Here is a 66,825-nt window from a genome sequence, read left to right as displayed (position 1 = left end):
CCCTCTTATCACCAACTGCACCTTAAACCTGCACTTCATTAATCTTATTTTACATTCACTTTCAGCACAATCCAGTGTGTGCTTCAGACACACAAGTTGCTCAAAGAAAGACAGCAATGAATGCAATGGGCCATTCTAGCTCTGTAAAACCTATCAGAATGAGAGAGACTTACTGGAATGCCACACAGACTTCACTGGAGTAAGAGACAGGACCTCATATTTTCAGACAAACTTCTCAAGACTGGAGAAATTTCCTCCCTTCTTTACCTCTGTCTACTAGTTTTCCTTATCTATAGAGAAACAAAATGTAGGCATCGTGATTTTGATAAAATAAGAAAATTACAGTGTTTTAATCCCTGCAATGCTGTAGAGACAAAGATTCTGGTTTAATGTTTATTGAGAACAAAGTGCTCTAGGAGCATCTCTTCATGAGTCATTTTGCCAATTTCTCACTGGAAAATTAAAGAAGGTGGAGGTACAGTATAACATGAAGGTTACTTAAAAGGAAACTGAAAATAAATCACATCTTGAGAACCTCTTGAGAACTGACTTCACATTTAACAGGGACAATATAAGAGAAGATGGAGTTGAGGGTATTGCTTGTTGAAGCACACTGATTAGTTCACTCAGGTCCCTACTGGGCAAGTGTCAACATCAAAGATGTAACTTAGAGAGGTCCTGAGATGCTTCACCTTTTACTGTAGTCAGTGATTGCCTCAGATACTCAGCGTCACTGAAAGTCAGATGTCTAGTGGCACAGAACTACAGTGCAAAGAACTGCAGCAGACCCAGCTTCAGGTCACCAGCTGCCACTCCTGCACTAACAGCTGTGTGTGGACTGGTGGTTAGAGAAGGTGAGGCACTGTGAACTCCTCCTGGAGTAACAATCACCGTCCTCCCATCCCACATGGGTACTGCTCAATTTTACTTGTAGAAGGTGTAGAAGTCTGCTGAGATAGAGACATGCTCCTGTTGGGTGTACCTGGGAATGTTCCCCCAGATGCAGAATTTGCTGCTTTTCCTGCTCCCAGCACAACAAGAAGCTGCAGAGGCACCGAGCTTTCAGCTGATGCCTCAGTCTGGCAGTTAGAGAGATCAAATCACAGTTGAAGGCAGCACCGTTTTCCTGGCGAGAGATGCTCCAAGAGTTTATGGTACCTGATGCTAGCACAAAAAAAGTTGAGAAGATGAGGCAGAACTCTACCCTGCACATTCACTGCTCCTAGAGGTGGGCTGTGCTACAGCACATCTGAATCACTTCTTACTCTGCAAGGGGAGTCCAAAGACAAAGGTTCTCAAAGCTGAACCAGCTCATTTTGTCGTGGCCATTCTCTAAAAGCTTAAGGAGTGTTCATGGTTTAGAAACAGATAAGTTATGATAACTTGTCACTGTCAACTTCAAAGGGAGCTGTGGAGCACAGAATAAGGTGCACATTGGTCTGATAAATCTATCTTGATCGACACATAAATTACACAACCAGTGAATCAGCCAAGAAGCCAATTGGAATAGTGCAGGCCCACACAAGGATGGTTTGCACAAGGAAGAAGAAGCCACACCTATTTCTGTATAGCAACTGTAGTTCCCTCCATGCCTTGGTTTTACACAAGGCAGCCAGGCAGTCACTGAACCAACCAGAGCCTCCTGAGTCACCCCTTTGACTCAATGCCCTGAGTCCATGGTTTGCACATCACTTGGGAAACTCACCATGAGTAACCTCAGGCATGAATAAAAGTCTTGTCGGGAACTGATCATCTTTTTTGGGGTGCAGGGAGGTGAGTAATGTCAGGATGCAAAAAAACATTGCTAACTCCATCTCCCAGGTCCCAGGATATTTCAGTGATCAAGAGTCTTGGCTTTTTGTACTCATTAATGTAAAGATTGTACCAGCTAAGGACTGCCCCTCCTCTCTTCTTCTGGCATAATACAGCATTCCACAGAGCTTCTAAGTGCAAATAATAACAACATCCACAATAAAGGTATAGCTTCACATTATGGAGTATTATAAAACACTGATCCTCAACAGTGCAGGACAAACTGAATTGTACTGGCCCAGAGACTTTGGGCTGGACTGTTCTGGTGGGGCACAGCAACTGTGAGGAAGTGGCTGAAGACTTGGGCTTGCTGCTTTTATTATTACCATGTAGACAGGAGGAGTGGGACTTTTCAGCAGCTGTAGACAGCTGTGTACCTCTGCTCAGAGACAAGTCTGTACAGACACCAGGGCTCTGGTGCTGTCACGGTGCTCTGCAATACAACTGCTAATAGTTACTAGCAAGCAGCCCAGTCCAAGGGCTGGGGATGGACATGTGCATTGTCTTGTGTGTCTGGGACTGCTCCAGATACTGCAAGTTTTGGTGACCGACAGATCCAAACAAAAAACACCTGTGACCTCTTAAAGTCCCCCTGTCCTCCATGCTGCTTATTATGCCCACTGATGCTTGGGCACAGTTTACATCTCAGTACAGGTCAGGCTGTACAGCAGGAGTTGGCTGGGAGAGCCAGGAGTTATCATCCATGTCAGACTCACCTCTAATGGCATCAATGCTGGGATGTAAACAGACCTGAGTGCAAAGGTGACCTGCTGTCATCTCTCTCTCCCCCTCTCTCCCCACCCCACTCCCCTGTACCCATAGAAATTAGGGAGCTACCCCAGCTGTCCAGCACACCACAGCATCTGCCAGGGAACAGGGCTGTGAAGCAGATGATCCTGATCACTGCCACTCGAAGGGGTTCCACTGAGAGTTTAAACAAAGTAATTTGCATCCATAAGATTCTTCTCCTTCCCAGTGCTGGCATGATGAATAATCCCTTTCACTTTGTCCTCTAGGTAAGAGTTGCCCGCAACACATGCTGCATATGGTGGCACAGTTATGAGCTGGACTGAGTCTCTTGCTGGATGTTGGTAGCTATTCTCAATGAGCCAAATCTGTTTGGTCAAAGGGAACTAGTCCTTGACTACTTTACTTACTACAGAATGCAAGCTGCATTCATGGAATCAAATAATTTACTCTCCCTTAGCTTTTAGAAAACTCCTGCCTGTTTGCAAGTCCACCTATGACCCTTTAGAACAGTTTTGGCACCAGTGCCTTTTAGACAAAAACTATGTGTCCTAACCTCACATATCAAATGTTTCAGGCAGACAGCAAAGTGCCAGATGACCTGGCTGTGGTGCTGCCAATATATATAGAGGAGAAAAGTCAAAGCAAGCTGTTTACAAAAAACTGGCACCATGGAGAAAAAAAACAAAACACTAAAAAGCTGTCTTTCTGGCAATGCCAAAGAAAACAAGGTATGATTTGTGAACAGCTCCCCAGCATATCCATGGTTGAAATTTCAAGCAATTAGTATTTCAAACAAACAATTCTACCAGTTCTACCTGTGCCAGTCCAAAGACTGCAAGTTTAAGCACCATTACAAAAAGGAACATGGGGAGAATTGCAGTGCAACACGGTATACAGGACAAAAGCTGGACAAAAGCTCCTCTTATCTTGGAGATCTGCCACAGAAAATTATGAGTGTTGGCAAATAAGCATTATTTCTGCCTGCAATCTTGACAGAAAATTCAAAATGCATATTGGCAAAAAAATGCAGATGAAAAATCTCTGGCAGGCTCAACTACAGTTTGTAGCAACTCACCTCCTATACAGAAAGAGGGATTCTTAGCAGGAAAGCAAATGCAGGGGACTGTGCCTGAAGGGTCTCTAAGAGCAGTTTTCTTTTGCTTTCTCCTTTTCCAGCCCTATACATTCCTGCCCTGCAAGTCCTTTTGCCTGCTAAGTTTCAAAGGGTCATTTTTGGATCAACGAGTATTTCACAACCCAGGAGTCTTTAGGAACAGAAGCGCCACTGCTGCTGTGTCACTCAGGTGAGTTTGTGCATAGAACAAGAATATCTCCTGGAAGTACCTGGGCACTGAGAATGAAATTAAACACAAGACTGTGCTTAAAGCCCACAGCTCATACCCAGTCCAAGGAACCTGGCCAAACACTTGGGATCACTGCTGGGGAATAAGTGAAGAAAGCACCAGACTTGTTGGTGCAGGGACAGTGGAACTGCAACCTCAGTCTGAAACCTATGTCAAAATGATATCAAGACGCTCTGATTTTTTGTGGAGAAGCTAGACAAGGCCATACCAGTGGTGGATATAGTCACTTGGAACATGCAAACACCTGTGCAGTGTTTTAAACCCATGACTTTCATATTGTTCTCTCCAACCCTCTGATTAGACAGTCTGTCCTGGGCTGAAGGGGCTTTGAGAAAATGTTTCTTTTAAAATAATGAGATTTTTGAGGGAATTGTCAAGCTTAGGTAGCAGAGTTTCTGAGGGGAGAAAAAAGCAGGTTTGCACAAACATCTTAGAACAGATGTGCTCTGTATATCCTGGGAAGTTCTGGCTATCCCCTACGACTATGAAAAATAAAGACTGAGGCCATTCAGCAAATTTTTTGAGTCAGACTTTGAATGGAAGACTGCAGAATTTTATGAGATTTCTGCCCAGAGATGGTCCCTGTCAACATGATCCTCCTTCTTTGCTAGGAAGGTACTTCCTGTGATTAGGCTCTCAAGCATTTCAGGGTGGTGCTCTCTTTTCACTGCCAATGTAAACAACAGAATGAAAAGTCCCTACTGGGCTACTAAGGTGTTCCCTCTAAGGGAACATGCTCTGCTGTAAGCCCTGTTTATTGCCACTGATCATTATGGCTTTATCATGGATTGGAATTTTCACACTACAGACTGGTGTTATAATTAGGGATGGGCATTTCAGCTCACACCAGCTTTTTGTGCTCCTGGGTTCTTCAAAACCGTAAATCAATTTCTAAACATATGCTTATCTGAGTATTCCAAAACAGTTTTAAATCAAGAGACTGGTTTACATCAGCATAAAGCTGGATCTGGCTTGTTTCTGTTGCATTTGTTTAGATCTGGATTAACAACACACAATAAAAGAGCAATCTGGATCTTATTTTGGTTCTGAAGGCAACATAGCACTTGTTGTAACCGCTTATGGCAAGAAGGTGTGTGAAACTGCTTTTATTCCTGTTTCTACTGCTATTTATTTGCTGAACTGGTCCTCAGAAAGGCTTGAATCCTTCTTCTTGGCTGCTGTCATGCTGCACCTGCTTTTCCTGGGGCACACAGGCTCAACCTGCCATGTGCAGACTTGCAAAGCCCCAATTTAAATGGCACTCCTTTATTAGAGGATACATTCCAGAGGCATAAAATATTATTATCCGATACACATGACTAGAAGACTGCTGATCTCCTGCAGGACTGCAAGCACAAGATGGGACATGAGACTTGGTGAAATCGCTCTCCAGAACACACCTCACGTGGCAGCTGGAAGCTTCGGACGTGTTATCAGTACTATGGCTGGAGACCCTTCTCTCTCACACTGCAAAAATTACTGAAGTAAAGAATGAGTCAATCTCACTGAGACAGTAGCTTTCACTTCTTCAGTTGTCTCTTCTTTGGAAACATTCCCCTACATCATCGAAATTATGTTTCCAACATTTTTCTACTCTTCCAGTCTTCAAGAATTCCTCGGTATCCTCCTCAAGACAGAGATATTAACAGAGATATTAAGTTTTCTTTCTACTTCTTTCACAAATTTTTCTCATCTTCACTTTTTTGTAAGTAGGTAAGGGAATTAATTCCTAAGTTTTGTGGTCATAGGAGAGAAGCTGTTATTTCAGTTCACATTGAAACAGAGTTGTGTGAGTTCTTCAAACTTATTAACAGTGCCTCTGTTTCCAAAGAGAAGGGTTGGGTGTCTTCACCAGCACATACGTCTGTCTTGACTTTTGGCGTGAATTGGTTGTTTATGAAGACTCCTTTATATGAGGTTTGCAGAAAGCATAGTGGCTTTTCTTTTTTTCAAGTGGTCATTGAAAAAGCTTGGAGAGAGTAAGGTGTCTACAGTGTGCTGCCTGGTCCCTGATGGTTATTTTGGAGATAACACAGATCTTTGCTCTGTTCATGAGGAAGCTGTTACAGACTGAAATTGGAACCAAAATTTTTTCTACACTGGAATTAATTTTTATCATCTTGGCCAAAAGATACAAAGTCTATACTTCTCAAATCCCACTGTTAAACATGAACTTTTATAAACAGTAATTATTTCTCTCTTTCACAGTGTCTTTCATCTGTATCTTCCTGTGTTAAAATTATATAATTTGTGGACTTCCTTCTGTTCTGACATGCAGTACTTCAATAATCTTGATCAAGTTTCTCATTTATATCTGTCACCCTAGGACAGAATTCCTAACCATACAAATGTTCCCACAGAAAGAGAACAGACCAGATCTGCAGAGAACAGTCACAACACAGACTCAACACTTCTCTTCAGAGATCATTTGCAAAAAAAAAAAACCAAACCCAAACCAAGATACAAGGGTTAAAATAAGCCAGACCTCACACTTCAATTTTGCCTTGACTCTGAGTCAGTTAAGAACAGCCATATGTAAAAGCTGGAAACTGTGGCTGGAGTTACAGTGTAGTTAGAGACACACCATTTATCAATAGTTAGAATAAGAGTAAATATTTGAGCAATATTATGGAAGCAAAAAGTCATGGCTTACAGCTCATTAACAAGTGTTTTTCAACCTTTTTTCTTCTGATCTCTCACTGTTCTTTAATCTACAACTTTTAGTTTGCAGCTTTCTTCTCATGTGGGTTTAAAGCAGATTTCAGCACCATTCACGGTTATTTCATTTATACTCCAATTCCATTAGAATGGGAAACTCTCCAAGTTTCTCACTTTTCATTAGAGATCATGCTTCTGCAAGCAAATCTCTAGCCAGACACACCTTTGCCATACAAACCACAAATGATATGCTAATTCCAATCCAAAACTGTGTACTGAAGGATAAACAAAGAGAAGATTTGTGACCCAAAAGAGACCAGAACAGATCAGTATGAGGTCTTTCATATTATTGATTTCTGCCTTGTAAGTACACAAAGGTGGAATCCTAGAATCACAGAATGGTTTGGGTTGGAAGAGACATTAAAGATCATCTTGTTTCAGTCCCCTGCCATAGGCAGGGACACCTCCCACTAGAACAGGTTGCTCAGAGCCCCATCCAGCGCTAGCCTTGAACACTTCCAGGGATGAGGCATCCACAGCCTCTCAGGACAACCTGTGCCAGTGCTTCACCAGCCTCATAGTAAAGAATTTCTTCCTAACATCTGATATAAGCCTGCCCTCTTTCAGTTTGAAGCCCTTCAGTTCTTGGCTTGTCGCTACCAGCCCTTGTCAAAAGTCCCTCTCCAGCTTTTCCATAGGCTCCCTTCAGGTTCTGGAATGCCATAAGTAAGTAATCTCAAAGCCTTATCTTCTTGACCACACAGTCTCTGGAATATCTACCCATGATTGCTGGTGTAGCAGTAGTAAAAAGGGTAGCAGCAATAACATAACCATAAAAATAGCTCATATTATTTTTACAGAAATCATGCAGCTCTTTCATGTATAGCAGTCTTAGAGTTAGCTCATGTGTAGTTAGAACTCAGACAATCCCAAGTTGCTGCATTTATCACAATTCATTTAACTGAGCTTTTTGTTATGACTAAAATGGCAATGTTAAGGTGGCAACTGTAGGACCAGCTCTTCAATATGCCAGAGCTGATGGAGATTTTTTTCTTTCCAGCAGGACTCACTTCTGTGGAGTTAGGCAGCAACACTTCTTCATTTCACCTGCTGACTTCTTTCACTCATTTCTCTTGACAATCCCAAGCTGGCCAAGGGTCACACTGCCTTGTACAATGGGGTTTTTCCTGGAATAACTGACCATTTTTGCTAAAGGTATTAAAATTTCAGTTGCAATGAGCAAAACAACAATGATATAAACAAGGAATATTCAGAGAAACATAATGAGCAGCAGCTGGCTTTTCTAGGAAAGCCTCTACATAATCTGGCTCCCAGGTTCCAAGAGACTCTTTTACTCCTTGCTCTCCCCAGTCATGGACAGCAGTGATTCTATCACTCCTTGATACAATGTCACCTGTAAGAGGATCCCAGCTTTTCTCCAGTACCAAGAAGGTATTTAAAATCAAAAGTAAAAGGATGAAAGATGACATGATGGCAAGTACACTGTGCTCCAGCTGCTCAGCTGGAAGGGTGAAACCCTGGTGAAAAAGGAAGGTTTACTTTTCAGGACTTGATCACTGACTTCAGACTAGCAAATTATTTTTTCTACATAGTTCTGAAGAAAACATTTGCAAGTGAACACTCAAAACTTGGACCCAATCTATTTAAGTTGCCTCTGCTTCCAGTTTCTGGCAGGTTTTCTGACTTGGCTCTGAACCTTCTGACTGTGCCCATCTCTATTTTCATGTCTCTGCTTGAAAAATCCCATTTCTTATCCAAAGCACAAAAGTATTGCCTTTTCCAAAAGCCAGATTTGTTGTTTGTCACTTCTTCTCAGCAAGATGACTGGCTGGAAACTTAGTTGTTACTCAAACTTTTCATTTCACAGTCACTCAGATTCTCATTAATTTGCTTCCATCAGAAGTTCATCTTGTGAAACCAGTGATAACACGCAGCTTTCTCTTATTAAAATCAAGGCATTCTGGGCTCATCCTCACTCCATATGTTATGTATTTCAGATGTTCCTGCTGGCATGGAGCTTTTGGGGTATTTTTATTGTTATCACAGGGTTGCCAGATGCATGGTATGGTGGCTGCCTTCCTTATCCAGTGCCTGCAAAGGTGCTTTTTGGATTGTACTTTAATAACATCCATGATTAAAGTTGTCAGCTGAAGGCTTTGTAACTACAACACCTAAAGGTGTTTTCAGTTTCTAGCATAAATTAAAGAGTTCAGAACAAAATATTTACACCTCCTCCCCCACACATTAAAATTTGTTCTAAGACATCGTTCTGTTAGGCACAATGGCAATAAAAATTAATGGATAAAACATAGTATAGGCGGTGATCGGAAGTGAAGAACCCTCACTAACAAGTGTTTGTATTTTTTGAAGTTCAGTACACTGAGTTCACTGAATCCATTTAATTTTGAAAGACGAGGCCCAGTAAGAGCACTGATTCACTGCTCTTACTTCTGTCAGAACAGCATTTGTCTAAGCCTACAAAGAAGAACACTGTGAGAGCCTTATACACTTACTTTGACATCCATGTATAATTTTAAGCACATAAAATTATACAATCATAGAAAATAAGCCTGGAAAGGGCTTCAGTTAAGTATCTTGTCCATCTCTCTGACCAAAGCCTTCCTCCACATTAATTATGCTTCAAAAATTTTTCTTTAAAACTCTTTTAAAACTTTCCACGAGGTTTCAGAGCCTCCTGATGTGATCTGCTCTGTATCTCCCATACTTGCTGTTAGAAAATGTCTTGAAGTTCCAAGCAAGTATCTTGAGCTGACAATCACTTCTTCTCTTCCCTTTTCAGCCTAACTCATCTCCTTTCTTGCTGTCACCTTTTATGTATTTGAATGCTGTTGTCATATTAGGGTTTTGAACACCAAACTAAGCTTTTCCTGTTCCTGCAGCGCTCCTCAGACACTGAGTTTCCTAGACCTCCAATCACTGGGAACTACCTCCAACCTTCATAGGGAGTACCCACATGCTTAAAGCTACACAAATATTTAACTGCTGTGCTGAACTGGGGACTGCATTTCTAGCGTTGCCCAAGGCTGTCAAACACATGCTGGTCTAGTGTAATTGCATGACATTTCAGTTAATTACTGTTTTGGTACTAAATCTGGCAGTTTTGCAAATGTCTTTAAACTTGTAACTGCAGGTAAAAACTACCATATTTTGCTAATGAAGGACAACCAATGCCAAACTGTGGTGAATCCCATCCACCTGACCAGCAAGCAGTGTTTAACTTATAGTTCCATAAGGTATTTCCTTAACAATGCAGGCATGAACAGTGTGTATTGAAAACTGGTGTTCTCAATATGCCTAGAAGCAAATTCATTTGTCAATAAACAGACATGCCCAATACCTAATGCACAGTGAGACAGGGATACACACATATATCCCCATCCTCATCCATAAAGAGGTTCAATCCCCTCCATTTGAGCACCCAAAATGTAGCAGACAGAGCAGCATCTGTGGTAGCTGACACATGCCAAGTGTATGCAATCAGGCAAAACATAAAGAAATCAACAAGCCAATACATGTGCATAAAATATTATAATGAAAACTTAGGCAGACAGAGACCGAGTGGGAATAAGATGGAATGGAAACAGACATGAAGCAATTGCCAGAGTCAAGAGCAATCAGCTCACAGGTGGGAGGGCAGTGAACCATGGCTGGGCTGGTGTTAAAGGGGCTATTAGAATTACATGCTCTTACTTCTGTTCTGTTTACTTTACTGTAGCTATTTGCAGTGTCAGTGGAATCCTTCAGCATTTCCTAAACCAAATGCATAGTGTTTGCACAATGAAACAAAAACAAACTAGTAAAAAAGACCAGCATCTAGAAGCAACACAAGTCAAGTGTAAAATAATAAATTGGGATGTGCAGCTCCCAACACATAAAACAATTTAGCAATAAGCAGGTGTATGATCCAATAGAAGAGAATTGTTTGCTATGTGCTGTGTGACTGTGCAATATTCATAGAATATGTCTGTGTTAAGTATTCAGGAACTGTCAGGGACAAATGTAAACAGTGTTTTAAAGAACTGGAAAGAATGTACTAAGAGTGTTCCTTCATTTTTTTTTACTTTACTTAGGATCTGCATTTTTTAAACATCAGTGGAAAAACACACTCAACATTCCTTTGTGGAATATATTCTAAAGATGCATTTGCACTGAATACAAACCCATCTTTTCATGAAAACCTTCCTGATGCGGTGACCACCTCTTGGGATTCCTCCAATTGAGTTGATACAGTCACAATTTAATTACCTACAGTATCAGTTTGAACATGGCTGTGGGACCTAATTGTAAAGGAAATCTTGGAGTGCAGTCGCATTAACTCTAGTAATGGCTTTAACAGGCCAAAACACTGAAGAAGGCTGCATCTCCTACATAGCTGTTTCCCACAAAGAAAGCACTTGAGCATTCAATCTTATCCCACTTTACTTACCTTTCTTCTACCCAAATTATGCAGATGAACAAAATTCTTACAAATCAATTAAATGAAATTTGTTGTTGATATAAAATCATAAATTCCCCTAGAATCAGCTAATCGCAAGATGAAATTGGCCCATGTGGTTTTCCTGTTTAAAAAATAAATGCAGCAATAATTAATAGGTGCAGTAGAGTTTATCATGGTAACCTCAGGGTATGGGGTTTGATCCTCCACATTTGGATGGTAAATCATTGCAACTTCTCCATCATATCTGGGGGGGATGATTCTTGCACATAGGTTTACTTAGAAAAGTAAATCCTTCTTTGGAAGGAATACATATAAGCCATGTCCTTCTTATTTTGTTCCTCCTCAGTGGTATTTCTCCCATGCTCCTGGTGACACACCCAAGTCTTGAAAGTGCATCACTGAATGACTTCACCTCTCTGGCCTGCTCCTGAGGCTTGGCAATATGCTTGGCAATCAATCTTTGGTGGAATAGAGTTTATAATAAAAGGGAAACTTATTAATTATTTAGCTTCTCAAAGTCCTTTCAGCTGCTCCACTGCCTGGTGGACTCTTCAGAGAGCTGTACCTCAGGTTGGTTGTCTGGTGTCAAAATTGGACTGCAGGCTTGACTGTTAAAAGTCTGGAATAATGAGTCGGAAAAAGCTGACGGAGATCTGCCTGCAGCACTCAGCAGAATTTCTTCATTTGCAGTTTTCCTGGCAGCACTATGCAGGGACTCTGCCAGCATAAGCTGCAGCATCCTCTCTCAGTGTTGGCTTTTGAGATATTTGTACTTCTCATCTGCAAGATGTGCCCATGTTTACCTGAGAGGCTGGAAATAGGTAAGGAGAGCTATTTGTACTAAAAGGAACCTGAAACTCCTTGAGAAGGCAACAGTAAACCAGCAAGACCTTTCAGTATCAGACACTGGCACAAACATTCTCTCTGGATATGAGATTCTCCTGTTGGTCATTTCCCACTTCTGCCTATTGCCTTTTTTTGTTTGTTTATTTGTTTGGTTGTTATTTTTTCTTGTTTACATTTGTTTTTCCTGGTTTTTTTGCTAAACAGATCTTTCGAAAACCAGCAGGTTCAGCTAGGCACATTAACTGGTAAGGCAAATTAGAAGTAGCTCTTGTGTTACAGTGGTATTTCTGAGAAAGCATGACTCTAGGTTTGAGGGAAAATCTTAGGATTAGGAAGTGTTAAACCCAGAGAGGGTTTCACAGCTTCTAGGCTTGATTTTAGATAGTTAGAATCCTGCTTGAAGGAAAAAACTTCTGACTCAGAATTCCTCACGGAGATGGAAAAGAAACATGTCACCAGAGTAAATTGTTGAGAGTAGGTGATGATATTGATTAATCTCTGCACCCACATGTCACACATGATTAAGTAGTGGACACTCGTATGTGCACTGTTCATCCTAGAAAAATGAATCCCACATAGGACTTCCTATCCGGACATCAATGTGGACAGTTTTAAGGCTATTCATGCCCAGTTTCACAGTCTCAGGAATAGGTGGGGTATACACCACGTAAAATTATAGAGTGATCTATCTGTTGATCTAACTCCAGAGGAGCCTTTCAAGAGAAAACTTGTCAGTGCATACCCATGTGTTGAGTTACCACCTTGCATTTAACAGTGATGAAATAGCTTATTCTGGCACATGTTACCCATGAAATGCCTGTAATTAACTCAAGGAAAAAACACACCAAACTTTAAAACATCAAAATCAGAATAACTCTTCCAGCTGTGAATGAACTGCAAGATTTCTGGTTTCAGGAGTGTCATGTGAAATGGTATGGCATGGCTGTCATTAAAGAGATTGATGACAAAGAGAGCTTGTTTAGTGTCTATTGCTGTGTGTGGTGGAGGTCACTGTAGCCAAGACACAGACTCAAAGTTACATGGGCTGATGGGAAAATGTCCCATCAGTTAAAGCAGGTGGCATTCACTAACTTGGTTCACTTAGCATCAGTTTAGTGTTCCTGCACTCCACTTAAGACAAATGCTCTTCACACAAAATACAGTTTCCTTAATGTGTTGAGCGGGAGACTGGTTGCTTTCCCACACAGTGTGAAACACTTTCACTAATGCAGTCAGCTGCAATTTCAGTATCCTCAGCACCACACGAAATAATACCATTAAGCTGACTCCATATGCCACACTTCCACTAATTTCCATCAGGATAGCAGAGTTCTGCTTCCCTTCAGTTCAGTAGGAACTTTCTCAATGACTTCAAATGTCACAAGAGCTAAGCTGCCCTTCTGCAGGAATACAACGCAACAACAGTAAAAATAACATAAGAGTAATCACTTGAACCCATGGAGGTTGTAAAAAATATTACACACTCATCAATAAAGCTTTCTATATGTCTGTGCAGAGAAAGAGACTCAAAATGCAATTGTTTCAGAAAGCAATATGAATAGAAAATTTGCACTAAAATTGCTTTGGAAATAATTGGAACAAAAGCAATACAGGTTATAAACACTGAAAACATTATTTTTTAATGAGCCATAAGTGGCATAAACAGCATATTTCACTCAAGAAGCAAGGAGAAGTCAAAAAAGCGTCACTGCACATTTTACTTGCTAAAGGAAATGGCACAGAAGACATTATTTTTGTCTTCACTTTACCTGAGTATTTTAGGAGGAGGAGTGATAGCATATTATCGAGTTCCCCTTTTTTTTATTACCTTAAATCTTTTGACTTTTAAGAATTTACGTCAACCTTTACATTAAAAAGTGATAGTTTCATATCTGTTCATAAATTCTGGTGAATTGCCAGCCTCACAGTTCTGAGGCAGCTGCCCTTAGACATGTGCTTGGCTTGCACAAATAATACTCAGACATATCCCCCATCTCACAATGAGCATGCACACTTCAAAAGTTACATCTATTATTAACTGTATGGAAACCATGAGAGAGTTTAAGCCAGCTCTCACATCAGTGTACTACTTGTGAGCCTGATTTGCAATATAAGGGGGTGGTCAGTGCCTGACAACATTGCCACATTGAAATCTCAGCCCTCTAAATCTGACTTTATTCTCATCAGTATCCAGAGACAGAAAACTGCCATTAACACTTCAATATTCCATTCTTAGGAAAAGACTTCTAAATTTTTACTTTATAAGGCTTTCTCTAGCCTGAGGTAAATGAACTAATTCGTTTCCAGGGAGGAAGTGTATTTTTAAACCTTGCCTGCTGATGCTGCAGTTTGGTAGGGTGTCCTTCATAGAACAGTTGTTTGTTCTAAAACCAAAAAATAACCAGTGGTGCTGCTGAAGTGGTAAAGGACACTGCTCACTCATGTCTGCACTCAGAGCAACAGTGAAACCCCAAGAAGTCCAGGAAGAAGGAGAAGTCTCCATCTGTGCTTGCCTGCTCACTGGATGACTTGCTTGGTACATCAGTTTAATCCACTGGGTGCCATCAAGGCCTCCAGCTAACTCCTCAAACCAATTCGTCTGCACTTGCAAATAAACCACGTTCACTTTTTCAGCTTCACCAGTTCCAGCAGTACAGATAAATGTGAGCAACCCAAAAGTTATGTGCACACAGCATGGAGAGAACTGTTATATCAGGTATGTGAGAAAATGAAATGACTCTTCAAGCTCCACTACAATTCAAATACTTTTAACACAAAAATATGCTTGGACCATCACAGATGAGAAAAGCTGCACCAGGGACTAGTTTGGGCAAGGGCTTAGATTGGAAAGGCTTGAATTTTCTTAAAATAATGATCAATCACGTCTCCAGCAAAGGCAAGAACTCTGAAAGTCTGTTTATTGTTTCCTTTGTCTGCTACAGTCTCATAAAGACTTCAAACTGTAATCTTTGACTTGCTTTGTCAAAGAAAATCCCACAGACACAGAAATAAGAGACAATCAGATGCCAACCCCTTTTATTAGCACTGTGCCTCACCCACTTGGTTATTCCCACATGCAGCAGAACTACGCCGCCCATCTCACCTGGCTCTTACATTATCTTTTGTAATGGCAAATTGCTGTGCCCCTCAGCTACAATAAATCCAGGCAGTTTTTCTTTTCAAGACAGGTACCTTGAAAATTGCAAGGCCCAGATGTAAAGCAGAAAAGGCAAAAAAGATTTTCTTTTCCTTTAGCTTGTGCTGATGTCATTTTAGAGACCTCACTGTTAGTACCTGGGCATTTGCACCATTATGAGAGCAGAATCCATCTCCCAAGGACAGGTTTTATTGTAGCAAACTGGTTTTACTCTAGGAATCTGGTCTATAAAGTCCTTCCCTTGGTGTATTTACATGGCTATGAGCAAGTCAGAACATCTTTCTGAAAAGTGAATTGCAGCCAGCAAAAACACAGCCCTAGGCTGATGCTGAAGTGGGCAGGATTTTAAAACTTTCTGCAGCAGTTAGTGGTTAGGCATCTAACAACACCCCACCCTCCTGCCCCAGGCAAGAGAGAATACACAGTGCAGAGTGTACTTCATGCATCAGGATACAGCACTTGGCTTTAAACAAGATCAACAGATTTCAGAAAAATGAGAGAAGGGGATAATACATATGTGGTGTAAGATCTAGTATGTTGACTAACATCCCAGTTACTCACTGGCAATGTTTAGGGGGAAAAAGCCTGGCTATTATGTACAGCAAACTGTTAATGGAAGTTCTGTGACGCTCCTGACACACTGGAAGAGAAGAACCCATAAAGGTCAAACTGGAGTTTCTAAACTCAAAGCCAGTATCCTGTACTATTACTTTCCATTTTGGCTTTGCTACTACAGATGATGCCCATAGGGGAATTAAATGTCCTTGTCCTGAGAGTGCTGATGTGTCAGCCCCAGTGCTCTTCTGGTACCACAAGATTACTGAGAGGGTACATAGATAATACCTTTCAACTGTGCAGACAAACTGGTGTACACTCAGAAGAAAAATTATCCGATCACTAAAATGTCATCACATAAATACCAAAGAAAATAAAACCAAGGAGCACATTTTCCTCTTGGTTCCTTGGGGAAATGAATTTCTCTGAAGAGAAGTGGTATGTTCAGCAAACAGAGATCAATAATTTTATTACCCAGCACACAATTTCCTATGCTTTTTTTTTCATTTATTTTACTTACCCCAAATTATTCTAATCACAAAAGGAATAAAAGAAATCAAACAATAGCATTATAGTGATAATAAACACTATTGCAATGAACATGCTACCATGTGCACATACTGGTGAGCTTAGCTGAACAGCATGAGAAACACTCTGCAGTGTGCCATAAACATGCCAGTATCAATAACATATGGATAGTCTGTTTTCCTCAAGGGAAACAGATGTGCAGTTTTTGAGAAGAAGGTTTCAGTTTAACTCTGGTTTGCTGTCATTAAATTGAGGATAACATGATATCCAACACTATTGGGTTTTTGCAATAAAAATACTGGACAGTCACTGGATAGCACCTGATGACACTCAAGTTTTCAGCTCCATCAGGAGCTTCCAGCCAAGTTGGGCAAGTCATGGTTTTGCAGTACTGTGTAAACACCAGGCAAATTCACAGGTAAATGGAGTAAACACAGCTAAACACTAAATACCAACCTGAACAGGATCTTTTCCTAGAGTCATGACCCATCAGTGAATACTGATGACAGTATTTCCTTTCCTCTACTCTAGATGTAGTACACTAAACTCATGCATCCAACATGTGGCACCATCCTTCTATATTCCCAATCCCAAACAATCTGTAATCCCAGTTGGGGTGTGGCACACGGGCGTTGCTCTAATTAAGAGCAACGATAATGCACAGGATGACTTCTTCATGTGTTATGTTCCTGTAAAACCTTACTGGAATCTGACTTGGCAAATGATCTAAAATCTCAGACTTTCTGTTGTTCTTGTGCAACTCACCTGTTAACATGTCTGTACAACAGAGCATGAGTAATTTAAAGCAGGGACCATCCTTGAAATTGAAGGAAATACCCTGTGAACTTGGAGACACGCCATCTCAAAGCTCCAGAGTATCTGAGATCCAGCCCTCTTGATAAATTTGCAGAAGTTCTATTAGCACTTTCACCGTTGCACTCATTTTTAACATATTAAAAATTAAAATATTTGTGACATTAAATTAGCTGAAGGTTTAAAAAAACAAACCCAAAACCCCAAAAAGGGGCAGGTTTAAAAAATACATCCAAACTGCCTCAACACTTGAGCTATCATGCAATAGGGGTTTTTTTGCTAGATGTTTACAAAAGATGATACAACATCACATAATGTAAATTCCCACATTTGCTACTGAAAATATTATTTCTAAATCAATTTCACTCACAGATAAAATCTTATATAAGGAGTAACCGAAAGGTCTCAAGTTCTGAGATTTCCCAACACAACTTGTTGTAGATGGGCTTTGAATGCTTTGATACTTTCTACAGTAGGAGAGTAAAAGGTTGCTATCATTCCTATAAACATTTATTTGAAATGAGTAAATCTATGTATATTAATGGTCAAAACCACAGCAACTGCTAACGTGTTATCACACCTACACTCAGTGCTTACTCACCTCTCAGCTCAAGACTGTCTCTGGTCTCAATACAGATGGGAGTTACACAAGGTGAAAAGAAAACAGAGCATCCTCATTTGTAGCTGTGAGGAGGAACCAGGCAGGAAATTAATGTGGTTCTGACACACAAGCTAAGGACATGATCCAGCCAGAGCATGTGGGTGCCTGCACCCCACGTGCAGCCCTCAGCACTGCTGCGTGAGGCATCCATGTGCAGCTTGGGGCAGTTCTGCTGTGGGCAGTGCTGGAGGAACCACTGCGACATCATCCCTGAGGGCTGGGAGCTGTCACTGTTATGGCTTCCACAGCTCTATTTGTCAGCCCTGACAGTTATATTTGAAAAACGTTGTGTACAAATCAGTTTTGAGGAAAGTAAATCCACGTGGGGAAGCCGGGTGTGCAGCTGATAGAGACAGAATGATGACTCTTGCCTCAGCAGCGCCTTTGAGCATCAGGGAATTCTTTAAGCCTGAACTGCACAGTGCAGCCACAGCTGGGGCTGCTCCTTGTCACAGTCACAATCTCCCTGTTTCTCTGGTAAATTTCTCCATTTTCTCTTCTTTCCCACAACCACGCCAGTGCTGCTCAGGTCACACATCTCCCAGTGCATTCCTCAGTTACACTTTTTCCTCTTATGTGAGGACACAGTGCCTGGGATAAAAGCAATAGCAGCTTGAGGTGGAGAGTTGTGGTTTCCCTGCCTGTGAGAAAAGGCAGGGCTTGCTGTGCCATCCATGGTGTTGAGAGCTCCATGCTGAGGCAGAAGCTCCCATCCCTGGCACAGGGACACTTGCAGGAACACTTACAGCCTCAAGCTACGCCAGGGAAGGTTTAAGTAGGTCATTACGAAAATTTCTTCACAGAAATGGTGACTGGAACTGGAACAGACTGCCCAGGGAGGTGGTGGAGTCACTGCCCCGGATGTGTTTAGACTGAACGTGGCACTTGGTGCCATGGTCTGGTTGACAGGGTGGCGTTGGGTCCTAAGTTGGATTCGATGATCTTAAAGGTCTTTTCCAGCCTAACTGATTCTGTGAGGCAGCACCTGGCCTTGGCCCAGACCCCAGATATGGGGCGGCGGGCCCACGCTGGCTTAAGGGACATAGCAACGCCAGGCATGCCCAAATGCAACGAGAGAATCTACGAAGCTCCCGGAGATGCGTTCCCCGCCCGCAAGGTCGGGACCGAGACCATGAGGAGACGGGGTTCGGAAACTCCCTGAGGCTCCGCGCTCCCCCGCCCTCAGCCCCTCAGCCACTCCCCCTGCGCGCAGGCGCGAACAGCTCGCACCGCCCGAGAACGCACGGCGCGCATGCGCGGGGCCGCCCCGCCCCGCCCCGCCCTGCCCCGGCCGCGCGAGGTTGAAGCGTGTGAGGGGAGCGAGAGGCGGAGGGCAGTTCTGTCGGGCTCCTTCCTCCTTCACCCGCTCCTGGGGGGATTGTGCTCCCCGAGGGACCTCTAGGCGCTCCTCAGCCCTGCGGGTTGGCGCTGTGGCTGCGGTTTTGGGGTGCATCACCTCGGAACGAGCTCCACGGGTCTGTGGCCCTGCTTATGGGCTACCCAGCCTTCTCTGCGGGGTGGGAAAGTAGCAAGGGGAAAGCTGTATTGAGTGTTAATAGAGCCTTTTGCTGGTGAAAAAGTAAAAGAGTATGTGCTGTTATATAACGTAGCTATAAACAGGAAGACTGAGGACATAGTCACAGACATACCCAAAGTGCAAAAGTCAAGTAAGTACTGAAAAGCAAAATTGTCTTTTCCCCTTCTAACCCAAGTTTTCTTTACTTGCTGGACGGAATTGTTTGTGTGCTGAACAGCATCACTGCTTGAATATGTCAAGGATTCTTAGGCTGAGATAGTGGGAAAGGATTTTAAGAGTGCAGGAGATCTGTGTGAATGTGCTGCCAAGTAACAGCATTAGCAAACCAGTGGAAAAAGTATTTGTTATACTCGTGGTCATTTGAAAACGAATCTCCATTAGAAAGTAAAGGCAGAGAATCATAAGATTGTTTGGTTTTTTAAAGCTCTTAGGCTTGAAATTATTTTGCTCCTTGGAAAGATTTACTACATATTTGTGACATACGGTGTACATAAGCATGATGTAGCTTTTTCTAGGCTCCTGCTTACACCAAGAAATAATAGTATTAAACTTCCATCATACTTAATGGGTGTTGTGGGCTTCCTGTTCAATTGATAGATTGCTAAAACAACCAATTAAGCAAACTCATTACTAAGGTCTGAGTTTTTTAAATAGAGTGCCGTATGTTCTGTTTTGAACAGCTGTGGGGGGAATGTTGACTTGTGAGATAAATGAGGACCTGCGTCCTTTGATACCGAGCCAGGAAGACCAGGCTTGCTGGGCTATTAAGGCTTTGGCTTACTGAAGCCTGGGTATTTTTCATCTCTGAAGAGGAAGCTCCTTGTACCAGTCCTGTGTTGCCCAGTTTTGGTTTGCAGGATTTTATTCTAGAGAGGCTTCTGTTTCAAAACTCCTAATTGCAATTTGCAGGTGAGCAGAGCTGTAGCTGTCGATTTTCCAGCTGCATTCTGGTCATTAGCAGGTGGTTCCCAGTTGCTAAACTGAATTAAACATTGCCAAATCAATTTGAAGTTGGTTCGTGCTGGGAGGTGTGACTTAACCATTTTAATTAAGGCACCTTTCTGAGTGAGGTGGGGATGCTTCCTGTTAATCAAAAGTTCTGCCTATGTGAGTAATTACTTTTTTAAGCAGTATCCCCAGAAGGATCAAATGAAACTGGATTATTTTCACAAACCTGGACACCCAATTATTTTTTCTATAGAAAAGATTAATTGTTTATACATGTGAACAACAAAAATCTTCCTGGCTCCACAGAGCTTTAGGAGTGAGGGGAAAAATCATATATAAAATTGATAGTAAAATACTTTATGGCAGTTAGTAGTGTCATGCCATACATCCTCTTAAAGAAAAGCTGTACACAAAGCAAGATGCTACTTAGCACATGAAACAGCTGTGTAACTTATGCAGATGTCTTTTTTGAACATGCCAATTAGAAAATAGGCCTCAGAATTTCATATTAGGGTTTTTTACTAATTTCTGCAGCCATGTGGCTCATATAATCAAGTGAAAATGACACCATAATTCATTCTGTTATTTAACAGAGACTGCTATTCATCTCGAGATGGAAGAATCAGTGCTGGATAAATTGCCATCTTTGTGCACAACTCCAAAGGATTCTGGGACAGCACCTCCACAGGGGACTAGTTCAGGGAAACAGGTATGAAAACTTACTACTTTTTCAATAATGTGATTCTTCATAGCAACACAATGCTTGTGAAATCATCAAGGAGTCAGAAGTCACTGAGACATTGCTTGCTGGAAGGCTAGAGACAGACACCTTATACCTAGAGCTACAAGGCTAAGGAGTGTGCAGGTAGGGAATGTGCCTGTTGTATACATTGCTCTGAAAATGCAGATGTTTGCTGTGAATGCATAGTGATGGAGCAACATAACCCAAATGCCATACTTATAAATTTAAATACAATACAGGGTGTCTGGTGGATTTTTTGCTTGTCTATTTCAACCTGTCATCTTCAGTTTTCTCAAATCATAGTTTTCTGGGTTGCTGTGCTTGCAGGATAACTTTCTGTGACTTCTGCCTGCAGTGGAACAAAGTACAATGCTTTCAGTTTGTATATTCTCCATAGTACTGAGCTCTGCTTTCGTCTTATCCTGGCATGTGAAATGCTGATACTGTCACACTCAGCATCCAGATCTATGCAGGATAGGCCTGGTTTGAAATTCTGTAACTAATCACTCACTCCCATATTTTAGTGCCTTTCTATAAATAAAAATCTTAAACAAAGATTATAAAAAATAGTTATTTTGAAGAAAAAATCATTTTTAGATGCTTGTGAAGCATCTCAAAGCATGAACAAGTCAAAATTGATATCTCAAATATTCTCTAGAATACAAATGTTTTGTACTAGTTCTAATACAGATGTATATGTGTGATAGGATGGAACAGCAGGAAAAACAACCTTTATCTCCATTAAACTAGAGGGGAAATTAAACTTTATAGAATAAAATTAGCCAAGTTGAAATATGCCCTATTTCTTCTACACAAAGACTAGATGAATAAGTTTGCCTCAACAGAATACAGGATTTGGTCCTAGAAAACGCGGAGCTACATCTTTCCATATTTTGCAGCTCTGTGTGTAAATACATGTGAAAGGAAGAAGTTAACTTTGTTCAAATTTTTGAAGGCTTTACAGAGAATTAGGAAGTCTGGCTTTACAATGATAGTTAAATATTTTACATACTCTATGTAAATAATAATGATTTACATAGAATAAATAATTAAACAAATAGGTAAACAGTTGTTTGAGATTTGATCAAAATTTAAGAGTGTTCTGACCAACTGGGTTTTTTGGGTTTATTTATTTTGTTTTTTTAGCAAATGAGTGCAGCTCTGAGGGAGCGATTAAGGAAAACAAGACGTTCATTTAATGCCAATTTTACAGTGGCAAAGCGGCTCAAAATAGACCCTGAAGAAAAAGACTCTGCTGGTGCTGACACAGAGTGCTTGCCAGAGACAAGTACAGACTGTTCCAGATTACAAGATGGTTCTGAAAACCTGGAAGGAAATGGTACTGGACATACATGTTTCAAAAGTCCCTTACAGGAAAGTGATCCCTGTGGATCATCAGAGAATTCAGATGTCCTACAGGCTGATCTTGGTCAGCAGCAGTCCCTGGAAGAAAAAGTAAAGCTGGCGAAACAAGTGCAAGAGAAGGAAGAGCTACTTCGTAGGCTCAAACTGGTGAAGATGTATCGATCCAAGGTGAGGCAATACTTAACTCACTGGTTTTTTATTGTGTGGTGTTTGTGTATTAAGGCATTTTAAAGAATATCTCCAGGTATCAAAACCCCCTTATGTCAGGAAGTGATTACTTTTTATTTTGTTTGTCTCCATTTCAGAACAACCTGTCTGAGCTGCAGGCTTTGATAGCGAAGTGGAGAAGTAGCACCCAGCTGATGCTGTATGAGCTGCAGTCGGCCTTTTCTGCAGATGGCAAGAAAGTGAGTCTCACTCAGCTCATTGACAATTTTGGGTTAGAGGACCAGTTACTGCACTACAGCAGAACAGATGAAGATTTTGTAGATGCATAATCTACAGGTGCAGAGCTTTCTTTACACGGACACAAGAGCAGAAAAGACTGAATAAATTCTGATATGTCAGAAGTGTTGCTCAGACAATGGACTTTATGCTTTGGGGTCAGGAGGTTTTCTCCAGAGATACTTGTAAAGCTGTGTACAGTAGGCACCGTAAAAGGCATTACTTAATGGAAAAGATTAAACTGGTGATGTTTTGGAGAATGTGGCCTAATGGCTTGGTCAGTGAATTTTTATTTAATAAATAAAATTAAGTCATACTTTAACAGTAGAAAGCAGTAAATGTTTTTATTACTCTGTGTATGGTTACTTGTATTGAAATAAAACAAATTGTCAATTCTGTTCATGTTGGGGAGAGTTCAGTTTATTGTTTGTAGATACACCTCCATTTTACAAATGTCTTCCTGCTACCAGTCAGCCACTGAAGGCTAGTTACAGCATTTTGTGAGTTAAGTAAAGGTAACTAATTTCCATGATGTTATTATTCCAAAGCTAAGCTGTTCTCACTACCTTTAACTGTTACTGAGGGAAATGTGCCATAATGCAGTTGATTTCAGGTATGGGTCCAGACAGTCTCTTCAGGGCTGCTGTCTCATAAGCATGCTGCCACAGCCTGAGGTAAAGAAAATTGAAACCAGCTTTCTATTCTCCTACTACATCTGAGAGCCAAGGTGTTTTCTCTCTTCAAATAAATAAGAAAAACAAGGCCTTGTTTAATGGGATTGCTTCAAACACAGCATCATAAAGCTGAATAAATCTTTACCATTTCATTCATTCTCCAATAAATGCCTTTTTAATTTTCTTTTTAATCTTAACTTGAAATTACATATTTTGTTATCATGGTGACTTCTGCTTTTTATTTTCCCTCAAATCACTGCTTCTCAAATGTAACAATACATAAATCTTAACTACTTTACAATCTCCCTGCTAGCAATCTTGTTTTCTTATTGGTTATACCTTACCTGTTTTGTTTATAGGTGCTATATCCTGTTTCCTTAATAAGGGAGTAATTTTGTAGACAGCTCCAGACAAAGAAAATCAAAGATCATACAGACCCTTTTAACATTGATAGGGCTCATTAGACTTAAGCTTGTACCTACAACTTGCTCTTAATACTGACTTGCTGTCCAGAGAGAATTAATGCAGAACAACCTTTAATGCTAATCACATTTTGAGCATTAAAGCACTATTTCTTTTGCCTTGTTAGGCTTGTACAAAAATCTGATGGGGCCTGGTGAAAGGGCCAGTTATTGTCCCTGAGATCCTTGGCACATTCGGAACTCTGATGCTTCTAGGGCTATTTCAGCAGAGAGACAAAAAGTGACATGTAATTAGAATCCTTACAACTCCCAGTTAGAGATGGTAAAGCGAAAAGGGAGATGCACAGGATCACAACCAAAATAGTTTTTTCTTACAAATGTAGAATTTTTTAAGCTAAGGTCTCAAAGCTATTGATGCTCTCATGATGAAATGGGTTTAGATGTCATGTGAATTTATGAAAGGAGAAGAAATGCACACCATGGAGCTGGGAAATAAAAAGCAGGGAGAATGCCTGAGTAGGTAGAGTGGGCTCCAGCAGCAGTTAATTTTATCACAAGTTCTTTATTTTTCTTAGCTGTTGTGGAGGGATCTGGCAGGAGAATACACTGCATATCAATGTAAAGGTGGGAGAGATGCCAGTGACTATTTCAGGAGGCCAGATGCTTCCAAACCTGGTTTTCCTGTGCCTCTGCCCGTGGCAGCAGCCACAGCTCCTGCTGGCTGTGGGTAATTATACCACAATAAGGCACAGCTGCTTTTGGGCCTGGGCCAGATCACACACATGGTAAGGACAAAGCATCCCTTCAATCTGCTCAGAAACCTATACCTGTGCCATTACAAGGGTAAATTATTGAGTCAAAGCCACAGACATGAATTTTAGCAGATGCCAACTAGAGATTTCTTTACCTCTAAAAGGTTCTACAATTGCGTATTGCAAACAATGGACATACAAATATACCTGTTCCTATCAGTCTACAATTTCTTGTATCTTTTTTTTCTGTAATGAGATATATGGCTTATATAATAAAACCAGTAGAAACAAACCTCATCAACTGAAATACAATGGGGGTAAGACTAGGTGTAAAATGCACAAACCAGAAAATATGCATCTTTCAAAAGGAAGTTACTGTAAAAGGAATTACAGAAGAAATAATTTCAGGAAAGAAAAGTTCAAGGAGAAAAATCAGCTGTAAAAACTCTTTTCCTTAGACAAGACCATGGTATTATACATCTACCTGGACTCTGATTTTTAAACATGATGGAGTGTTCTTGGTTTCTGAATTTCAGCTTCTGACTGAAGAATTGCAAGCTCTTTTTCATGTTCCCTTATAAGGTTCCGTAGATATTTTTGCTTCAAAATCTCTTGGTAACGCTGCCTTGTGATCTTTGCAGACATATCCCGTGTGTCTGCATAAAACAGAGTATTAGTGTTAGCCTGTGCCCATAGGGGATGTGCAGTCTATATTTATATTGGCTCTGTCCTGGGGTTATTCCAAGTTTGTATAAAATAGGCAAGGATTTTAAAAAAGTTTGGCTTAAGAGCCCTTACAGTACTGAATAAAGCAAAATATTTCAAACAGGCACTGGGCATGCTTGCTTAAGTTTCTAGCAAGTGCCCCCTGTTTTCCACTAGTGGAAAGATCTCTATAATAATTTTCCTGAGTACCATTCTCAGCTCCACACTACTTCCTCTGTTCTCTTGGAAGGGTGGAAAGAAGCCCACTGAGCAGCTCTCAGGAAAATGAAAGCATGTGTGACCTAATGAAATTATTAATGACTATAATATTTTGACTTGAATTGTTTCAGGAATTTAGTCAATTAGCTTTGGTTGCAAGAGCTAGTCTCCAGGTACACTCTTCAGTAACTATGTTAGGTTCTGGCAGGAAGAACACTGCTCATTGTGCACATACAGTTACAGACAGGCATTCTTTGCCCCTCAGCTGATGGAGAACAGCACTGTCCAGCCTTGAAGTTATTTTCTGAACATTCTTCGCTTGTGCCTTAATGTGCCTCACTGGACTCACCAGCTGCCTCAAAGATATGCATCCTTTCTGACACAGAGATAAGCATTTCCTTCAGCTGCAGGCTGAGCTCGTAGTTTTCTTGCTCTTTTATATGGATGCGCTTCTTCAGCTCTCTGACTTTCTTCTGATGGTTCTTCACATTCTTTTTGTGCAACTGAACATTTTGAAATTAAGAAAGCAAATATGTGAGGTCATACAAAAACTGTTCAGACAAACTTATGATGAAAGCTGTAAACTTAAGGACTGTGTTGTAGCCTGATAAACCTTTGTGTAAGTTGATTTGACTAGTAGCTTTACTTTGTAAAGTGTCTTTCACACACTGTGTCCCAGTACGTTTATGGAGCTCTAACAGAAGGAGCAGCCAAGGAATAAAGAGGTATAGGTCAGGAAGAGAGACATATTAAAGAGAGACATATTAAAGATAAAACTTGAAAGGCAAAGGGAAAAACAGAAGTCAGTGGAATCAGGGAGCTAAAGACATGCTCTTGACAAGCTGGGAGCTGCTCAAGCTGATGGATGGGCTGTAAAGGGACAAGATAAATACTAAAGCTTGACGAGGAAGAGGAGGCTGATGCCAACTAGCACAACTTGGAGAATATCCAGTAGAATCACTTAAAAACAAAGTCATAATTTGAATGATGAAATAAATGAGGGAGCCAGGAAATCAGATTGTTGTGTCTCTGTTATTTTGAATACAGGGAGTAGGGATACTGTGAACAGGCTGGTGCTCCTGGGGAGAAACATTAAACAGTGAAGACTGAAAGAATGCTTCATCAGAAATGGAAGAGTGACTTTTATAGGCAGTGCTGTGTAAGAAGTGATTAGCAAATCTGCATTCAGATGTTCAGGATAGGAAAGTATTTAATTCCAGTAACAGAGCAAGTAGATTTCCCTCCATAGGCTTGATCTCTGCAGCAATCCATGTATAATGACTGCTTCCAAACACTAGAGAACTGCTGCTGCAGACAGCACAGCTCGAGTTGAAACTATTCAAAGTCAGATGGACAAATACATGAAGATATATATATATAGATATATATATATATATATCAGCTGTGTGTGCTATTATGGCTGTACTCAATCAGTCCTTGAGTTAACATGCCTATATCAATTGCACTTATTATTTCAAACACCTCTTGCTAGTGAAGGCAAGGAGCTGCATTTAAACTAAGGGTGTGTCTCTCAAATGTGGTGGTTCACTTAGGATTTACCTTATCCATGACGCAAAGACTCTCCTCCATCCCTGCTAAGTGCTGAGTGATGTGGGTATCATAGTTATGCACGGTTAAGAACTGAAGAAATAAAGCCAGAAAGAAATGATCTTATGCCTGTTCATTCTCAATAATTCCACCCTTCTATAAAGAAAATCATACTATGTGAAACTCAAAAAATTAGAATTCTGCAGTGGTAAGGCTTACTACTGATCATAAATGGACATTGTAAGGATATTCTTGGATGCTGTATCAGTACTAGACTGTGCAGCTGTTAAAAGGGATGTTACCTATTATATATCTATAATGGAAACAAGGGTCAAACAAGTATGCTGAGATTGTCAAAAACCCCCAGCTATACTTTTGCTTATAATGTAATTTAAGCTAACACAGCTGCAGGCCTAAGTCTGTCTTTGGGCTAGAGAGGAAAATTATTTTTTTCTGTCCAGTAGCTTCCTAGTCATTCTTACGTCTTTTATTGTTCTATCTGCATAGTAATTGAGATTTCAGAGAATTTATTTATTTTTTCCTTGAGCACACTGCTACTAAAATACCTCTTAATCAAATGACAAATGGTAAACCCTGTAATGTTTTATGGATCTATAATGGGCAGTAGACATGTTTCTGCAGATGTAGATTCATCCTTCCAGAGTACTGTCCCACCAAAGTAAGAGGTAGAATTCTGTGGACTATTCTCGTTAAAGGAGGAGAGACAGGAAAGACCCAGAAGGCTCCTTGCCTACACAATTAAACTTCTTTCACTCACTGCTTCATTAACAGCCCACATTCCAGATAGTCTCAGGTCCTTACGCACAGACATTTATCTAAGCCATCCTTTCCATTCCTATTGTTGGGGTATCTGTTGCCTCTCTTTCCCACTAACCCCATATTTCTACTCAAACAGTGATGTAAGTCAAGCCCCTCAGGGCATCTAAATTCTGATTAAACTGGTAAATGCCTTTGCTATGGGCAGTTTAGCTCTTTCTGAAGGGCAAGAGTTCTGCTTGTCAGTTTAATGAAGTCTGAGCTAACAGCAACACCGGTCATAAATTTGCCACGAGAATTTTTCAGCGTGTTATCACATCACCTCTTTGGAAAGCTGTTCTGTTGGTTGGTGTTAGTCATGAAAGTCCTGTGGCTGTGATTCAGAACAAGCATTTTGGAGAGCAGCAAAACAAATGGAGGTTAAGCAAAATATATGTTTTGAATTTTCTTTCAATCTTTTGATCAAATTAGATTATCCTTACTTGCTGCCCAACACTTCTCTTTTCCTCTGTGCTTTACAGCTGTCCCCACTGCTGTATCTCCAGCCTACACATCCTCCAACATCCCTTACTCCAAACCTTTATGCCACCCACATCACCACCACAATACTATCAGATTTCCCTGCCGTCCTCTACATCCCACACTGCAGTACCCTCAGGCTTTCCCTACAACTTTTCTTCCTCCTTCTTCTCCCAGTGGTATCCTTGGCTGTCTCCCACAACCTTTACCTATGTTTCCTGGCCTGCCAGCTGGGTTTGTTCAAAGCTGTGTAGGTGCTGACATGCTGGCCAGCTGCCCCCTCCTGCCTGCCAGGCATGGCAATTAAATTCCCTGTTCTGCTGCTGGACCAGCAAATGGCAGTGAGAAGGTGGGACTCAGTGAGGCTCCGGTAGGAACGCTGTCTCTGCATAGAGCAAAAGTTACAGTATTTCTCTGCGATACCAGATGGGGGCACCTCAGGCCTTTCTCTTAATAAGGATGCTGCTCGATTTAAAAGATCTGTTCCTTGTGGCTGCAAAATCCTGATTCCTTATTCAATGCCAATTTTGGAACACTAAGAGTTAGGGCTAATGTTGCCTTAATTTGCACTTGAACATCCCAGAAAATTTTATCACTGCTCAATCTCATGAGTAAAACCTCCCTTTGAAAGCTGCATTGTTGACCTATTAGGCATCAAGTTTCTCTGGTAGTAAGAGACTTTTGAGGTATAATATAAACGATCTTTCTTACAGGTATAGGCAACATAATTTTCTGCAGTCAAAATATAAATTAGAGAAAGCAACTCACAAGCTGGCAATCTTTTGAAATAGGCATTATTACAATATCCCGAGCCTTCTCTTTCAGATCTCGTATCAGCATTTTCATTTTCTTGTGTTCCCATTCCAGCTGTATTATCCCTTTAGAGAAGTCTTTAAATTCCACCATGGCAGTAATTTTTTTTTCTCCTTGATCCTAAAAAATAGATCAGTCTTAATTAACACACTTTACAGATTATGGCATAATTGTTTGCAACAAGATGGGCAAGCTTCCAAAGTCATAATTTTAGTCAGTTAAATATGCTATACTGCAGTCTCATTCCAGACTTTGCTCCAGATGGTTATCTTTTAAGGAAGTTTGTACTCTTTTATGCTCTGTGTCACAGCCTTGGATCATAGAAATAGATGAAGAAAATGACAACTAACCTCTCCCTCCACCTATCTTATAAAAGAATGGAAAGGCATTTTAGGTCTACAAAATACAAGCTTGCTATGTTTAAGGTATTTTGCAGTTGTTACTGAAGGCTTTGTGCAGTAGCAATAAAAGGCAATTTTTGTACAACTAGAATGCCTAAAAAAAGACCATTTCAAGAAGGTATGAAAAACTGTTTTAAGTATCATCACCAATTTCACCTTACATTAAAAACTGTAATAATTTTTAAAATTTAATGTGAGCTACTATTCAAATGCTTTTTAACATGTCTGTAAGTTTGCCTCGAGGGAATTTTTGGGCTGGTGCCCAGGCTATTAACATTTTCTATTTACAATGTGTGTGTAAGTGATGGTAAGTGTCTAAAAACTGTTGCCATTTCATTGATCTGAATTGTATTGATCAAACATCAAGAAAGCAGTCTGCACTGCAATCTTTACATCATGAGAAGAGACATTAGAGAATTCTTAATAACTTCTAGATTACAATTGAGCCTGCTGGTGTGTTGTAATGAATTGAAACTAGATGTCAAACTGGAGAAAAAGCAGAGCCCCTGAAGGACAATACATTTGTTCAAAAACTTAAATTTCCTTCAGATAATGTAAATTACCGCAAGAGTGCAATTCAGTTCTTCAACAACACTCCTATTAATGAGAATAGCATCACTGTACTCTGGGATCTCAGTATTTTCCAATTCCACCTGCCCTTGTTTTAGCAACAACTGGACAGTCACATTCTGCTCAAGCTTCATCTTCTCCTCCTTCAGCCTAAGATGGCAGAAAACAAAAACAGAGTTTAGTGATTTCAACAGGATTATATAAATCCTCCCATGATTGTCAATGTTTATATTTATTAGTGGTAGGTGATATGTTCATATAGGTCTTACTCTTTGACAGCCTGTGTTCTGTTTGCTGCTAAAGTGACTACAAAATCTGCAATTTATGGTCTGTGTATACAGAAAGTTTTCAACCACTGGGATTTGTTCTTGAATGATAAAGGATGTGAAAATTATGTTATGTACATTAGAAAATTAATTATTGCAGGTTGAAGCAGCAATGAAACATAGATAAGAGTGCTGAAGAACAGAGATGCGTAATTTTGTTTGTAACTTTTAGTTCTATGTTAGTGGGGTATTAAAGATCAGCTGAACATAGGAAAAGATACAAAATTACCAAGTGAGTTCTTGGAAAATGTTCTGTAATTCTGACTTCATCTTGTCGTTTTCATCCATTCTTCTCCGAAGAGAGGCCTGCATCTTTGCCAGTGCTTTGGCCTTCCACTTCACCTAAGCAAGCAACATTGTGACATTCCCAACTTTTTCAACTTTGTCGGTATGTCAGGGTAAGCCTCTTCAAGGACAGAGAAGACAACTTCTTAAGAAGATATATGTGTATGTAAATATGCAGCCCGGCATTTTGAGAATCTCAGTACAGCATATGAGACATAAAGGTTACAATCCCCATACTCTGCTCAGAAAATTATTTGTTCATGTATGCACAGTTTATTCACGTGAAAGGAAATCGTATTTGCTTCTCTTTTGGTCAAATTTTATGTATCTTTGCCACTGGATAATTCTGATTTACGCATTCATGCTTTTATAATAAACAAATACATTTCCAGAAACACCTTTTGTTAAGAATTTTTCTTTATATTCTAGAAAAATTCTGGAATGCATTGGTGCAATTGTAGAATGCTAATGGGAGAGGGAAACTTCAACAGATAATGGAAATCAAATACCTTTTTTTTTTAATATGGATAGAGAAAAGGGAAATTATACTTTTTTATTTTTAATTAAACCAAATCAAGGTCACAATCATTCTGATCGAATCCATCCATATTAATATGCTAATCTTTCTTCTGAAGAACAACTACAACTAGAACTAGAGAACAGGTTTCCCTGTTATTCTGAATTGAATGTGGCCAGAAGAAACTTTTAAAGGCCAATGGAGTTTATGTATCCTGAATTGTTATTTCACCACTAGCTTGACCCTACATGAGAACTCCACTAAAGTTTAAGACTCAAAAGTATCCAGAAGTATATGATCAAAATAAAGAATTTTACATACCAGCTCCTCACTCTCCATTTTATGTCGCCTAGCTAGGCAAAAACATTCCCACATAGACTGGTCTAAGCCACTAGGCATGTGCTTAGGACTATCCAGTTCATCCATGGCTTTCATTAAAAGGGAAAGTGCTTCTTGGTAATCCTCAGGTGAGCCACTCACATAGGGGTTAGCTGTGTCAGTGAGAGTTTCTGTCCTTGGGGTCCTAGTGCACACACAGAGCACCAGACAGGATGAACTCTGTATTTTCTCTTGCATAGAAGAATGTCACAAACAACTAAGAACGTTTTATACTCTCAAGCTCTTGCATAGAGCAAATAGATAAGACTTCACAAAATAAAAATATTATCTTGGAACCTGATGATTGTTTAGATTGCATTTAAAATTGATTTTGTGGAGTGAATGAGGAAATGTAAATATACAAAACAGCAATTAGTGTGATTAGTGTGAAATCAGCTATTGTAAATTATCCAATAAAAAGCAGGGAAAATAATTTAGACTATTAGAATAAATAATATTTTCATTCTTGACTCATGAGAAATACTAGTGTTTAAACAATGGAATCAGAGGGGATCTTACTCTGGTCGATCCATGTAAAGTTGGAAAAGTTCATCAAGGAGATCATCAGGTATATCAGCAAACTCCTTTATAAAACCATGTTCCAAGTTCTGGGTGGGGAGGAAAGAAAGCTTTCTTGTTACCAAAATTTATTTTTCTTAAAAAAGCACCAACCTGCCCATATCAGAAATACAGGATACAGTGCTTTTCCAAGCACTCCCAAAGTTCATGAGAATCTGTACTATTTCATAAATTCTTCTTTGCACACACTGTCCTTTACTGCTTAATTTCATTCATCAGTGAGTTGACCAGAACTCTTGCTTACAGAGAAGCACATTCTTCTCATTATCAAGAAAAAACATTAATTTTTAACTTCTGAACCTCCTTGTGTTTCAAGACTCTTACCTTCTCTTCGTGTATTGCGTCTCTATAGGGGCCTGCATAAGCCTCAACTCCATGTTTTGCAGTCAGGATGTTTCTGGCACCCTTGACCTATAGCAAAACCAAAAGATTTCAGGAATGAAACTCAGCCAGCAGAAGCACTGAATGGCTATTCACATACTGATGAAGCTGACACTTCTTTATTTCTAGGGAAAACCTTATGGGCTATTTTTAGTTACCATATAGTGCCGTCTTCAGGGGTCACCTGTAGATACTGCTAGAAGATGAAGAGCTGTGAAATTAAACTAGGCTGCTGCTTAAGAATGTAAGAAATTTGTGTTAGAAATACTTACAAGCCTCTTGAAACACTGAATATGAGGACATATGTTGATACTTTTTTTTCTATAGAGATTTCCTTAAGCTTTCATGTCATCTCATGTAAGTCAAAAAATCTCAAATGTTCTTCAGTGGAGAGTTCTTCATTCATGGCACAGTTCTGCTATGTGTCAGGATACTTAAGTCATCTGTTTCATTGAGGCTGTTAAATGCTAATACTCTGCTGGGGAGACCATTTTGTTGTATTTGACAGTTTCCAGTGACCAAAAGTTGTACCAGTGGGACCATTTAGAAAATGAAAAAAAAAAAAAGTATTTTGAAATACTTTCAAAGTAAGCTGGTATACACTTGGCCTCAGATGGCTTTAAAACTAGTCCCGCCAATTCAGTGGGAAGGGCAAGATGCCAGCTTTGGAATCCCTCCCTGCAGCTCTCAGACAAAGGGCTACTGGCAGCTCCCAACATGGTGCTCTGCACAGGCTGAGCAGGAGATCTGACATGTGGAGGCAGCAGTATATTATCTGTGGAGTCAAGAACAGCTCCATGAAGACCAAGTGGGCAAATGAGATCCTATTGTCCCAAGAGCCAGAAACAACCTGTAGACTACTACAGTAAGAAACCTGTATTGAAACCCAGACCTACTACCGTGCTCTCCAGTCCTTTTTTGACTTCTGTAGGATTTGACAGGGGTGGGTAAACTCCTCAGGAGATTAAATTGGTTGATAAGACTATAAACACTTTGTACTCTGTGGTATGTTCTGCTTCCATGGTCATGAACTCTGTCTATGCTTTGAACTGGCAACACATGTCTGCATGGCCCTGGCCTGCACTGGACATCTCAGTGAAAAATGTGATGGCATTACATATTCTTTTGTGCATCTTCCTGTCATAAATCCATCATAATTGGTACTTGGAGCTTGATACCAGGTACTAAAGAATATTATATGTAGCCAACACATACCAGCATGCCCTTGTGAATGTATGAAGTTATAGCAAAGAACTCCATATGAAACAAGCTGAGTATCTATTAAGAAAATTAGATGTATTTATAATTTATGTCACTTGTATAAGTAAAAAAAAAAAAAAAAAATCAATGACCCTGTAAATTGTGAGGAAGTCCTTTATGGCAAGATTTTGATTTGGAAAGAGCAGACTTCACATGAAACTGTACTGTAAACATTACATTACTCCTAATAACAGCATTCCAAATGACAACTTACTTTTTCTTTCTTCTTTTTTGTAAGGAATTTATGAAGTCCAGCATTTCTGGTGTCCAACTCTTCATCCAACAGTAATGCATAAGTGAGGTTGAGTATTTTGAGTTCTTCCTGTGAAATGATTGTAATAAAAAAATGTTAACATTTCTGCTGCACAGAGGCAGACATGAAAAACTAATGCTTTTTGCAATACCTGGTAGATGGCCATCTGTGATTTCAGTTTCTTTTCAGAGAGTTTGCAGACAATCTCATCAAAATTTTGTGTTGTTTCGTTGATGAAAGTTTCAAGTTTCTTCCATTCCTCTCTCAGAAACTGGGGAAGGGAAGGACAAGAGCAGCAATATTATAACTGGAGGAACAAGTAATTTCTGATGTCTCTCTCTATATATATATGAGATGATAAAGAATGGACAATATGGAACTGTATAATTCAGCCAAAAGGCCACAGAAATTACTTGTTTAGAAAGGTCTGCCAGGCTACCATTGTTGTTCCAATACCACTCTGAAGAATAAAAATAATTGTATTATTTTTTTATTGCATCAGCAACTCTGGGAATGGAACCTGAAAAACACATTTTAGAAATACTGGTCCATTTGTGAAGGAAAGTAACCTTCTTAGGATATCACAGTTTTTATCCATAGTAATTGTTAAAAGTGGAGTCTGCCTAATTCTACTGTCTAAGCTAGGATTTATTTAATAAGCCACATGATCTTTGATGATCATTTATTCTTAGTTTATCCCATTTATTAGTATTCATTTTTAGAAGTTCCTTCTGAGAAAGATCAGAAGCTTTGGTTATGAGCACTTTGAACAAACCCATCCTTTCCTCATTTTAATTTACCTCTCTATATTCTTCTTTTCCTTCATTCAGTTCCTTGACATTTTTCTCATATTCTTCAAATATTTTCTTTTCTTCTTCAGTCCAAAGATCATCAGGTCTGGATAGAAAAGATGGTGGAGGAATATCCTGGAAGTATTAAAGAAAAATATGCTAAAAAGCAAGCTTAACCCTACATCAGCACACTAACAAACCACAGCATGCACTAAATTTAACAAAAGGTATTTCTTAGTAAGGTACAAGCCTTGGGTCAAAGTAACATATATATTCTGTTGCTCTGGTCTGTTACTTTCACCAGTAATTTTAGTGTATATATATTGTGCTAGATTCACTTACTGACTTACAGGAATTCACTGCTGGATCTTATAAAATACAAGTATTTAGAACTCAAATATTACTGTCAGTATAAGGTTTACCACATTTGCTGTTTCAGAACCCCAAATCTAACTCCATGCTAACATAAACTTCTAAGTGGAGTCCTAATTTTCCAAAACATATTGATTTCAGAGGAGGGCTTGGGTCTGCCCTACCCTTTTATTGTGGCACTTATTCACATCCATTTCTTCTTCTATTACTGTAATATTTATATTTGCTGAGTTAAATGAAATACAGTGGTTTTCTCTAAGATCACAGCCATGGATAATGGACCCTTCCTCCAGCAATATAGTTGTTATAATGGTAATATATTAGATAGATGTAATGATAGTACATTAAATAGATGATCCTACAGTATTCCACTGTGATAGGAACAGGTGTTGATGGGTAAATCATACACAGGCAGTAGAATCTTGTGGTCTTTTCTTGTGTATGCTCTCTTATGGAGTCTATCAGTCATAATGCAATTCTACAGCTCTCCAGCTTTCTTCTGACACTGAGGTTGGAGATATTTGCTGGTTGAATTTCACATTGGCACAAGAGCCCACAAGCTTCCTAAAGGACATGGCAGAAACACATCTCACCATTTTTAAGATGTCTTCCCTCCTGATTTCCAGCACTCCCCCCATCATGTCATCAAGAGCACGCAGTCTTTCATCGTCCTGGGAACAATCACAAAAAATACTTGAAGGTACAAAAGTAGGTGTAGCAGTTGCAAGTTTTGTGTATGAGTGTTCACCTCTAGATCACCCATACAATTATTCAGTGTGTCACTAGTAGATCGATGCTCTTTGGGGATGTCTATGAAACATGCCAAAAGTTTCAGAGTTTTTTCTGGTAAACGATATTGACATGCCAAATAACTTACTCAAACTACCATTTTGGCAGTTTTGGAAAGAACACATAGGCATACAGTACTACTGTGCCTCTCTTTTGGGGCCAGAGCCATCATGTCAGTTTTTTCACATACACATTTTAAAGCCAGAGGAAAGCACTGCAGTCTTCTAATCTGATCCCTGAAGAACAGAGGCTGCTCAATCAAAAAACACATATTAAGCACTCTTGATTGAGCAGTAGCATGAATTTGGACATGTATCTAGTTGCTAGCCACCTGATATGGTATTTTAAACTGCCACTAAGCACATGTTTAAAAACTGTGAGCTTAACACTGTATTTTCTCCTCCCAGCTGACCTATGTAGTTCTGAGTGTAAACAATCAATAAGAGGGAAAAGGCACATATCATCATTACCTACCAGTTTAAATTTATTCTCCCATACTACATTACTGGAATGTTTCAATGCTGCAATAATTAAATAAGCCTAACCAGAGACAAAGGCCTGTAAATGGGATACTACTATAATTACCGTAGCTGCAAGAAGTCTTTCCATTTCAAGCTTAGCCAGCAATTCTATTTGCTCTATCTCCTCTTGAGTCAAGATTTTCTCAGCTTTAATCTGAAGGAAGAAAATGAGGCTTATATCAGAATTCTCTTCTCCAAATGCAATCACATGTGGACTGAGAACCTTTGCAAAAGCGGCGGTCCTGGTTTTGGCTGGGATGGAGTTAATTTTCTTCCTAGTAGCTGGTACAGATGCACTGGTACAGTGCATCCCACAGCCTTGGGATTGGTATGTTGGTGGTGAGTAATTGTTTTTCATTTGCATCAGTTGTTTCTCCTGGGTTTTATTTCTTTCTCTTTTTATTATTTTCCTCTTAATTACATTTATGATGACGATTAAATTGCATCTGTTACAATGATGATTATTATTGTTGTTATTATTATTATATTTTATTTCAATTATGAAACTGTTCTCATCTCAACCCATGATTTTTCTCACTTTTACCCTCCCAGTTCTGTCCCTCACCATGGTGGGATGGGGGAGTGAGTGAGCAGCTGTGTGGTGCTTAGTTGCTGACTGGGGTTAAACCATGAAAATGGTGTAACACAAATTCTTAATGCTTTCTGTATCTCTGCTCTATAACTATATTCCACAAAATGAAAATTCTCCTTTTGAACAGCTACAAAAACTAAGTTTAAATATCCTGAAAAACAAACTTCCATCACTTTCACTGATATTAGTTGTGTTTTGTGCATGCCTTTTACAGTGGGATAACATGGACTGGTGAGAGAGAAGAGAGCAATGGGAAAAGATTGACCAAATGAGCAGATAAGATCAGTGGAATATATTACATAAGAAATATGGGGTTTCTCTGTAATTAATTAATTGAATTTATAAGTACAGTACTAAGTATGCTCTAATACTTAGATTATTAGTTTGAAACTACTTTGTTTCAAAATGGCACAGAGATTAAATAGAGAAACCCTTAACTATGGAAGCAGTTCCTGAATGCCTGGTTTGAATGTCAGGAACAAGGAATTTCTACCTGATTTATGGGCATTTTAAAAAGTTTTAGCAGCAATAAATTAAGTTTATATACATTTTATTAATTTCAGATGTACTTATTTTATTGAAGGTTTCTCTCCCTAAAAAGGAAAGGTAAGAATATGAGCCAAAAAGAAGACTTTAAGTAGACAGACACATCTGCTTTAAGGTTTTTCAGTACTGACACAATGTTTGGAAACGAGAAGAATTAGAGAACTGGATTTGAGTGGGTGAAACAGAAAGATGCATTTTTCAGACACCTCTGAATCCTGAACGGTGAGAGCTCGCTCTGGCATCTCATCATCTGTAAAGTCTGGCTCCCACACTTCCACTTGAAGTTCAAGCTGTGCCAAGATTTCTCGGATCTTCACGTTACTTTCTTTCACTTGTGCTATCTCCTGCTCCTTTTGTTGTACCACCATGTCAAATTCCTCATTGAAAGCAGTTTTCACTTTGTAAATGATGTCCTGGAATACCGAAAAAGGAAACAGCAGGACTGTTCAGGTCACATCCATCCATGTTTATATACTGCTCCTCAAGCCATCAGAACCACAAATGTGTGTATTTTTGTATGTGACAGGGAGATAAACTGGTAAAGCCTTTCTGTGAAAATCATAAGGGCAGAGTTCAAGCTTTGTTAAATGGAGTGGGGTGGATGATCTCCTTTTTTCTTTTCCCTAGGATTTTTTTATTCAGATTCTTTATTTCAGATATTTGGCATTTAAGAAAGCGTCTGAAAGAAACATACTGCTGCCAAAGCTGGATGAAAAAGTAGGCTGTCCTCTATTTGCTTTTTTTGGCCCTCTTCAGCTGAAAGAAGGAGCTCCAAAGAAAAAAAATCAAAATGTGACTTGTAAATTTGGAGACTGTAAATCACAGGTGCAGGGAGACAGAGAAAGGATACAGTTTCCTGATGCAACCTGCAGTTTCAATATGCTTTCATGTGATCCTCTGATGCATGTAAGTAAAATGTGCCCATTAAACAAACATTAGAAAGTGATTTTTTATAAAACACCGCATACTTTATAATAATTTTAAAAAGTATATATTCTTAGTGGATAAATTCTTCTTTTAGCATAAACAATTGATCTCAACAAAGCAAAGTAGAATGCACTATGTGCATTTATCAGTTTTTGTCTCAGTTACTCAAGAGACTGGTGAAACTCTCTATTGTTTAGTGTCACTATGTCCAAAATCTAACAGTGGCTGTGACTGCTATGAAAACCAACAGATATGACAGTGTCACTGCAGTAAGAAAAATTTCAGAAGATGTCACCTTCAATAATATTATCTGATTGAATTTCTGCTCCCTGGTGTGCAAGTCACATTGGTGGTATAGGGTAGATATGTCCCCACCATACTGAGCACTCAGGCTTCCATTTAGCCAGTGAGATGCACCATCATCAGCCACTTTTGCTGCCTTTTCTCCTTCTTCCTCAGGTAAAACAGTCTCAGAGTCAACATCAAGGTTTGTCTTCTGAGCCTGCAGATCACAAACATGGCAACTGTGTTACATTGGTACACGATCCAGTGTCCTATTATAAAAAGAATTCTAGAGGTTATATTCTTCAATTAAGCTCAGTGATCAAAATAATACAAATTGAAATAATCCTATCTGGAATATTGGGTTCATTTGTAGGTTCCCCAGCACAACACATGGGAATACAGAAGAAAGTCCAGTGATAGGCCACCAATATCAGCAAAGACTTTAAACATTTAGCATGTGAGGACAGACTGAGAGAACTGGAATTGTTTAGCCTCAGGAAGGAGAAGGCTTGGGGGGTTCTTTTTCTTGTGAGGGTTGTCAAATGGGAGAAGAGGTAGCCCATGGAGATATTTTCACCATGGAGATATTCCAAGACTCACTGGACACAGCCTTGAGTTAATGCTCTAGGAATGTTAGACTAGATAACTTCCAAAGGGCTCTTCTAGCCTCAGCTATTCTGTGATTATTTAAGACATACATTTTTTAAACAACATTTCATCTTTATTAATATTTTTAAAAAAATTTTGACAACTTCTACAGAAAGAAAATGGACCTTAGGAATGTAACTAGATAAAGAAGTGATAAGATGCCAGCTCAGACCCTCATGATCTGTATCTTAAGGTCAGCTGTCTCAGTCACCTTTAACTGGAGAATTTTCTTCACAGCTTCCAGCTCTTCTTTACTACGTTCCTTCAGTGGATAATTACTCACTTGACAATCTGTATGGAAGCACTGCTCAAATTTAAAATACAAAAACCCAAAGTAAGAAGTTCTTCAGAATGATTCTATCAGTTAATTTGTTCAATACCTCAATGCTAAACAAGGACTTCTTAGAATCAGGAATAAAACTGAGGATCAATTAGTATGGACAATGTATTAAATACAGTTTTTAGACATAATCTATGGATATGGTCTCTTTATTCACCTTTATCCACAGAATCAAACCAGAACTAGATTTTTTTTTTTTTTTGGTCTTTTACTACCCTTGGGATAATCCAGTATCATCAGTTTGACTCATCTCCCTCTGTTTAAAATAGGCAAAATCAGGGTTAAATTTTGCCTTTATGTTCTGTGTAGCAGAATTAATGCAGACTGCACAAAGAAAAATATTATTTACTTCTCCTTTTAGCAATACTGTGTAAATATATTGTTTGAGATCAAGGAATTAAAGAGTTGCCTACTTGCTTATCAGCACCCATTTCCACCTTAGAAGGTAAAATCAGCCAGGCTCAGACAAAATGAACAGAATAGATTTCCCTGAGCCCTGGGAAGAGGTAAAGTTTTTCCCACACCATAAGCAAATCAGAAATGTGTTATTTTGTCCCAGTACCTTAAAGAATAAATAAACTATTGCAATAAATGTCTTAGAAAGAAGAGGTTACCTTAACTGCACGTTCTTTTACACACATAACATCCCAGCACTCATATTTGATTAAATCCTGCAAATAGCAGTGGGATAAATTCTCCATCTCAATCTCCTTCCTTGCCTTTCAAGACACAGAAGAGAAAATAACAAGATGTGGTGCAAAGTAACAAGATATGGACAATTTGCATTGAGTTTTTTGAAAGAAAACTAACAGATTAAATGAATTATCAATATTTAATCTTATTAGACTATCACTTAAATATCTTCTCCAAAAACTATACTGCATAGTACTGAAGGCATCATTTTATATGTGAAGAAAAGTATTCCAGAACTTAAACAACATGCCCAAGGCCACAGTGTGAGATTTATAGTTTCTGGCATTAAATCATATTCCAATCTGCATTGTCTGCATCAGCAGTTTCACCTGCTTCAAACAGTGACTTTAAACACTTTTCCATTTTTCTGCTTCTCAGCAGTGAACAGCAACTTTGAGATAATCCTCTGTTTTTCACTCATTTTTCTCCTTTCCACTGATAATTTTAAAATGTTCCCCCATTTTGTCATACCATGGCCACATCTTGTTCAGCCTCTGCTTGTGCTTTTTTCTGTCCTTCGAAATCCAGGTTGAACTCCCAGTGCTCGAGTTTCTCAATGTCTGGCACCTGCTCATTTTCATGCATCATCTTCTGAATCTGTTTTTAAAACAAGAAATATAAAGAATAAAAAGTAATTTGAATGTGAATAGAGAAAATTCTATTTTTAACACTATAGAATTTGATATCAGAGAAAATTCTTTTAATTACCTGCATTTTTAACTGCCTTATGGGAAGAAACAGACAAAAAAGGAAAGTATTTTCTGTAATGGAAAGTCGTTTGACAGGCAGAAATTAGCCTGCTGAGGGGACAGATAGTTCAATACATTAGGGTGATACAAAATATTCTTTTGGAGCAAAGGAAGTGGAGAAGCAGACAGGAGTTCCTGGCACTTTCAGCTTTTATCTCTGAAGAAACACATCTCTTTAATAACTGTCTGCTCAGAGTTTATGACAAAAATGTAACTGAGCACTACAGCTCACAGCCATAAAGGAAATGTTCTTGTACACAAAACTGGGAAGCTGAGCCATTACCCTTGTAAGAAACTCACAGTTTCACGCAGCTTTTTAATTCCCATTTGTATCTCTTCCTTCTGGTTAGCAAATCTCTCAGTCTCTTCTCTCATAACCTGACATACAACAAATGTATTGTTGAAAGACAAAAAACAGGCAAGAGAAAAAAAATACTGAAGTAACCTAAAGGAACATTATCTGTACAGAAGATGCCAGAGGGGTTAATAACTGAAATAGACACAATCCTAATTCAATAGGATCATCCTTAGAATTGCACAAGAGAAAACAGATTGTATAGCCAGGTCACATTGTAAACTGGTTGTACAGTAATACAGCTTAAAAAAGAGAAAATAGTAAAGAAAGACATAATTACAAGAGCAGTGCTTACAGACACATTGAACTGCATAAAGCCTTCTGCCAGAACTTTTTAATCTTTAGATTTTTCATTGTTTTCATTTTTTATTGAGTAGCCTGCTTGGTTTCTGGTAATAATCTTCTGTGCAACTTTTTGACATTTGGAATAAAAGAAGTCTATAAGTTTCTAAAAGAAGTGAGTTTGTTACGCTTCTTTTTTCTTTGCCTTTTTATTTAAAAATCCTCGTGTAGAAGTGGTTTTTTGGTCTTTAGAGCTCCTGTTGTGCTAGGCACCTTTTCTGATGTGTTTATAACCTTGGCCTAGGATTTCTAAAAGTCTAGGTTGCAGTGGTTAAAGAGAGGTCCAAATGTGAGAAAAGCTTTTGAAACTAGATCCCTTTACAGCAAATACCTTGGCACCCCAAGTGACTAATGACCCCTGAAAAGTCTGGCTTTGAGTAATACTTTTTCTGTGAAAGTACCTTCTGTATTTTCTGGTCTATCCATGTCATTTCATTGGTATCTGTGATGTTTCCATCTTCTTCTGTCATCTCTGCATTGGAAGATTTCCATGGTGCCTGCTGAAATTAAGGATATAAACATCTAGCCCAGGTACTTACAGACAGAGTGGACGAAAGATGGAAATGAAATAAAAAGTGGGCTCACATTAGAAACACCACCAAATTAGAGAGTGTTACATTTTTGTTGTCTAACCAGTCCCCAGATTTGATCCTGCAAACCTTTTGCTATTATGCAAAGCTTTTTGACTCAAATTATTGACTGGACTAATCTCTGTAATCACTATTTTAATTTATTTCAATGGGAAAATGTACAATTAGTTAACACACAATGTGTAGAGTAACATCACACTACATGGAATGGCACATAACTTTACATGAGGAAAAACTGACTATCACGGAGTTTTCTGTGGCTGAGGAACTTGAGTGAAACTGAAGAGGAGAATGTCAACTTCCCACAGATATTCCATTTCTTTGATAGTACTCTTCCACAAATTCCTATGTAATCATATTCAGCCTATCCTCAGGGGTATTCTTCCATTTTAACAAGAGGATCAGTGGATTAAGGACAATTTTCATCATGTACAATTTTAGGATAATGATCAAGCTTTTTTTCCCCCTCAAAAATAAAGAAAACACCATAAATTTCTTTACTGGAGGTGATTTTGATGTGGCTTCTGGGTCAAACTTCCATTCTGCCATAGACTGTAAAACAGAATTTTCATCTGAAGTAGACTTGTTCAGTATATCATGTAGAGATTGCCAGTAAAGAGCAGCTTCCTCAACTTCAGCTTCCTCTATCTCCCTGGTAAACAGAAAAGGAACTGATGTATTTTTTTGTATATTATGGAAAAGGATGAAGTATTAAATATTCTTTATAACACAATTAATAAGCTGTTTAAATGCCTTTTCAATATTTTTGTATTCTTTTGAGTTCTAGAATTGTATCATTAAGTGAAGTCTCCACAGAAGTAAAAATTCTGAAAGATGGATTACCCATATTAGAAATATTGCTCTGACAGAGTCATCTTTAATTTATGCATCTACCTGAACATTTCTTTTACCACAGCAAAGCTGTATTTTCAGGTGTTTCTTACTCCTAATGTCTGCTAAGAGCTCTCTGTAGCCACAGTAGAATTCCCATTAAAGCTGTGATGTCTCCATATCTCTGAGTTAAAATAGTATCTCAGGAGATTATATCCCTTACATCCCCAGAGAACCCTTTCCAGAGAGCTGATTTGAGAATGATAAGAAGTATCACTGTTGGTGATAATTCTCAAAAGATACTCCTGTATGTTTTGCTGCAATCAGACCCAAAGGGCAAGACTTTTCCTGAGCTAGGGAGGCCAGGCTGCCTCTAAAGATGAAAGGGATGATTTTATTTCTACCCAATTCTTCTCCTTACTTTGAGACTAAGAAAAAGGAAGTCTAGAATCACAAGCAGATGCAAAAATTAATCTATCAGGATACAGGAAATGACACAATCAATATTAGTCTGCCACTTTATACATACTTCCAGTTCAGACACACCAGGGCACAATCATTTTCACCGTTAACTAGGATGAAATTGCCATCCAGCGAAAAAACCATGGATCTGATTCCCTTTCCTTGATATGAGAGACAATGCTTTTGAGCAAGTATATCCTAGGGAAGTCATAGAAGCAGTATCAGCAAATACATTTTCATAATGGAATATGTCTTTAAATTATTTTTATTATTTAACTTTTAAAAATATGTTAATGTTTCTTTATGTTTAGCTAAAAGTCAATCCAAAATGGCAATAAAAAGTATGTAAAATACTAGGATTTTTAAGTTTAAAAGGTTTGATTACATATGAGACAAGTTTGTAGTACACTGATTTTGCAGAAGATAAAGAACAGTAGCAAAATTAGCTACTCTGAGATTTACTGAAGAAGGAAGGAAGTGGTTTGTATGATTGTATACACATTCATCATAAAAACAATTGTCTAGTACAATGCTATGTCAGTTCATGTTCAACATAAATTTTTCTCAAACACCTCTATTCAAGTAAGGAAAAGTTTACAGTGAAGGAGAGCAATTTTTACACTTCTGTCTCATGTAAATCAAACAAAGCCTGTGCCCAGATGCCCACCTACCAGAGAAGAGGTATTGTAGATAAACAAAACACCATCCTTGGCTGCTGCTGCCAGCCGCTGGCTGTTGGGTGATAAACAGAGCAAACCTGATCCAAACTGATTGCTAGGAATCTTCTTTGATGAAAATACTGATGGATCTTCCCCATTATTCTGCCAAACAAAAAAAAAGGTTACTAGCAGTTCAGATGATATCTATGAAATATCTATGCCATTTTGAGAAGATTTATGAGAGGTTTGTGGGTTACTGCATGCATCACAGTTTAAACTGTTGCTGGATTACTGAGCTCAGGAAGTAGTGCCATGGCTGTGCTGCTGATTTGCTTCTCATCTCTGCAAAAGGGTCTGTATTCAGTCTGTTTGAGCCTGGAATTTCTTGGCTCAGAAAGGATGGGACACGTCAAGGAGGAATGCTGACCTTTAGAATTCAGCTTTTTCCCTGATTTGACTCTTAAGCTGTGGGAGACCCATGAGCTGCAGAGAGCTGCAGTTCAGCAGCAGGCAATGACAGTGGCTTCCTGAAGCCCCCACTGCTTCACTGTGAGGCTGGGCTGGGTTTGCATCTGAGAGTTCTGGGCTCATGTTGGCTCAGTCCCTTCAGGAGCTGCATGTCCAGGTTACTCAGCACACTGCACAAACCCACAGCTTCAGCACAGAAACAGCTTGGGAAGTGCCTGCAAGCTGTGTGGATTTGAAGTACCAATAGAACAGAACAAGGACATTGCTTTTGCCTGGTTTCTGAGCAAGTGGTAGGATACTGAAAGTTGATGTATGGATGGAATAGGTATTTTTAGTAGAGAGAGGGTTTCTTTAATATCCTGCTATATTAATTTCATCCATGTCTTTGTTTGCTGGTATTTAACCACCACCCAAAACAAAGCAACTTCAGAGAATTACCTTTTCAGAAAGGTGGTATTTACAGATGAAAGGTGCACAGGTGCAGTAGCCATACACAATGTTACCCTTCAATCTGACTGCTGAGCTCAAAGGGCAATCCAGATTATACTGCTTCTTTTTCAGGGCACCAGCACTAAACATTCCTTGTACATTCACATACTTATCATTGTCTAAAAGATTGATAAAGGAAAGGGAGAAAGAGGCATCACTACCACTAATGCAGGTGCTTTGTCTATCATGTAATTATAAAAATGATCCTCAGCAAGGAGTGAGCATGAGGTGAGTTTTTAGGGAAGAGATTGGGAATTAACTACTTAGATTTACACCAACTCAGTGACTTGTGCTGATGTAGCACACTGCAGTGAAGCAGAGCAATAGCTCTACTGGCTCTAGAGAAGTACAAGAAACAATTTAACCACAGTGATGTGACAATTTGCATACACTAATTTACTCTTCTTTTTGAGTATTATGTCAACAGTGCTAATTAGTTTGCATGCAGGTTCATGTCACCATTGCCTTCATCTAGAACTTGTTTTAGGAATCTGCCATGAGGAACACACAGCCTGGGTGGTATTAGTTAAAACACTGCAGCTCACATCTTCAGAAGGGCATTTTATTCTTTTTGGTTCCCTAATTTGAGCTTTAAAGGGACACCTGAAATTAGGACTGACAAGAAGGCTGATATGACTGGAATGAAGAAAATAACTGTAGCTCTTCAGCAACTTTGAAAATCAAGCCCCATTTCATATGTCTAAAAATAGGCAAAAAAGGAGTCCCACATTAGTGAATATTTAAAGAAAATACTAACTTTGTTGAAAACTATCAAATTACTTCTTGAAAAGTTTGTAAATTGTAAGGCCTTTTAAAAATTAAATGTCAATAACTAGAAAATCTGACACTAGGCTTATTGCCCTAGAAAAAGTTAGTAAATATTTAAATTCTTACCGGTTATGATTGCTGAAGACAGATAAAAAATTTCCAGTCTTGCTTGTTGGACCTCTGCTACATTCTGAAGTACCATCACTTCCACTAAGTCATTCTTTAAGTCAGAAATTACAGAAACATGGATCACTTCATCTGCCAGTACTGAAGCAGGTAAGGAACACCAATGGAAATCGTTACTGAAGCATGGTAACATTGTTTTTACTAAGCTATCCTGTGACACAAAACGAGATCCCTGTTCACAATTCATCTCAGCTCAGGAGTGCTGTATGCACACAACTCCATTTCAGGCAATGGGTGCTGGGAATCCTCAAGCACATTATTGTTACATTAAATAGTCAAATCTGAGTTTACCTCCAGCCTGAACTGTAGCAATTTTGAGGCTGTCTGATGATAACTGCCAGATAAAGCACAGAACACTCCTCCTCTAACAAACTATCCAGACAATGAGAACATGATCAGGCAAGTTACAGAAACTATTTAAGGAGATATAATTCTATTTGTTAAACCAATTAAAATGATAAAATCATGTCCTTTTTACTTAAAATTATAGTGAAGATCTATACACATGGATGTGATCTGTAAAAACAATGGTTTTGGAAAAGAAAATTCACAAATTTCAAATATTTTTTCTGAGTTAAAGTTCATCACATTTTAATCTTCACTATCAACCAGCAAAGCTGACAATTTCAGCAGTCCCCACACTAAAGATGTCTGTGGCAGAAATTCGTAACAGGAAATTACACACAACTATCATAAGCTACAGTTTTTTAGTCCAAATTCTCACAAAGTTTTTTTATTCTTTGCCACCACTATTACTTTTGTGCTGGAGCTGTGATCACTTTGTCAGCTAATCCACTCTTTTCCCTGTGAGCTATATATACTCTGAAAGAAAGGTAATATTGGTACATTGGCTAACTAAAGTTACAGAGGAAAAGAAGAAAAGGCAAAACCCCAAAACCAACCAAGCAACCAAAACCCCCAAAACAAAACAAAACAAAACACCCAACTCCCCTCAAAAAACCCCAAAAATAAGACTGGCCCAGACAAAATAGGTGGGAAGAATATGTTTATTATGTTTAGTCCTCCAAGAAAATAAGTAGAATGAAGGTAAATGGCTTAGCCTGATTGGCAAGTATTCTTAAAATGCAGAAAAAAATAAAGAAAAGAAAAAGTAATTAATGTTGTTACATGTATTACCTATATATCCCAGAACTTGGAATAATTTTGATGGACGAGCATCTAGAATAAAGATGTGTCCTTCTGTAGCTCTTGCAATGAGGAACTGGCCACTCTGATCATAACTGGGAAAAATGCAAATCCAAGTAGAAATCAGTTCATTACCATCAATAAGAAAAGAGGCAAATAATTTCACTCCCATAACTTGCTGACTTCATTGAGAGCATAAACATAAATTTCAGCTTCTGGGTTTCCAGGGTTAGGGCCTGATATAAAGCCCAGTGCCATGAGTGCAATTTCTAATTGAGTGGGTGGTCAATCTAAAGATGATCATATTCCACAGCAGTCTGCATTAACAACTTTGTTAAATCTTTCTTTTATATTAACTTTAAAAAAATAAATACTACTATACAGATCTTGATATTATTTTGAATAAACATGTCTTTGCATTTGAACAAGTCGATTTCTGTATTTTTAAAGTTCTGTCTTAGGCAGCTGTGAGAAGAGATACATCTGGGTCTCAAATAACAGGCAGATTTATATTAATGTTTACCAGTTCAAAATCCACTGTATCTTTTGAAAAATAGAATAAAATACTCTCAGATTTTTCAATAAGTGGGGAAAAAACCAACCAATGAAAAACCCCAACCAAACAAAAAAAGCCTTTTAGATCACTAGAGCTAATTACAAAAGGACTGTTAAATTCCAGAACTTTAAGCAAATGAATAATTAACAATGGTAACAAAAATCCACCATATAAAAAGAGACCAAAAGGCTTAAACTTAACTTCACAGAACCTTAAATTTATATTCCATGAGAAATAATCCTCTAATGTCAAATACATGGAATATGGTGATCTTTCAGAAAGGATTTTATACATCTTCTGTGTTCAGTTAAACCTTCTTATAATACAGATTTATTACAATTCTCTCATATAAATCCTGCTGCTACTCCTCTTGAAAACAGTTCAGAATATATTAGAAAAACATACAAGCTGTTAAAATATTTCAATTTGTTATTTGTAGAACAAAAACTTAAATTTTTTTATTCAACTAATACCACTGATAATAAACATTCAACTAATACCACTGACAATAAATTGACAATATTCCTACCTACTACATACTTACTGCAAAGACAGCACTGGAAGTCTGGAAAGAAAAATGCAGTGAACAACCCGTGGAGCTTTAGCTTTGGTAACATCAAGGAAACAGATCTGACCTCCCTGGGTCCCTACAGCAACACTGTTGGAGGAGGGACAGCAAGCCATAGAAGTTGCCTAGTTTAGAAGTAAAAGATACTTAACAGTTCAACATATTTTTATATATCAGGCTATTTGTTAGTATGCAATTTCTTTTGCTATTTAAAAGTCCCTCAAATTTGAAGAAGAAACCCCAAGTGGTTTATTTAAAAACATGTTTTTAACAAAGAAAGTATTTTAGAGACATCATGAATATTTTACCTATGCTCTGTAGCTACACATCAAAAGCTAATTCTGTTCTTTCCAGAAAAAAGCAACCATTATATCCACTCTCCAGATTTTCAGTGAAAGAAGTTTCACCCAAATAAAACAGTGAGTGCACTATTATGTGTACAGCTGTTACAGAAAGGGATTTTTCCCCCTTACTAAGTCAGATTTCAGGATTTTAATTCATCTTAAATCAGGACAAAGCATTAACAGTTTGAAATACTTTTATCAATTCAATTCTTAAAACCTGTTTTTCATATCAGCCAAGGCATTTAGCTTTTATACTCTTGAAACTTTTCTGTTACTCATTAAAAAGAAAAAAAAAAGAAAGGAATACCATAAAAATTATTTATTTTTTACAAATATGTGTTTAAAGAAATATCACTAGGACATTTAGCTGAAATGTTTCCTCTTTGTAGTCAAGATAAACACATGACCTGATTAGCTCAAGGAAACATTCTGAAAGATAATCTTCTTTAAATCTCATCCATGGGTTGTTCAAAGACATTACTGAGCTTTCCTCATCCCTGGTTGATCCAAATCTGTGGAAAAATATGCTACCAATTGAAAAATACAGAAAATTTTAAGTATCAGTCATGACATATGCTCCTGGTTACATGTACCTCAATACCAAGGTTTAGTCTGCTGAGGAAAGTTCCAGCTGCCAAGGACCAAACTTGTACTTCTCCTGCAATTGTTACAGACTGTTGAACAGAGAGAAACAGAGTCAAAAGAGGATGAAATAACCCCATAGTCTCAAAATTACTAGTGATCTCCTATAGAATATAAATTCAACTAATCTGAGCATAGCAGATCAAGGGCTACTAGTTCACTTGGGATTATTTGGCTTTCCATTAAATCCAGTTGCTGCAAGGTAAACATACCTAAGAAATAGTTCTAATAATTTTTGTGAATTCCAGCAACTACTGGAATGATCTTTAAGCAGAAGGAGACAATTTAGGGCAAAATATGTAAGCTTGATCAATATTAGCACTCCCACTGTTCTGCCAGCAATAGAAGAACCTGCTTGTAATTTCCTTTGCATAGGAAAGGGCTTGAGGAGAAGTCTTGTTTTCTCAAGGAAAAATTATGGATATCAAAAAAATACTTGAGTTCTTCTTATATCTAGGCAATTCTGTTATTCCACAGTGAAGTAAGGCTAGAGATCACTCATCCTTCACACTACTCATACACAGTCAGGTAAAATTTAGCATCTGCATGCTAATGGTGAAGACAGAGATTCAGCTAACTTAATCAACTATGACCCCCCAGGTCTCCTAGGCTGGCTGCTGGAGAATTCATGGCGTGGAAATGAATTGTTGGCTAAAATATTTGTCTTGCAGGAGTAAAAGACATAATGAAAAACAAGGAATTTCTAAGAATAGACAGGTCCATGAGTAAGACCTTCTATATCCCTGGACCCAGGACAGAGGTGTCTCTCAGGATGTTCCAATCTGTGCAGAAGGCTGAAAAGATCAGTAGGAATTGTTGGACAACATCAATTCTCTGAATTGAATCCATCTTTTGCTCAGCTATTTTCCTGAACAATATAAATCACACAAATCAGCAGCAGAACCAATAGAACATAAATTATCCAACCTGCATTCTAGGGCAAGTTCTGACCCTTTAATAGGCTATAGCTAAATAAATCCCATTTACTTCCTTAGTGAGAAGTAACAAAATTGCAACAAATATCAGAACAGTCCTGATTTCTTTTCATTTTGTGCCTTAACAACATATTGGTTACCTGGAAAGAGCCACTGCTCTGTATTAGAAATAATACAATTTCTTACCACACAGTAGTCATTCCCTAGAGTAAGAAAATCAGCTGCCAGAAAACAGCTGCTGGATGTGTCCAAGAGTTTGACAGCTTCTCCACTATGGGCAGGTTTGTAACTATAGACTGTCCCCTGACAAATAAAGAGAAATAATCCATCACTATGGAACTTTTCATTAAAAGTTTTCAAAGACTTGAACCAAAAATGCCCATCTTTCTGAGCTTCACTCTTTCAAGTTTTATATTTGACTCTAACCTGAGGTAAAAAGTGCCCATTAGGATTCATCTGAATTTAGTGGATTATATTAATTTACACTATCTGAAGATGAGGTTAGTTCATTTTAGAGCAATCCAGCTAATCACATTTTCAAGAAGTTTGAGAAACATAACTTCTTGAAAATGTGATTAGCTGGATTGCTCTAAAATGAACTAACACTGATACACCCAAGCTACACTTTTCTGCCTGTGCAGGAACACATCAGGCCTGGAATTCATGCTCAGTAGGTCCATGACTTGGACATGGGAGACCCTGAACATGTACTCAACTGTACACACACAAGGATTTCTGTTGGGAAATCTCAACATTATGTACTTTATATTCCACCATCTGTAGGAGACAGATGTTATGTGCTTCATTAAAAATTTTCCAATTTTCATTAAAAACACGGAATGGACTGTGTTCACCTCTGATATAATTTGTTGACTTGTGTGATTACATTAGACATTTTGTACTAATAGGATCAGCATATGCATGTAGAATCACAGGAATATCCCATTTTGCAGTGCTATTATCTCAAATGCTGTACCTGGTCAGTGACAAGCAGAAGACTGGTGTAATCAGGAGAAAATATGAGATTGGATATGGGTCGTGAGATATCAGCACAGATTTTCATCTCATACTGCAGACCTTTGATGTGGTAAAAGATTAAAATGCCCTCCTGTGCAGAAAAGTACAAATCCACATGAGGTCTATGTCATTTACACTATCTGGCAAACTGAACTGGAAGAATTTCTGAAAATCACCAGAGTAGCAGTGTTTAACTGCATCCTATCTCTAATGATCTCATTTGTCGTTAGTATGTTTAAATCAAAAGGACTCTAACCAGAGATAATCAATCTATTGAACATGAAGGTGTTCTTTAATACCATTCTTAGTGACAGTCAATGTTAGACAGACTCTCTCATCAGCTAATGCTTTAGATTTCATATTATTCTTTTTGAGACAGTGTAAGAATTTGCCCCCCACTTAAGCAGGAATGTACAATGGCATTGTCAGATTGGATTAGATACTGAATTATATTTTACACAACAATTGGGCAATTCTGTTGGCCATTTTCTCTCCTTTCCTATTTTTTGTCCATCCTTCTTTTCTGTTCCTCTACAATATTCTTAAATAAAACCAGCATTGTCCTCTTCTATTGCTTCTTTGACTACAAAACTGGAATATTTTCACACTCTGCTCCCCTGTGTCAAATCTTAACAAAGTAAATATAGACAACTTCAGTAAGGACCTTTATAGTCCTGCAGCCCTTCACTTTTTCCTAACTCCTGTCTTTGCAGTGAACTCTGCAAAGATACTCAATTTGAATGTTCTTTGATTTTCACACAGTCAGTTAAAAGCATAAAGGATGCCTTACACTTCCAGCTGCATACAGTCCCTCATTACAAAATGCCATGGCAAGTAAAACTGTTTTTTGCAGATTGTCTGGTTTGCCACCTGAAAGCACAAAACCAACATAAAACATCAAATTTAATTTATTGCAACAATGTGTCGCAATTCCAAATATGGGACAATTTACTATATATTTGTGAGCAAAAAGATCATAGAGTCATTTAGATTGCAAGGGATCCTAGAAGTCCTCTTATCCAACCTCCTGCTCAGCACTGAGCCAACTGCAAACTCAGAACCAACTTCAAAGTTGGATCATGTTGTCCAGAGTCATATCAGCTAAGGTTTGAATATAGCCAAAAATGGAAATTCTGTGTCTTCTCTGGGCAACTTCTCCCAATGTCAGACTACCTTCACTGTGAAAGTATTTATTTCCTAATATATGCAAATAAATTTATTGTTGCAAACTGTGTCCTCAGCCTGTCTGGTTGTTATCTTCTCCATAACATTTCATTGGATAGCTAAAGCACAGTAAAATCCCTCATTTCCTTTTCTCCAGGCTGAACAAACATAGTTCTCTCAGACCATCTTTGTACGTCATATACTAAGACTGCAAGAATCTTTGTGGTAATGGGCTGAACTTCATCCATTCTATATTTTTTGTTCTGTGGAGCCCAAAACAAAGTGTTTGAAACAAACTCCTAAATCCTAACTCAAATAAATTACAAGTGATTGCAGTTCTAATGACACACTAAAACTAAGCAGTAGGGAATCTCTTCTAGCATCACTTATTCCAATTTAAATTAGAACGAACAGAAATTTTTCTACTGTCACTGCTTCTCCTGAGGCTTTTAATTTGGCTGTGTATTAGCACAAAAGCGATTAATCTTTTGTCATGTAAACACACATAAGATTGCCAACAATGTGTCTTACAGAGGCCAGCATGAGATGAGATTTTCTAACCAGTGGCTTCCAGCTGTACTCAGACATTATTACTCCCAGACATCAGCAGTGCTGCCTAAAAATCTATTAGCTTCATTGGAACATGGAAATACCTTTCTTTGTCTGTACTTCTCTACGGACATAGGACACCACATCCGTTACTTTCTGAATGAACTCTGCACAAAGGAAGACAATTGATAATGTTAACCTTGTTTGCATGTCAATATTGCAATAAAAGTCAGTTGTATTCCACTCTACTGAACAAAAGGGCAGGTTCAGTACACTAAATGAAAACTGTGCATTTTTCCTCAATATCTACCATTTCTGCCATGCATGCAACTGAGCAGGCTCAGTTGTGTTATTCAGCTTACAGCTGTAAAAAGGAGATAACATGGACTTGATGTGGAGAGGGGCTCAGATGCAGATTTATCTTCTTTCCAGTGCTAGGTTATGCTAGCCTTATTTCTAACAATGATTTCTTTTTATTAGAAAATATAGGAAACTTCAGCCACTCTGAAAACAATGCTCAAGTGAAATGTGGCTGCTTATGATTCTGTCTGCAACACCGTATCAGGAATTCAGCAGTGCCTAAAGCTGGCCATGCACTTAAGCATTCTGCTAAATAGATGCAGATTGCAGTATGTTTTAAATTAAGCAGAAGCTTCAGTATTATCTAAATACAGACCATTTTATTACAGAGTTTTAGGATAGGACTCAAAGAAGAATACATAGGACAAGAAAAAGCCCAAATGGCAAATATTCTTGTTGCCTTCTACTCAACTGGTAAAAACAGTTCTGGTCATACCTCAGCTTTTTATTTCTTGATGATTTCCAGTTCTTTATTTGCTACATTTAACAGTCTGATAATTTCAAAAAGAGAAAGAATGCTGGTTTGTTGGGCTTTTTTAAAAGCAGCCTTCCATTTTGGTGTTAACTATCAAAAGTGAAAATCAGTGATGCTTGCTGCAGCTTAAAATATCATGTACTATATGTAAACAGTACATTAAAACAAATAGAGTTCTACTATATAACTTTATAATTTCTGTAAGGTACCCAACAGGAGAACAGAAGAAAGCATAAAAAACTTTCACCTATCCAATTTCCTCCCTATTTGAATGAAACACACTCAGCTATTTCTTACCAGGTGGAGCTTTTTGTTCAAGAACAGAAACAGTGTATTTCTCAGCATCAATTGCCAAAACATATCCTTCTTTACAGCCCATGTATATTTCTGAGGTTGCAGTCCAGCAGTGGGCAGTGGGATGCACTGAAGTCTTAATACAACTTCTAGGCTTCAGCATGGAAATAAACAAGTTCAATCAACAATTGACAAATATTGTTACAAGCTGTTACATACATTTCAAGGTAAGAAAACAAAGATCATTACCTCATAGGGTCTGACATCATGTTTAACATCAGCACTATTTTATTCAGTCATCCCTTCACTGAAGCCAGTAACTCGACAAAGAACATTTTCCAAAGTATATGTCTGGAGATAGTGGTGGAGAACTCACTTCTCTCTCTAGAAGCTTGTTTAAATGATTAATTACATTTTTAATTAAAAACTATATATTTTGAATTTGCATTTATCTGGATTTATTCTTATCTTATTGCATAATCTAAATTGCTCTGTAAAACAGCTCTGTAAATCTTTGTGTCATCTGCAAATAAGTACTAGAAATATCCCTCACCTGGACTTTCCATGTGCTTTGACTTTCATTTCACTAAAATAATGCTCATAAATCTGTCATCCATGAAACAGGAATAACAGAACTTGCCCAGCAAATATTATTAGAGACAAGAGAGTAGTCTGTTCAGATACAACAGTAACAGAGGTCATTAAAATACCATGATAAAAAGAAACAGATAAAAGAGAAGTCAGGGAGGGGACAAAGGGAACAAAATACAAGAAATCCTTGGGAGAACATTTAAAAGAGAGGATTCAAAGCACCATGCATGTGTGCAGAAGTAGTGAGGAACACTAAACAATATGATGGATGAAAAAAAGGAAGATTCTATGATTCTATAAAATACTTGCTGTGTCACTAAATGTTCTATAAAAAGAGGAAATATGGATGGACTTGTGGTGAAAACATAGGACAGAGATTCATAAGTACCTAGATTTTATTAACAAAATATACCAAGCACTTGCTATATGATTCTGGGTAAGTAACTTATATGCTTACAAAGCATTTTTAATTTCTCTGGGGAAAAATGTTACAGAAACAAAGTATATTAATATTTACTTCATAAATCAAATAGGACTAACAGTAATACATCTACAGCAAATAGGGCTTTACATCACCCAGAGAAACATTTAAAATAGGCCTTTTCACAAATTTTATAAGGCTTGAACATCACAAATCTTTGGGATGGTTATAATTGAACTTCTGCAAAACAGAAGCTTCCTCTGTAAACACAATTTCTGCAATGCTCCTTTGTACCTGCTGTCATGACTGTCTTTACACATAAACTAGGTAAAATATGCTAATCCTAGGATAAGACTATGTAAATCCCAAACCAGGTTGCTACTTGAACTGTGCATTGGTACAGTGGTGCAGCATAATAGTAGTATTAGTAGTAATAATAATAATAATTCTATCTTTTTAAAAAATTCTCTCCCTTTTGAGTAGCACCTCTTCAGGAAAAAAAAATCCATGATGGATTCTCACCACAAAAAGTTTTATAAAAAGACAATGGAATAAAATTGGTGGTAGAGATGAAGTGGATTCAAGTGGGCTTGATTGTCCTGCTCTGCTCTGCACTGGTGCTGCCCCACTCTGAATACTGTGAGCAGTTTTGGTCACTGCAATATAAGAAAGATATTAAAGTATTAGAGAGTGTCCAAAGGAGGGCAAGGAAGATAGTGAAGGGTCTAGAGGGGAAGCTGTATAAAGAGCAGCTGAGGTCACTTGGTCTGTTCAGACTGGAGGAGAAGAGACTGAGGGGAGATCTCATTGTACTTACAACTTCCTTGTGAGGGGATGAGGAGGGGCAGACACTGATCACTCTGTGGTGCTCAGTGACAGGACACAAGGGAATGGCCTGAAGTTGTGTCAGGGAGGTTTAGGTTGGATATTAGAAAAAGATTCTTCACCCAGAGGGTGGCTGAGCACTGGAACAGGCTCCCCAGGGAAGTGGTTACAGCACCAACCCTGACAGAATTTAAAAAGTGTTTGGACACTGCTCTTGGGCACAGGGTGGGACTCTTAGGGTGTTCTGTGCAGGGCTGGGAGTTGAACTCGATGATCCTTGTGGGTCCTTTCCAACTCAGCATATTCTGCGATTCTGTGGTAAAGCACATTTAGAAAATTCTGATCTAGAAAAATCTAATGCAAGAAAGAAAAGGATGGAAAGCTGTAGGATATTTCAATTCCTTTCCCTCTGCTGCCCCACTGTGGTTACACTTCGGTACATATCTAGCCTTAGTGCGTAGTTCTAGAGTATGGAACAATGACACACTTCCAAGAAGCAAGCAAGCAGACTGGCAATGGGCTTGCTTTTCAATGCTGGGGTGCTGGCAAGAGGTGCTTAAGCTGACAGGACATACGCATGTGATTTCCCCCCAGTGTCAGGACTTACAAGATCTAACAGTGGCTCAGCTTTTCTGCTCGGTTAGAGATGGAGTTTATGTGCACAGGCATGCAAGGAAGAGTGAATTAGTGCTGTAAGGCACAATAAATTCAAGATCTGGAAAAGAATTACTCAGCAACCAGAGTCTAGACCAATGTTAAAACATGCCAGAAACAGACTCATTGCCTCCCAGTGCTAAACTGTGAGTGTAGAACCTCACAGTTTAGTACATGGGAAACAACATATGACCACAACAACAAAAGAAACAAGAGCTTGTATTTCTGAAAAAAATTCTTTCTTTTCTAAATAACTTGTTGTTCAACACCTTACCAATACTGACAACAACAATACACCCCTCAAAGAAACCTGGATGGTAAGTAACTATCAAAATATTTACCATATAATTTGGAGGGGTAAAAAAAAAAAAAGGAAATCTTCAACAAAGACTATTGGAACAGACTACTCTTACTCCAGAAATATTTCTATGGATAACAAGAACATAATCCCATTGAAGGTGCTACAATGAAATCTAGGTTTTTCTGAAGGCAGTTGGGAATGCAAAATATATATATCTAGTATGTTTGAAAGATTTTAACTTTTCCATGTGGAAAAGTTGACAACATGGTTCTGCAAGTTCAAGCATAACAACCTACTACTACTGTACAGAATAGCATCCATTCAAGGACAAATTCTATTAACCCTCACAGACCTAATACAGGAGCTGTTTTTGCCCCAGTACTTCTTGTAATTCACTTTACAGAATAAAGAACTAAGTGGATTTTGCGTAGTTCATCATCTGCACACAACCTAAGAGGCAGTAAGGCAGAGTAAAAAAGGCAAGGCCCCAGATGAGCATAGATTATCCTCATTTTCCATGTTCTAAGTAATTTCAAATATGAGCAGTTTACGTGTTTAGAATCAATATCCAAAAAAGGATATTTGTTTCTAGCTCTTGATTGTCCTGGAAACCATAAGAAACCAGTTACACAGTTAAAAACCTCTACTATGAAAGCATGAAGTGATGAAAAGAGGATGAGGTCAGGAAAATATAATTTCCTGGTTTTATTTTTTGATTCTGCTTTGCACACTGATCTGATAATACAGAATTCCCATTGGTCCTTTGAGAAGATTTATTATAACGCCAGTGTCATCTTACATATGCCAGTTTTGGTGTCTCATATATACCACAAGCCACCAAATAGAAATTGATGGTCTTAATCTTAGAAGAGAATCCCAGATTTGCAAGTTAAATGTTTTCACACTTCTAGTTGGTAGGCACATGAAAGTAAATTTCAAACAAAATGAGAATACTTGAAGCCTCTAAAAAGAGGCATCTCAAGGGAGGCTAAAAAGTAAATAATCAAATACAAGTGAGACAAATGGCAAGGTCCAACAATGACAGTTATGGGAATGTATTTCAGAAGCAGGGGTTGCTCAGACATTTTCAAAGTTGAAAAGAAAGCAATCCCAAAGGGAAGTAAGGATACTAAGGGTTACTATCAGTTTAGCATGGGAATAGCTTTTCAAGGCTTCAGCAGGTCATTTCATCTCGGGCACAGTTAAATGCTGACACACTCCATACTGCTTCTGGGATACAGATTCAAACCTCCACCACACAGATATAGGACTGTGCTAGGACCTGTGTCATACATCTCAACTCTGTACTGCACTATGCAGCAGTTTTGTGCCTTCTCAGTATCCTGGCAAAATGGATTTCAAAAATACTGTTGAGGTAACAGATCCATTTACTGGGTTGTACCTATTTAACAAGCATTAGGATTATTAATTTATTAACATCTATTTGCATAGAAAGTATAATGACTTGGAATGGTAAAAAGAAAAGAATTCAGTAACTACCACAAATGTTTCTGCCTCCTCTCCTTCCAGGCCAGCAATGGCCGAAACTGGCAAATCAGGGCCATGGTATGGATTATCACTACAAGAAGGTGTGAAAAATAAATCCTCATGAGGATTCACAATCCCGTGATCATCAGGGAGTTCCACAGGGCTGTGAAAAAGCAAAAGACACTGTCTGAGAAGAAGAAATATGAAGAGTAAATGCTGATACAAAACAGAGGTGCTGTTTTCAAACTGGGCTTCATTTCTGCAAAAGCAATGGAGGAAAAGTGAGTAAGTATATCTATGTATTTACATATGTATTCTGTAATACCAAAAGGCACAAAACTCTTTGGTATTTTTTTCAGATCACAAATTAAGGCCTTGTTTATATTTTCACTAGTGTAACTGTGTCAGTGGCAATATATTGATGACATCAATAGTTAACTAGATTAAACATGGTTGGGAATGGTAGAGCAGCTGCCACCTCAAAGCATAGGTTTTACACTTTGAAGACTCCAACCTGAGTGATACATGCTACTTTTATACCAACCCCCAAAAAACACTTTGGCATAATTAAATTCTAGTTTTTCTGTGCTCAGGGAATTGCATTGACAGAGCCATCTTCTCTGGACCTGTAAATTAGCCACACAAGCTGGAAATCACATCAAAAACTGATACTGCTTTTGGTATGATTTATGATAACAAGATATTGTTTAACTACGCTTACTGGGAAGAAATTGATCCAAATTTTATGGTTTCATAACTGCAAAAGCAACGCTCAATGTAGCCACTTACAGAAAAGCAGTCCAGGCACTACCTTAATTCAGTCACACAGCTTTGGACCAAGGCTGCCAAAGCAGCTGATTAGTATTAGCTTCATGGTGTGCATAATCTCGTCATGTGAGTACCAAGAAACAAAATCATAAATTTATTTCACTTGATTGACTAGGCAGATTCATAGTGATTGTGATTTAGCAATTACTGACTGCAATTGCTACATGAACTAGGTCGTAATAAAGCCTTTGCAAAGAGATGTGTGTCGCCAATCTTTGTTATTAAAATACACTTCTAGATTTTGCTCTTAGCCTGAAGGGTGTTCCACTTACTGTCGAGAAAGGTGATGCTCATCCTTACTCCTTTCAATGCGCCAGATGGTAACAGAGCTCTCAGCAACAAAGCACAGCTGCTGCCAATTCATAGGGTTAAAACTCAGAGAGGTCGCTGTTAGCCCTAGCTGAGACTTACTGCACAGGAGGATATTTTCTTGCCAATCCCTTCATTAAAGAGAGTAAAAGAAAATCAAATCCATTAAACAGGTAAAAAACATTAAAGCCAAAGATCTGCATGTGATTATGACTGATGTTCAAGATGCAGTTTGGAAAACAAATACTTTGTCACTGACAAAAAATTTCTGCCGTCAAACAAGTTAGGTCCTCTTGAGAATGAAAAGGATGTGGTTAATTAGCCACACATAAAATTATTACCGCTAGAAAATGATTGAATAACTGACATTTTAGAAACATTATCATGTGCTCCCTTTTGTGAAAAGACCAATGGTCAAGAGAAATGAATTTTTTTTAATCACCTCCATCAGTGACTACTCAAATGGGCCTAAACAATTAACTCTTCAGCACCCCAGGCTTGCTTTTCCAATCTGTAGCATAATGACCACAATGCTTGCAGCTGGAAGGTATTATAATGAGGAAACAAACCACAATCAGCCTATGATTATCTATGGATTAATTACCTAGGTAATACAGTAATTGTGTTGTGCAGACATACAAGCTACGGCTGCATTAACTACTCAGGCACAAACCAGGGCAGAGTTTGTGTGGGGCTGTTCTGTATAGCTCACAGAAACCTGGGAATCTGCTTTCCACTGACTTTTCTTTTGTCCAGTATAACCTATTTTATGTTGTCCTCATCTAATTTGCATATTTTTCAATATCCAGATTAATATTTGACGGCAATTGCATTTTTAGGTGCCAAGAACTGATTAACAACATTTGAAGAAAATGGTTAAAACTGTTTCTTAATTTATTGGACAATCTCTCTGACTGTTAATCTAAATAACATTCACAGCTTTAGTATTTGTCATTATTGCTGAGAGGAGAAATCTTAAATGCATACTCTGCTGTAAATGGATTCAGTATAATCCCTTAGTCTGGCTGTAATAAATTCACAGATAAACTCACAGAGTAATAAACTCACAGAAACGATCATGAAGCAAACAATGGTTAACATTTATAGCATGTGCAAAGAATGGTAAGTGTTCACACATATGCAGTAACCCTCATTAAAATTACAGGAAACTATAAGCTTCAATTCTGGCTTTTTAAGATATCAGTGTATCTTGCTTTCTAAAGATCTGTCAGCATGTTCTTGTCTCATACCTACCAGATAACACCAACAGGATTTTATAGTAGATAATTTAGTAAGATCTGAAACTAGGGTGAAACATGTATCTGAAAAATAATCTGACACTAAGTTTCTCTTTTGAACAGGAAAGAATGAAGATTAGGGGTAAAATATCTCAGATGAAAGGCAGCTTTTAGTTATCCACAAGCTCTTTATATTTTGAGACTGACATCTTTCAAAACATCTGTTATACCTCCGACTCCAAACTAGTTGCTTAAAGTACAGAGGCTGTTCAATTGTCAGATAGTCAGATAGTCTTGACATCTAATGCTCAACACTGAGACTTCTGTCATCTATACACACACAATTCTACAATGAATGCACAATAATCCAATCACAAAAATGAAGGCCATGATTTAACAGCAAATTCACACACCTCTGTTCAAATTATTAAAAATTCTAAGCTTAATATTCTAATGTATTTTGTTACTAAATTCTTTGTGACTTAGGATGGCTTTCTATGACAATTAGCTGCTGATAGTTGTAAGATGCTGATTCAAACTGGTTAAAATTGTTTGGTCTTGGAAACTGCAACCACTTTAAAGCATCTAAAAATTTTTAGGTATTTCTGTTTTTCAGAATAATCTAGAGAAGTCTTTCAGTATGGAGCATTTTTGTTTAAGAGCACACAATGACCACATTGGACCATGTGAGTTATTTCTGCTGTCAGTAAAAAGTGTGTCAGCTGTCAGGCCAGTGAGGCTTTGTTGGTTTCCAGTGTGATATACACAGAGATCCTTCTTGAACTACTGTGTATGATCAGAGTTCACAGCAAACGTTATTCTTCTTCAGAAGGGATAAAGAAGTGGCATCTGTAACAGTACCTACCATCATTACTAAATTCTGTAATTCCAGAGGTTTCTTTATCTTCACTTATGATTGTACAATAAAAGATCATCATTAAATTATTCCGCATTATTCCTGATTATTCCTTACATGTCCTTGCTTGCTTTTCTCCTACTCCACCTCCCCCATTTATTTTGAAGTGCTCAGACTCCACAGTCAATGGGAGCTTGCTGGCAGCAGAGGCAAGAGCAGGATTGTATTTTACAGTACAGTTAAATTATTAAATATTCTAACTTTCTGTATTTGCACTGTATTATATAATATTTCTTTCCATGGCAAGGAGCAGAAAATGGTGATCTAACCCAGTGATCCATGTTAATTTAATCACTCAACAAAACTGTAAGCCAGAACTAAGATCAAGTGAAAGTAATTAAGAGGACCACTGAACAGTACAGGAGGACAAACCAGTACAAATTGGCTTTAGAACCCTTTTCCTCTTTTCAGCAGGAAACTTTCTTCCACAAACAGCATGGTGCTCAACTTCCAACAGTGAACAGATAATTAACTGATGCTTAAGGCTCTGGAAGCACTCCAAAATGCAAAATTTGGAAGAAGGTAGAAGATAACTTTCCTACAGCTAACAGCCATTTTGACTGGTGTCCACTATCACTAGAAAATAAACAGCAATTTTGGTACAGAAAGTTTGCAGGAATGATCAATAAGGGAGAAAAAAAAGATATGAAGGCAACCACATTTATCTTAATCTATGCTAAAACAGGAGACACACAAAAATATGAATTAAATGCAAATGTTATCAGAGTGTTGTTTTTTTTACTCTTACCATACTGAAAGAACAAATTCTGGGATTGAAGAGTAACTGGCCAGATATGGACCTGTGAAACTAAATGCAAGTAAGGTGTAGTCCAGCTGAGCATCACCTGAAATGTAAAAATAAAGAACATGGTCTTTCACTGCCTCAGATTTCATTGTATACTACCACAGATACTCTTCTCACTTCCTTTATACCCAGTGTAAGTCTTCAAACATTCTTCAGGCCTTTGCTTTCTTTGCTTCATTGCAGATTATTCTTTTGATTTGATCATAAAAATGTTTCCTGTGTATTACTGCTTGGAATTTTTTCAATTACACCTTGAAAATATAAAGTATTTTTTCCCCAAGTCCCATGAAATCCTTTGCAGTCATAATTTCCCTCATATGCAGGAAAAGAGCAAGTAGCATGATCCTTATTTAAATGGCAAGAGAACTGAGACATGAATAGGGTAAGCGACTTAACCAAGGAGAAACTACATGAAACAGGCAAAAACATATATTAGATCCTGGACTCTAACTGCAAGAACCCTCAGCCCTCTCACATCCTGGGTTTCCCACCTGGCTTTCAGAAGTCTGCTTGGGAGTATACTGCTCTATGATTTTATCACTTATTCTGACTACATTTTCCTAAAACTAATTCCATTTAAATCTTTTCCTTTTCCTTTTAAATTAGCTTCATTATGTATGGTCATATCCCTCCCTATCTTGAACCTAAGTACTGCAGTGGAAAATTCTTCCACTGCTTTCCATGAATCCCATGAAACAATTTCCTGTTACACTGGTTTTCAAGTCTTATTGAAAGAAAACAACTTCAGAAACCGGATTATTAAAGTATTGCTTTAATGAAATGATGATAAGGAGGGTTACCATATCACTACCTTTTAATTCTGTCTGTTTCTTCAGTTCTGGAAAAGAGTAGATGTATATGATGGGATTCACCTTCCGGTCAGAAAAGGCCAGCACTTGACTGTTGGCATTTGCTGCAAAGGCTCCCACCTGGCCAGCCTGACACTGCAGTGCTCTTGTCTTCTTTGTTTTGATGTCCAGGAAGAGGATGTAATTGCCACAAGGGTAGCAAAGAGTTTGATTGTTGATAAAGCCCAAGTTCTTGTTCGAGAATCCCTGAACCCAACTGAAAATAGAACAACTGAATGTTAAAACATTAATCAAAGACACACAGTTCTCAAAATACTGTGCAAGAGGGAATGTTGTAGCTTAAGTTCACTGAACTGATGCTTGGGATTTGTTAAGACTCATCCTCATACCAATGTTACAAAACAACAACTGAGATCTGGCGTTATGAGTCACTAGTTCAATCTTTCCAAAAACACAATCTTACTCTGATGGAGCACTAAGGACTGGCATAAGAACATGGAGAGATGCTTGTATTTCTTTCAGTTTTCACTAAAAATAAAGTAAGCCAGTTCACAGGCTATGGTTTTGTACTCATACATCCCAGTAGAGGGTATAACTTTATTTGAAAGAATTGCATGGGTACAATTCACACTTGGGATCCAATTGTGTTTGCTCAATCTTTTTGCACTTTCATAGTTCATCTCATACCCATAAAATTAAAAATACAAAGGCACAGTTTCTATTTATATGAAGCAAACCAGGAGGACTGTTCTGCTTTAAAGACAACAGTACTTCTAACATGGTGAAACTCTGGAACGTAAACAGGGTGTGTTACACAAGGACTGAAATAAATTACTGAAGAGGGCTCTGCTTATGAACTTACATGTCAACAAATTTGTAACTGCTTGCAGATGTTTTTGCCTTTCAAAAAGTGTGTGGACAAACACCAGGGCTCTCTTACCAAAGGGATTTGCATTTAGCACTAAGTGAGGATGTTCAGCCTGCTGGTACCATGGCAGGAGAGTTCCAGCAGTGTAACAGACACCCTCAGTGTTAACACTGCTGTTAGCATCTTCTCTTTGAATTATCATTCAGAAACGTCTCATCTCTGCTCTTTTTCCAAATCAGAGAATTTGACTGTGAAAGAGCTTTGTTCTCTGCAATCACCAGAAGCATTTTTATGCTCCTTTCACAAACATATGTCAAGTCATAAAATCAGCTCAGCTGCTGATCCTTTGTACTCTTAGGAGAAGATGATACTACAGCCTCCGCACTCTGATATTTAGGAACTTTTTAAAATCACTGGTCTTGAGACAAATTTACGTTCAGCAGTAACTTCCTGTTACCTTTTCTGAGGAGTTTCTGCTCTTGGCTTTTGCTACATAGGAGTCAAGTGGAGCCAGAGAGGAGTGGGAGCACTGACAATGTGTTTGTGGAGATGAACTGAAAGCCATGGCAACAAAGGAGATTTTTCACCTGATAATGTTTTTCTAGGTCTTCCTTCATACAAGAACAGGTTTTCTGAGTTGCCATGGCACATGAGACCTCTCTGAACATGCTTACAGGACTCTGTGCTTTTGTCCAACATTAAGTCTCAATCAGAGGAAATGAAGTATTTCTAACTTCTGTTTGTGTAGCTAAAATGAAATCTAAAAACCACATATGCAGCGTTAAATTAATGGGATGACAACACAATTTATCATTCTTACACATCCAGTAATGGCCTAAGGGACAACGCTTCAGGCTATTATATGTTAAGATATAGATAGACAGAGAGATATAAAACTTTACTGTGCGAGCGACCACGCAGTAAGCAGGTTTCCCAGAGAGGCTGTGGAGTGTCCCTCACTCCCTCACTGGAGCTACTCCAGGACCGTCTGGCTGTAACTCCACGCACCATGCTCTGGGATGACCCCGCTTGAGCGGGGAGGTTGGCCAGATGACCCCTGTGGTCCCTTCCAACCTGGCCGATCTGTGATCCTGTGATCTGTGCCCCTGAAAAAGCTTCTTTCCCTCTCCCCCCGCGCTGTCCTGACAGACCCCGCAGCCTCCCTTCCTCCCAGTCTGACCGCCCTGTTCACGGAGCCGCCCCGGGGTGAGCGCAGCGCAGGACACCGCGCACCCGCCCGGGCTCAGGAGCGTGTGGGGCTGTGCCGGCCGCCCCCACCTCACTTCCAGCGCCTCCTCCGCGGCGCTGGCGGCTCCGTCCGTGCCCTGCCCCGCCGCCATCGCCGCCGCCGCCGCCGCCGCGGGGACACGGAGCCCAGCAACAGCAACGGCGCCCGCCATTGGCAGCGCCTGGAGCACGCAGCTGATTGGCCCACGCCCCTGCGCCAGCCAATCCATGAGCGCGGGCGGGTATTTAAAGGCCCAGCTGGCACAGAGCCCGCCTTTTTCTGAGGCAGTGGTGGGGGGTGAGGGGTGTGTTAGGAGTTGTTATTGTCGATAAGACTCGCTAGCTCTGCCCCTGAGCCGCTTTTATCTGTGGCCTTCAACCTGGGTAGTCACTGCGGCTGCATCTAGGAAGCAGTGAATCAAGTGTAGGATTGCATCAGCCTTCGGGGAGAGACTGTGGGTTCCTTCTCTCTGTCACTCCGTGTGTCCCTGTGCCTGGTCCAGTGCCACCTGCCCTTCTCTCAGTGGCACAGCTGTACCTATTTTCCCGTTGCTTCTTGTGTCTTTCTGCAGTCACTATCCCCAGAGGTGTTTAGGAGAGGTCTGGATCTGGTGCTGGATGATGTGGTTTAGGGATGACAGTTGGGCTTGATGACCTTGAATGTCCCTTGCAACCTTGATGACTCTGTAATTAGCTAAGGTACAAAAGTCCTTAGATTGTTTACAATAAAGCTCCTGAAGCTTCAGAGTCAGCTGAGGAGAAGTTTTCCCCAGGAAAGAAGAGGAAGTACAGCTGCAGCCTTTTGCAGTGTATTTGAGGCTTTTGGCCTCGTAACAGTAACAACTTCCAAGTACCAAAAAATACATTTCCTTTCCTAAAGGGAGGAGTGTTATTTATAGCGTCTTGGTTGTGTTAGCTTGCTGTTATTTCCCAGTACAGAGGCAATGTGCAGCTTTACAACACTGCTGTGCACTCAGTGCTAGAGGGCAATGATGGAGAGAGAGTGGCATTCCTGTCCAGAGGCAGCAGGACAAGCCTGTTCCTCACCTCTTG

At 38.9% G+C, this 66,825-nt stretch overlaps 2 protein-coding genes across 4 annotated transcripts; one reads left to right on the top strand and one right to left on the bottom strand.

Annotated features, from left to right (window-relative positions):
• Window positions 1-18,907: 18,907 nt before the first annotated feature.
• On the top strand, window positions 18,908-22,991 carry SFR1 (SWI5 dependent homologous recombination repair protein 1). The gene is made up of 4 exons (XM_085064896.1): window positions 18,908-19,291; window positions 20,703-20,818; window positions 21,998-22,384; window positions 22,522-22,991. Exons 2-4 carry the CDS (start codon window positions 20,723-20,725, stop codon window positions 22,711-22,713), a joined length of 675 nt encoding a protein of 224 aa, XP_084921022.1. The 5' UTR covers window positions 18,908-19,291; window positions 20,703-20,722; the 3' UTR covers window positions 22,714-22,991.
• A 62-nt stretch (window positions 22,992-23,053) lies between these two features.
• CFAP43 (cilia and flagella associated protein 43) lies at window positions 23,054-65,952 on the bottom strand. 3 transcript variants are annotated; one of them, XM_085064893.1, is made up of 40 exons: window positions 65,824-65,952; window positions 63,680-63,933; window positions 62,812-62,908; window positions 59,873-60,040; window positions 58,785-58,935; window positions 54,496-54,646; window positions 53,468-53,530; window positions 52,441-52,520; window positions 51,610-51,741; window positions 50,820-50,936; window positions 49,650-49,730; window positions 48,689-48,837; window positions 47,580-47,683; window positions 46,383-46,523; window positions 45,438-45,607; window positions 44,544-44,693; window positions 43,940-44,070; window positions 43,081-43,231; window positions 42,391-42,489; window positions 41,593-41,670; window positions 41,015-41,140; window positions 40,465-40,569; window positions 39,722-39,814; window positions 38,873-39,079; window positions 37,857-38,063; window positions 36,577-36,666; window positions 35,796-35,873; window positions 34,840-34,965; window positions 34,191-34,310; window positions 34,001-34,108; window positions 32,470-32,556; window positions 32,086-32,174; window positions 31,510-31,711; window positions 30,616-30,728; window positions 30,054-30,210; window positions 29,045-29,209; window positions 26,993-27,073; window positions 25,782-25,935; window positions 24,993-25,164; window positions 23,054-23,398 (listed from the first exon to the last, which is right to left on the bottom strand). In XM_085064893.1, the coding sequence occupies exons 1-39, from the start codon at window positions 65,943-65,945 to the stop codon at window positions 25,007-25,009; spliced, it is 5,055 nt and encodes a 1,684-aa protein (XP_084921019.1). In that variant the 5' UTR covers window positions 65,946-65,952; the 3' UTR covers window positions 23,054-23,398; window positions 24,993-25,006. The 3 variants fall into 3 exon arrangements, with proteins under 3 accessions (XP_084921019.1, XP_084921020.1, XP_084921021.1); XM_085064894.1 differs by having other exon boundaries at window positions 23,054-23,329; XM_085064895.1 differs by having other exon boundaries at window positions 42,391-42,486.
• Window positions 65,953-66,825: the final 873 nt, after the last annotated feature.

The sequence above is a fragment of the Lichenostomus cassidix genome, chromosome 6, assembly GCF_008360975.1.
Source record: "Lichenostomus cassidix isolate B80296 chromosome 6, HeHo_3.0, whole genome shotgun sequence".
NCBI lineage: Eukaryota > Metazoa > Chordata > Aves > Passeriformes > Meliphagidae > Lichenostomus > Lichenostomus cassidix.
Note: the sequence above shows the minus strand (reverse complement) of the source record. Positions and strands in the feature narration are given on the sequence as shown.

Excerpts from the sequence above, each read along its gene's own strand:
- SFR1 (XM_085064896.1), top strand. The coding sequence starts at position 20,723 with ATGGAAGAATCAGTGCTGGATAAATTGCCATCTTTGTGCACAACTCCA. Across the intron at positions 20,819-21,997 it reads GGACTAGTTCAGGGAAACAG|CAAATGAGTGCAGCTCTGAG; the intron begins GTATGAAAACTT and ends TTGTTTTTTTAG. Across the intron at positions 22,385-22,521 it reads TGAAGATGTATCGATCCAAG|AACAACCTGTCTGAGCTGCA; the intron begins GTGAGGCAATAC and ends TCTCCATTTCAG.
- CFAP43 (XM_085064893.1), bottom strand. The coding sequence starts at position 65,945 with ATGGCGGGCGCCGTTGCTGTTGCTGGGCTCCGTGTCCCCGCGGCGGCG. Across the intron at positions 52,521-53,467 it reads AGAAGTACAGACAAAGAAAG|GTGGCAAACCAGACAATCTG; the intron begins GTATTTCCATGT and ends TTGTGCTTTCAG. Across the intron at positions 41,141-41,592 it reads TTAAAAAGCTGCGTGAAACT|ATTCAGAAGATGATGCATGA; the intron begins GTGAGTTTCTTA and ends TTTTAAAAACAG.